Source organism: Electrona antarctica (genome assembly GCF_951216825.1).
Source record: "Electrona antarctica genome assembly, chromosome: 23".
Lineage (NCBI taxonomy): Eukaryota > Metazoa > Chordata > Actinopteri > Myctophiformes > Myctophidae > Electrona > Electrona antarctica.
Genome location: NC_136804.1, coordinates 129667 through 201755, shown reverse-complemented (window position 1 = coordinate 201755; position 72089 = coordinate 129667). Strand labels below are relative to the sequence as shown.

Sequence of the window (72089 nt, the reverse complement as noted above, 5' to 3'; positions counted from 1 at the left end):
TGTTTTGAATTATTATTTCAAGACACAAAGAAAAATCCCCCCCCCCCCCCAAAAAAGAAAACATTTTCATTAATTAAAATCCCCCCCCCCCCCATAATTTCATGAAGAAATAAAAGAAAGAAATTCCATAAATTAGAAAACAAATGCTTTAAGAAGTAGTGAAAATAGCAGATCTACAAGCTCACAACGTGGCCCGAAGCGACACGGTGTGCGCTTGTATAGATCTGCTATTTCCAGTAGCTTGGGTCCCGGGCAAAGGTCTAATCTCTCATTTTTGCGGGTCTCAAAAGTTTGGGAACCACTGCACTATAGGCCTACTGTAAAACAGTGCTGCTCAAAGTGGGCTCCCGGGTCACCCACAGGGATCTTTGAGAGGGGTGGGGTTACCCAGCAAAATGACTGACAGTTTAGCCACTTACCTGCCCTAACGGCATTTCAAAAGTAATACAATCTATCTTTATAGACCAGTGCAAGGTTGAAGGTTCTCAACCTTTTCAGGCCGTTGTTGTGCCATAGTCCCTCGGGTCGGGTGTCTCCCTCTGCCAGCAGCCAGCACAGGTGTGGCTGATTCCAATCAGCCCAGCTGCTCCTCAATCACCATCAACAGAGGCTGCCAATATAAGCTGCTGAGAGCCGGCGGCCCACGCTTGAACGTTGACAAATGTGGTTAGTGTAACCGGCAGTTTAGAACCGTCTAGCCGTGCTTTAGAGAGTTTTTCATATTGTAGATACGGTATGCTATTTTTGTACTACCGTTGTTCCTCTGTTCTGTTCCAGGCTCCCTCCTCAAACCCAGTGTCTCCCAGCTCCACCGCTCCTTCCACCCTTCCCAAACGCAGGGTTCCCCTCTTGCTCCCAACATTTTGCTACTTAACACCGGTTGAGCGTAACAGCTGTGACCCCCCCCCCCCCCCCCCCCCCACTGGGGCCTCCATGCTGATAAGCACTGAGTCAGGGACGTAGTGGGCCCATAATTCAGCCCGGGAAGTGGAGTTGCTGCGGAGGCCCTCTATTTTATTAATACAAAAAAAAACTGCTGGCCCAGACCGGCCTGGACTGGACAGGCCGTTCAGGAGTTGTCCTGAATTTCCCAATGGCCAGCACGTCTCTGCACTGAGTTGAGGCATTCCATTTAGTTTGACTTGTTCCACAGATAAATGTTGGGGGGGGAAATTGAGAACTGCTGCTTTAGAAGGCATTTGTAGCTGGGGGAGGAGTTGTGGAGCGAGGCACTAGAAAGAATAAACTCCTCATGTGCATGTGCCCGTATGTGTTTAATTCAATTTAAAGTAGTCCACAGGATTCACTACACCAGGGCCAAGCTGAGCAGAATGTTCTCTGATACAACAGACTCCTGTACTAGATGTCATCATTCACCTGCAGATCACACACACACACTTTGTTTTCTCTGCCCAAAGCTTTTTTTCTTTTTGGACATCTTTTTTTGATACCCTGTCTACGGTTCTTGGTTCTTCAGTCACTCCCTGCCCATTGATTGCTATTTTCGGTGTGTCTCCTGCGGTAGGCAGACTCAATAAGTACCAGAAAGATTTGATCGCATTCGCTTCTCTCATAGCTAGACGGCGCATATTGCTACAATGGAAGAGCCCTAGCCCCCCTCCCACGACAAAAAATAAAAAAAATAAGTGATTAATTAAAATAAAAATGTTACCGAGAAGCATCGTTGGGTCTTACAGGGTTAAAAGACCTGTCATCATTTCTTCATTTAGAGAAAATAACATTTGCAGTCAGAGGCTCCTTGAATGGTTTCCATATATTAACTCTCTCACTGAGATTGTTTGACCTAAAATAAAATATATATTATTATTACTGTTACACACACTCAATTTTGCTTCTCTCTATAATTCTCCCCTCAGGGTGGGCGGGTAAATCTGTGTTGTCCTTATTTCATGTTTTGTACTTCCTTTTGTGTCTTTGTATGTCTTGTATTTTAATGGGGAAAAAACACAATAAAAAAAGTAAAAAATAAATAAAATAGAAGGCATTTGTAGAATTGTCTTCAGGTTAACTTGTTAATAATTTCCGCTGCTAGAAGGTAATCCAGTGAAATGTCTGTATAAGAAAGAATATAAATCTTCCGCCGTAGTCTGAAAACCCACATTTTCAGACTCCATCATGGCCCATAGCACTTACCCTATACCCCCTTAGATAGCATTTCGGTAGACTTAGATAGCATTTGATACAGACTTATAGCATGTTATGTAGACAGCACTATAATTGCATTGTATGTAGTCATAGCACGTCATAGTACATTATGTATAGCATATGTATAGTTTCATATAGATATTCCACTGTCCCTAACACAAACATTAAATCCCATTGTTTTGACACCGTTTGTTTTACATCATCATTACATCACCTAATAATAGCATGATAAGAGTGCCCCTCACATCACACGGGTGTGATTTGTTTATTTTTACAAAGCCTAAACGGTCATGTTCCAATCAAAGACACAAAGGAGAAATCCACACCAAAACACATGTACCCTGAATCAGTTTATAATCTGTCCCAACATACATGTTGGCCTTGAATTGTTTCTTAGATGCTTTGGGTTTTTCTTCTTCACAAAATCATCTATAAATAGTGTCCTGGTACTCACACACGCACTGTTTTCCACCCTCGAGCTGCCGTTCATACAGAACCCAGAGAGAGAGAGTTCTCAACGGGCCTGAATGAATCTATGAATGAATCTGTATGAGTTAGTATAAAAGGCAGCTCGAGGGTGACAGAAGGTGCATGTGTGAGTACCAGGACGCTATTCATAGATGCATGATTCGTGGAAAAAACAAAAACAAAATGGAGCTACTAAAACACCTGTGTTAGAATGAAGACAACTAGGCTATAGCGTTCTACCATTCTAGCTGCATTTTACTGTGGGAGGGGTGCATGGGGAAAATGCAAAAACAGGTGGCATCTATGAAACAATTCCTGTCCCAATATATATGTTGGGACAAGATTATAGGCTGATTCAGGGTTCCCCTTTAAATCGTTCATTTCAGCCGGAGCCATTGCAGAGACGCCATTTAATTTAACCCATTCAGGCCTGACGTCGAAATAAAAAAAAAAGGTTTTCTAAATCATGACAATTTTCTGAAAGATTTGAGGCACATTTTAACAATTTTTCAAAAATAGCAGACCTACAAGTTCGATCTGCTATTTTTCAATAGCTAAATTATAACATAATGTATGTAACCACCAAAAGGGGTTCCCGCTCAAAATGGGTTAAAGAAAAAGACCAGACCCAGACCAGTCTGAAGTGAGTGGTACTGTACTGTACTGTACTGTACTGTACTGTACTGTACTGTACTGTACTGTACTGTACTGTACTGTACTGTACGTACTGTACTGTACTGTACTGTACTGTACTGTACTGTACTGTACTGTACTGTACTGTGCGTGCGTGCGTGCGTGCGTGCGTGCGTGCGTGCGTGCGTGCGTGCGTGCGTGCGTGTGTGTGTGTGTGCGTGTGCGTGCTCTGCTGGCCACTTTAGGTGTTGCTATGTACACATACACACATAGCTCCGCATAGGAGTGGCCAGCACCACTCAAAAAAAAGATGGCATCGACCAGGCCAACGGTGGCGGAGATTAGCTGTACACAGACGGACGGACGGACAGACACATGGACGGAGTGCAAAACATATTCTCCCCATGCCTTCGGCTGGTGGAAACTATACAAAAAAATCACATTCGGAGGTGGAGGAAATATGAATAAAAGACCAGTATGTTAAGGTTAAATGTGAAAGCTAGGGGGTGACAATGTCCAAACGACACCCCTGCTATACAGCCATGAGCCACAGCTTGGGACCAGCGGGCTGCTGCTGCCTGTTTGGTCTCATCCTTTGAGGATGAGACCTTTGGGGAATCCCCCTCCATGCACTAATATGCTGGCACTGAGTGACCAGGGGGAGGGGTTCTCCTCCTTTCTCTCTCCTCTCTGTGCTATTTTTAGAAACAGCCATTTTCTTAGAGGGGATTTGAGAGTCTATTTTTGTAAAAAAAAAAAAAAAAGGCTCTCTGTCACCCATACCATGCAAGAATCGGAGAGGGGGGGGGGGGGGGGGGGTGATCATCGGTCCGTGTAAAAAGGAGGAAAACGAAAGCAGCCTAATCTGGCAAAAAAAACATGGTGATTTTGTCCAATTAAGGCTATTTAGCTGCATTCCTGAGCTATGAAATTCTGGACTCAAACCATAAAAGACTGCAGAGCCTATCTGTATTTTTTTGGTCTCGCTCCGTCGCAAAGTGGTAGGACCTTCACATTCCATTGGAAGGCAAATGAGCATGTATAACACGTAGCGCTATGGCAACGGTGGCTGTGCTGCATGCTCTGCTCTACCTCCAGTGTGAAATGCACATGAGCTATCTCGGGGCGAACACAATGGATGCTTGAATATTCCGCGTCGCTGCAAGGGGATTCCGAGTTTCTTCTGACACCCACAGATGCCTGTTTAAAAATCAGGCTGGTTTGTTTGAAAACATATACAGATTAAAATGTATCCCCGAAAGCTTTTCTCAAACAGTATACAAATACATAGTGTAACGACAGTGGTTCTCAAAGTAGTGGGGTTTGAGGACCCCCCCCCCCCCCCCATGCAGCTAGCTTAAATGAGCATATCAACAAGCTCACAGTGCAACATATGGTGAAATGTGAATCATCTGGAATATTGTTGAAACATTTTAACAATATAAATGTTTTCAGATGGGGTCTATACAGTTGGAGGCCATCGATATTGTCCTTTTCTTTTTGCTGAGGTTTGCGTGATCTGCGCAAAAGGACAGTTAACCCATTTTGGGCGGGAACCCCTTTTGGTGTTTTAAACATTATGTTATAATTTAGCTATTGAAAAATAGCAGATCTACAAGCTCATAGCGAGCTTGTAGGTCTGCTATTTTTGAAAAATCGTGAAAATATTTATTTCAGAAAACTGGAGGATTGATAAGGATTTTTTTAAATGTTGAGGTCAGGCCTAAATGGGTCAAATGATAAGGGACAATATCGGTGGCACCCAACTGTATCAACAAGCTCACAGTGCAACATATGGAATATTATCTATCTGGAATATTGTTGAAACATTTGAACAATATAAATGTTTTCAGATGGGGTCTAGCTGTGTATAAATGTTTTCAGATGGGGTCTAGCTGTGTATAAATGTTTTCAGATGGGGTCCAGCTGTGGCCAAATACATATTCTTGGGGTCCTTGGCATGATAAAGATTGAGAACCACTGGCTTACAAATTAAACAAAATGAACATTGCAAATGCATTTTTCTTCTTTTTTCAGTATTCGTGGCCGGATCACAAATTCTGCTAGAGTTCTGCTAGATCGATAGCTGCTATTTTCAAAATATGTTATTTAACAGGAATTCTGCATAAAGTACTTTTGGTACTTTAAGTAAAAACGTGAGTACTGTTTCCACCACTGCTTTTTCCTCCACTGGGGGGGAGTTGATATATGGCTTTCCCCACAAGAGCCCTAACAAATGACCCCTCTGAGACCGTGGACCACAAAAGGAATGGACGCAGCTGAAGGGAGATCCCTTTCTGTGCGGAGTGCTGAGAGTGATGAGTGGACTGACAGAGGCCCAGATTAATGGCTGCAGCACCACGGCGCTTCTTCAAGCAGTTTGGGGAATGTCCTTGGACTGCCACCTAATCCTGCCGGAGATGGAAATAGAGTACAGTAGAGAGAGAGAGAGAGAGAGAGAGAGAGAGAGAGAGAGAGAGAGAGAGAGAGGTTTCCAAATGAACCCTTGTGGGTCAATTTGGTGTCATATACCAGTGCCATACAGCAGTGGTTCCCAAACTTTTTCAAATTGACACTAATTAGCCCGCGGACCCCCATTAGAAAATACATGCCAGGGACCCCCCATATGAGAAGATTTGCACGGCTCTAAGCAGTGATTCTCAACCCGTTTAATTTCAAGGACCCCCCAGTTTGACATGCATTAGTCTATACGGCCTCCCGTTTAATGGCATTTCCATCTCTGGGACCCCCAATTTATATTGTAAAATCAATGCTAATTTAACTCTGAGCCTTGTGTCTGACACCTGACTTGTGTCTGAACACAGCTTTGATGGATGTGTTCTGCCCCCCTCCCCCCCATCAAACAAAATGTTTGGTCAAACCATAATGGGCTTCCATTGTAAATGCATTGGAGCGGCCATTAAACGCAGACACAAGACAGACATTCAAGACAGGTGTCTTGAATGTGTGAACGCAGCTCAGTAAGGGCATATGTCGACCCTACCCGCTCACCTCCGCCCCACCCCCTCCTGGTGCTGCGGCCATCTTGGATCCTAAACACAATATAAACAATTGGAGAGGGGTGGGGCCGAGAAAGGCCCGAGAAAGGCTCAAAATAAGAACATTATAATGGTGTGTAGTGCGAAAAATCTAAAAATTGTCACAGACAAGACCAAGTCTTGGACCCTGGAAGTTTCTCCTTTAAATCATCCACCCGCCACACGCGCATGCACGCACGCGCGAGCGCACACACACACACACACACACACACACACACACACACACACACACACACACACACACACACACACACACACACACACACACACACACACACACACACACACTCTGTTCACATGAGAGAGAGAGAGATGTGAGAGGCCAGGCAGGCTGCGTGCATTGATCAATTATTAATATAAAATGGGGTGGAGCTGCAGAGGGAAGGAGCACTCTCACCCTCTCGCTCTGAGCGGTGTTGGACAGAAACCAAGCGCATTTACGCGAGTACTGTACTTATAGAACACTAACGCCAGGTGATTTTCACCCGGACAATTAGGTTTGTGGTTTTCATAATGTTGCTGATGTCTGAGGTGGGCGGGTCCTTGGGTATACCTTCAGGATTCTCAGTGACATCATAGAACAGGGGTGGGCAACTTTGACGATGGAGAGGGCCACTATATTTCCACACTCACTCCCTATAGGGCCATATATTACTGTCATAGCAAAAATAGCCGATCTACAAGCTCAAAACGCGTCGCGCTGCGACGCGTTTTGAGCTTGTAGATCAGCTATTTTTGCTATATTTGAATTGAAACCTTGAATAATTTGTTGCTATTTTTTAATTGGAATCCTGAAAATTAACATTATGTAATTTAAAATTCCTGTAATTATACTTGTGTTGAGCAATGAGCTACTAATTTAGATGGAAGTAATTACAGTGGGCCATGTTTGCATGTTGTGGAATTGTACCAGCTGAAACCAACACTATATCAGTATTCTGACATTAACCTGAGGGCCACATTAAGTGAAGGTGGGGGCCGCATGTGGCCCCCGGGCCGCCAGTTGCCCACCCCTGTCATAGAAGGTATAGGGTGTGTTTTCTTGCCCACATCCCTGTTTTTGAGCGGTGCAACCACTGCTATAGACAGCTATGTGTGTCCCTGGCTGGGTCTGTCCAAGCACGGAAATAGCGTTTGGTTGGTTTTCACCACCAAGTGTCACTGTTGCGCAGCCTCACACACACACACGCAGCCACGCACACACACACACACACACACACACACACACACACACACACACACACACACACACACACACACACACACACACACACACACACACACACACACACACACACACACACACACACACGCATCTGCATGGGTGACGGCAGACTGCTGGGAGAGCGCTGGCGCTTTGGCATGGGGGGTCAGATCAACATATACAATGACTTCTGTACTGGTCATATTTAATTTTCGGTCCTGTTGAGAAGTCTAGTTTTCGCCGGCGGCCGGGCTGCACTACTACCTTTGGGGCAGGCCCGTCTACAGTTTGAATGGACGGGTATCAGTCAAAAGGGACACATCGAAGAGGAAGGACGGGTGGGGAAGGATCAACATATGGAATGTCAGAACAGGTCAGCTCCATATATGGAGATCTAAGGGTTTGAGGTTTGAGGTCAGATGTAGAGTTGCTGGCCGGCTCCATATATGCAGATTTAGGTGATGATCCAATCTTCTCCATGTATGGCTATCCAGGGTTTGATGAGATCAGTGTCAGATCTTCATATATGGATGGAGCGTGTCTCGAGGCGTGACATACTAATGACCATTTATGGTGGTGTGACGTGTCACGAGGCGTGATGGACTGACAACCATATATGGAGGCGTGACGGATCGACGGACGGACGGACGGACCGACAGGTTTTGCAGGTTAATAAATATGTGACCTACGGTCGCAATAACTACCCTTTGTGCTGCTGTTTTCTTTCCACATGATCAAAGGTTTTATGGTCATGAATGATTCACCGCATGCAGGATGCTGGATGGCTTGATTCTATAGGCTTAAAGTAATATTAATATAATTTTTTTTACATAAAGTCTCTATGGGAAATATATGAATGTAGTCCGGATCGATGCTATGCCCTGTGTACCCGTAGTCAAGCGAAATGTACTCTGTTACTGTACGCCGCTGGAAGGCATGCAGTAAAAACCAAAAAAACAAAAAGTTATGCTAATGGCTGCGGCGCGGCGCATCACAGTGTGGTGCAGTTTCCCCGGCAACCGGTCCGTGTGGGACGTGGTGGTGGCGTGTCCTGAGATGACATGCAGAGCAGGGCGTATACGCTTTGATGACAAAGCCCCGCTGATGGTTCTCAAGGTGGGGCCCGGGGACCACCGAGCGGTCTGAATGGGAGCCTCACGGGGCCGTCTGTAGAGAGAGAGAGAGAGAGAGAGAGAGAGAGAGAGGGAGAGACCTTTATACTGTATTCACCAATAGCCGACACTCTCTTTGAGTGGCTTTGCCCGGCGCTCGGGATCAGTACACTGTGAAAGGGAGGTCAATCAATGCAAATGATCATCGATCTGGGAAAAACGATTCTCTGTTAGGATTCATTTTCGGCGTGTCTGGGACAGGGGCGGGGGAGGGGAGGGGTGGCGGAAGGTCAACCCACCCTCGACCTCCAGTCCAGAGACATGTTAAACCGTGGGTCATGCACCATATCGTATATAGCCTGACGGGCGGAAATCTCTGTATTTCGATTACATTTTTTGTTTTTTTGTTTATTTTTATTAATGCAAGACTCGTCGTGCAACAGTCAGACACAAGCACTGAAGAATAGCCGATCGATCGGCTATTTTCACTATGTTTTTAATGTTTGTTTTTAAAAGGACAATAAAAAAGGGATGGTTTTGGACATACGTTGACAGGATATGATATCTATTTACAGCTGAGAATACCCATTTCAGCATTCTAAACACCATCAACTAGTTAAACCTTTGACACTTGTGGGGTCCCCCAGGGGGTCTCTATAGGCTACTTGCCCCACCCTTGTGTTTTCCCCTTTACACAAGAATAGTTGTTCTCAAAAATAGCTCACAGGAACTTGTTGCACAACAAAGCACAACGAAAACAACACCACAGAAGAAATATTTAGCTCTGTGGGCTTTCTAGAGTATTTGAGCGGAAGAGGTGCACTATACCCTCCGTCCAAAGTGTCCGTGAACGCCAGATAGCGTTGGTTCCTAAACGTCCTATATGTAGGATAATCAGGGCGGCGGTGGCTCAGGGCGGTAGAGTTGCCGGATGGCAACCGCAAGGTTGCCAGTTCCAACCTGGGCTCCCCCAGAGTTAGTGTCGAAGTAGCCTGGAACTCACCTATGCTTTTTATGGCATAGGCAGCTCCCGGCAGGATCCGCCGGGAGAAACTATGCGCAGCTGCGCGACATGAGACTAATTTCTTAGAGCGACAGAGAGAGAGAGGAGTGTGTGTGTACATGTGTGCGTGTGTGTGTCAATTTAACAAAGGTGCAGACGATCAGAAATCAGCAGAGAGTGAGCGATGTTTGCGCTACTCTATGCCGAATTGAAGTGGACCCAGACTTATTTTTTTCTCCCTGGAAATAAAAACGTCTGGGTTTCCGAGGCTAGTGTCAAAGTGTCCTCGAGCAAGACACTGAACCCCTGATTGCTCCTGATGTGCAGGTTGGTGCCTTGCATGGTTTCCGCCGACATCAGTGTATATGAATGGGTGAATGTAATGCACAATCTATATGTAAAGCGCCTTGGATAAAAGGTGCTATATAAATGCACCATTTACCAATCAGGCCGCTAATGCTGCCCCCCCCCCACCCCCCCCCCTTCAGCCACAAGAGCATGAGGTCCCTTTTAAGCAGGGCTCTCTCTCTCTCTACGTCACAGAGAGAGCAACACTGGCCATGTCTACAGGCGGATCTCTCTCTCTCTCTCTCTGCGTGGCAGTACTATAGCGTGCCCACAGCAGCCCTCATTACTGCTGTATGGCCTGTTTCAGTGGCCTCGTGGCATAACATAACAATACTTATATATATTTTTTAACATTCTGTCAAGTTGATCCGGTGCCAATACCCCCCCCCCCGATGGCACGGAATGGGTCCTAATCTGTAGCGCTCCCGGTGGTTTCAGTACGAGAAAGGCGCTAAAGACAAACCTGACAAATAAGCCCCTTGTGGGGGGGCGTGTTGCAGCATGCTGTTGGTCGACAGATGGGAAGTGTTTAAAGAAATATTATGCTTGGGCTCAGTGAGAGATATGTGTCTATAGGATCGCCTTGATGGTGTGATTAAAAATCCTTGAGCAAGCAGTGAGTGGAAAATTGTCTCCACGTCTACAGTATATCTGGGGCTACTGTATGACCGCTGAGGGCATCTGTGAGCTTCATTTCAATCACGTCGACAGACACTACAATAAAGCCGCACAGATTGGCTATTATTTGGCTTTTTGATGATGGAAACTATGCAGCCAGTGTGTCTTGATTTTCAACCGCTTTCAACATGCCGTTCGTCTTAGTCATATTATACAGTTGGGTGCCACCGATATTGTCCCTTATCATTTGACCCATTTAGGCCTGACCTCAACATTTTACAAAAAATCCTTCTAAATCCTCCAGTTTTCTGAAATAAATATTTTCACGATTTTTCAAAAATAGCAGACCTACAAGCTCGTAGCGCGCCACTCGGTGGCGCGCTATGAGCTTGTAGATCTGCTATTTTTCAATAGCTAAATTATAACATAATGTTTAAAACACCAAAAGGGGTTCCCGCCCAAAATGGGTTAATTAACTGTCCTTTTGCGCAGATCACGCAAACCTCAGCAAAAAGAAAAGGACAATATCGATGGCCTCCAACTGTAGATGAACGTTTTCTAAATGTTTTCAAAATAGCCGAGCTCACAACTCATCACAATGTGGCGCAAAGTGTTCTGTCAGGGAACTCAGTGCAGTTGCTGGTTGCTGGATGTCCATTGAGCCGCCTCAACTCCACGTCCACACCCACTCATCCAATCACACACTCATTCCATTCTCAGACCGCTCTATTTAATCAATTAAGTTTGCACTGATCATCCCTGCTTGCTTTGCTGCTGCTGCTCTCACCACTGCTGTCTTGCAAACACTGCTGCGCACCCGCCACCACCCCAGCTACCACCCGCCACCACCCCAGCTACCACCCGCCACCACCCCAGCTACCACCTGTAGTTTTGGATCTGCCGTTTATGCAGGACTGGACTGGGTGAAAATTTGGCCCTGACATTTGGCCCAGACTGACCCACCTGCACAACCGGCCCCCCCCCCCCCCCCCCCCTCTGTCGAGGGGGGGGGGGGGGGGGGGGGGGCATTCATTGGGCGGCCCAATGAACACTCAGTTAAATGTCAACACAGTCATCTCTCCGCGAATCGTGTTTCAAGATCCCAATGATCGTCCGCCCGTAAACCTGCACATTTTATGATGCCATTTCAACCCCCCCCTTCTTTCCTTCCGCCCGTCATGTTAACAAACACACAACACAGCCGAATGAATGGCATTTATATGTGAAAGACCCTCCCTTCGCCACCGCCACCAGTATACAACTATACTACGTTCTCTGCTCCACCCCCCCCCCCCTCCCCACCACCACCACCACCACCACCACCCCTCTCCCTATTGGCTCTCTCATGACAAGGGTCTAATAATAGCTCGCCGGAGTCCATCCCCGGCAGCCCCCCAGGGCTGTGTTGCTTGCTTGTCTTGAAGGGCGCTACACGTAGCTGCATGACTTGGCCGTGCTCTCATCTGCATGCTATGGGGGGGGGGGGGGGGGGGGGCTTATAATAAAGAGCAGTGTGTGTGTGTGTGTGTGTGGGGGGGGGGGGGTCGGGTGGGAGGAGGGAGACACTGCATAGACGTTATATAAGGAACGCTTGTGTTTATGAATGAGGGGACGAGGGGGCTGCGTTCATCAGAAGTCTGTCCACCCCCCCCCCCCTCCCCTCTGCAGCTGCTAACCTCAACCTGGTTCTCTCCTCTGAGCACCAATGTCACACATACATGCACACGCGCAACACACGCACAGGCCCCCCACCTCCACTGCTGACGGGGCCCACGTACGTATAGGTCAATATCTATATATTGTGTTATTGATTTCAGCCGTTCCAATTCCAAACATGTATGCACGTTTAAATGGCTTGTTTCAATTACTAGTCTATATTAGTAGTTTAATTAAGGCTAGTATTAAATTGTATTGTATATTTTATGTCCACTCATCATATAATTGGTCCACACTTTTCTACTCAGTCATCCGTGTCTTTTTTTGAGTGGTGCAAACCACTCCAACAACTGGCTTTGTTAGTACCCGTGTGTGTGTGTTTGTGTACCTGACCCTCAAAAGAATGAGCATGGTTACTATGGTCATTGACATTACGTCAGACCACAGCTGATCAGGCTATATACTGTAAGACCTTGCCAGGCCCGTGGGAAGTACTTTACACTAGCAGGGGCTGAACGTGTACCTGGGGGTGCGGGCACGCAGCGCGCGCCGCAAAAATGCGCGTGCACGCGCATCATGCACGCGCATTTTCGCGCATTTTCACGCGCAAACGTGGCCTTTACTTTCCCTCTCCACACGCAAGTTATATATGAACGAACTGACACAGGCAATTAACCAGGATAAGGTGCCAATACTGTGATACAGCATATTTAAATCTCTTTTTTTTTCTTTCTCTCCTGTTCGAGGGGGGGCTGTGCCTGGGGGGAGGGGGTGCTACAGCCCCCCCAGCACCCCTACTTCCCTCAGCCATGGACCTTGCACCACTCAGTTCACACGGGTGTGATTTTTTTTTAACGCAAGAACAATATGGCTTCCATCATAGCCTGGTAACTTTCCAGCTTGTATTCCCCATCGATGATGTCACTATAGTGGGTTTCTGAAGTGTCCACAGCCACAGAGACACAGAGTAGACAGAAATGGTACCATAATTAGCATTAGTGAGGACCAATTACATGCATGGGTTTAAAATGGGTGAAGTCGGACGTAGTCCTTTAAGTTCATAAAGTTAATATGAGTATTATTCAATGGATTTGAAATGAATTAAAGGTTTATTATGACTAATAGTGAATAATATGTGCTATTTGAGTTATGGTTTACAGCAGGGGTTCTCAACGTTTTTGGCCGGGGACCCCCGGAAATGCTTTGGCAATGTCTCGGGACCCCCGCCCTGCCCCCTCCCGACCCCCAATATAAATTGACTGCTACAATAACCTTAAACATTTTGGGCGGGAACCCCTTTTGATGTTTTAAGCATTGTTATAATTTAGCTATTGAAAAATAGCAGATCTACAAGCTCATAGCGCGCCACCGAGTGGCGCGCTACGAGCTTGTAGGTCTGCTATTTTTGAAAAATCGTGAAAAAGAAATTAAAAAAAAATTCTTTTTTTTTTTTTTTTTTTTTTGAAAATAATTTGGGGACCCCCTAAAATCATTTGGCGACCCCCCGAGGGGTCGCGACCCACGGGTTGAGAACCCCTGGTTTACAGTATGCTATGGTGAGAGTGCAGGTACTTATACACAGTGTGGCCCCCTGGAGTAAGTGAGGAAATGTAGTGGCTCTCCATCCTATTCTTTCGAAATTAGTTTTTGGCTTGTATGCCTTTAAGGGCTTTTCAAAAGGGAAGCGAGGAACGCAGGCGTTGTTGCCTGGATCAACGACAGGTCTCCTCAAGGTCTGCTCAAGAGGTGCGCAACAGCGCAAGCGTAAAAAGAAAAAGCTAAACAGAATCGCCGGTGTGTGCAGTGTGCACGTAACAAGCACGCACGCAACAAATTCACGGGGCCGCGCTCACGTAAATACAGAGACAAATTAGCCATTGGGCCAGTGGGGCCGTGGCCCAGGGGCCCTTGGCTCTCAGGGGCCCTTCGGGGAAATTAGACCTTAAGGTACTAGGTTTGACGCCCTGAAAAGGGCTCCTGGGGCCCTTCATTGGCTGTTGATTTTGTTAAATTTAGGTTAAAAAGATGATAAAAACACGTAAAAACACGGAAATGTCTCGTGCACGCATGCTATGGGGGCCCTGCAAATATTACCGGCCCAGGGGCCCTCATCGGGGTTAATCCGTCCCTGCGTAAATACGCTTGCGTTGTCGCACCGCGACTGCGCCCCAGTGCCCCCGCGCAAAAACGCAGGTCTCATTGAAAATGAACTATATAGACGCGTTATATCGATTCACGTTTGAAATGCTCTTTATTGATAGTTTCAAGTGAAGATGGAGACGACGGAGTGGGGGAGAGACTTGCAGCAAATGTTGTCACGAATGGGCCACAAACAATCAAGCACGGCTGTTTCGTCGAAACCACGTGACTCCCATTGAAAATGAATTGCGAGCTGTTCTGCCCCCCTCTCCCCCCAGAACAGAGACAGAACGTCGTGTTTCAAATGTGTGAACGCAGCCTATAGGCCAGGCTGGCCAGCAGCAGGCGCTGTGGTCCTCCATCCTATACAAGTTACCCCTGCTCTGTGTATGACGTTTCAAATTAATTTATATTATATATTGTGATGTCACGTGAAGCATGACAACAGTGACCACAGTGTGAAGCATGACCAACAGCTTCACTTTCCTGGTGTGCAAGAGTTGGTTCACTTTGTTGGTTCACTATTGTTCTCGGGACCGAGAACAATAGTGTGTTGTCTATACCAACCACACTATATATATATATACTTAACCCATTTAGGCCTGACGTCGAAAAAAAAAAAAAAACGTTCGCTCTGAAAGAATATATATTCAAAGATTTGTGCCGCATTTTTACGATTTTTCAAAAATAGCAGACCTACAAGCTCGTAGCGCGCTATGAGCTTGTAGATCTGCTATTTTTCAATAGCTAAAGTATAACATAATGCTTAGTTAAAACACCAAAAGGGGTTCCCGCCCAGAATGGGATAATAACAATAACAATAACAATAACAACAATAACACAATACGATTGTTGGTATTGTTGTTCACCTTATAATAAAAACAACTTCAACCACTCTCCCAGCACAACACACACACACACACACACACACACACACACACACACACACACACACACACACAGACACACACACACACACACACACACACACACACACACACACACACACACACACACACACACACACACACACACACACACACACACACACACAATACACACACACACACACACACACACACACACACACAATACTGTATATGGCACGCTGACAGGCAAAGTCAATTAAACAAATGTCTCAAATGGACATGTGGCACTGAGTGTCCTCCTTGGAAACGTCGGAGGGAATCTGATTCAGAGATGCTCACGGTCACCAGCGTATTTAATGCACAAGGGGCTATACAGTTGGGTGCCACCGATATTGTCCCTTATCATTTTGACCCATTTAGGCCTGACCTCAAAATTTAAAAAAAATCCTTCTAAATCCTCCAGTTTTCTGAAATAAATATTTTCACGATTTTTCAAAAATAGCAGACCTACAAGCTCCAAGCTCGTAGCGCGCCACTCGGTGGCGCGCTACGAGCTTGTAGATCTGCTATTTTTCAATAGCTAAATTATAACATAATGTTTAAAACACCAAAAGGGGCTCCCGCCCAAAATGGGTTAACTGTCCTTTTGCGCAGATCACGCAAACCTCAGCAAAAAGAAAAGGACAATATCGATGGCCTCCAACTGTAGCTGTTCTCTTGTTTCAATGCATTCCATTAAAGACACCAGTGCTGAAGCTTATCCTTTTGAAGCCTAATTATGTAGAGATTATATGTAGAAATCCACTGATGCACTATAGCCATTCATGCACTGGTAAAAAATATATCTTTATAATATTTACTACAGAAAAATAAAAAATAATTATGCTCTGTTCCATGACAGCATTGCACACCGAAATCAGCAGACCTATACAAGTTCACATCCACAACGCATTGTGAGCTTGTAACTTATCCATTTTCAGTCGTGCAATAAATCGGGCTTAAACGGACAATTGTGAGCTTGTAGACATGCTATTCAATTTAAAATTGTATTAATTACTTATAAATCTCTCCATGGGCTGGGCCCAATTTATTTAAGTAAGGTAAATATGAGACACATTAGGTCTTCAGACAAAGGTCTTCTCATTATCCCCGCCACTAAGCTGCGAACGAAAGGAGATCAAGCTTACTCATTTGTTGCTCCTACGCTGTGGAATGACTTACCACTCTACTTGAGAAATGCAGTGTCTGTTGAGATTTTTAAGAAGCTACTTAAAACTAATTTGTACCGCAAACATTTTGGTTTGCTCCAGTGATTGTTTCAATCTTTTGTTGATTTCTATGTACTGTTCTGTTTTCTATTTCTAGGTACTGTCTTTGCTGCTCTGTTTCTTATTTCATTGTTGGTTTATCTTTGATTGTGATGTTCTTGTTTTATTCCTATTATTTTTATTGTACAGCACCTTGTAACAACTGTTTTGAAAGGCGCTTTATAAATAAAATTACCTTACCTTACCTTACCATTTTCAAATGGCATTTTCACATGAAGTGGTTAGTGTGTTTTGTAATAATAATCAAAATCTACAAAGTAACTAGTAACTTAGGTTTTCATGATTGTAATAATGAGTAACATTAAAAGTATCACAAATTGTAAATACTGAAGTAAAAATACCTCAAAATTGTAATTACGTATACTTGAATACTATGAATAGATGTACTTAGTTATACTTTACACCACTGTATTCTGTGCACGTACCAAATTAAAGACCATCATCAATACTGGATTACTCAACATGCCAAAGTAAATCTCTGGGCAGCTTGTTAACTCATTTTTGGCGGGAACCCCTTTTGGTGTTTTAAACATTACGTTATAATGTAGCTATTGGAAAATAGCAGATCTGCTATTTTTGAAAAGTCGTGTAAATGTGGCCCAAATCTTTGAATATATATTTCAGAGCGAATATTTTTAACTAAAATATTGGCTTCTGGGGGGGGTCCCTGGAACAACATATTTTCAGATGGGGGTCGGCGGCCAATTACATATAATTTTTGGGGTCCTTGACATGAAATATTGAGCACCACTGATACACATAGAAACATCGGGTTTTTCAGAAAACCGTCAGGATTTTGAAGACTTTTTTTTTAAAATTTCGATGTCAGGCCTAAATGGGTTAATATTTGTATTAGTCACTGCCGGCCTTCTCGTTCATGGCATAGAAAACCACTCTGGGGAATTACAGAAGGCATTGCTTACTAAAACTGCTCATCCCATTCCACCCATCACATGGAAAAAAACATGCGATGGATGGAGGAGCATCTCCTTCAGCATCTCTGATTATAGCACGGCCACAATAAATAATTTCACATTTGCCGTACATGTGATTCATCCATCCTTTTGATCAGCCTCCTCCCTTCTCTGGAGGGTTTGTGAGAGATACGGGGGGGGGGGGATAAAAGCGAGGTATAGGGAGCAAGAGATGACTGTCAAGAACAGCATCATGTGAGAGTGTGGGTGGGTGGGTGGGCGGTACTATGGTAGGATGTGTGTGTGTGTGTGTGTGTGTGTGTGTGTGTGTGTGTGTGTGTGTGTGTGTGTGTGTGTGTGTGTGTGTGTGTGTGTGTGTGTGTGTGTGTGTGTGTGTGTGTGTGTGTGTGTGTGTGTGTGTGTGTGTGTGAGAGAGAGAGAGAGAGAGAGGAGTGGAGAGCCTTGCATCGGAGAGGCAAGCTCATGATGAGCATGCTTCCTCTTATTCTAGCATGAGCAGCAAGCAGGATTGTGACAGGAGTCATGGTGGGGGAAGAAGAACCTGCCTATAATATGAGGCGAGTTTAGGAGGATAAAAAAAAAATCACACCCGTGTGAACTGAGTGGTGTAATATAGCCTGTCTGACGTAATGAAATCATGTCTGACGTAATGAAATCACACCCGGGTGAACAGGGTGAACATAGCAACCATGCTCATTTTTTCTGCACAGACTAACAGAGCCAGTTGTAGGAGTGGTTTACACCACTCAAAAATCATGTCTGACGTAATGAAATCACACCCGGGTGAACAGGGTGAACATAGCAACCATGCTCATTTTTTCTGCACTAACAAAGCCAGTTGTAGGAGTGGTTTACACCACTCAAAAATAGAAATAAGAACAACCTTTATTACAACAACAAAAGAGAGTAAAATCAATAAGAATAATAAAGTAAAATCAATAGAAAGACAAACAAACAAAGGAACAGTAAAACAGGGGGGGGGGGGGGAGGGTGCAGTTAGCTGGGGGGAAGGCATGTGGAAGAATAAAACATGCAGCAGCTATATGGCCTATAGGGCCCACGTGCCCCATATACAGTATAGCTTCAGACAGAACATCTGAAACGGCCACTGGTCCCTCAAAGGACAAGACAGACGACAAAAGAACAAAGGCCTGCACACGATCACATTCCAGAAACCACTGGACAGTCTAGAATAGCACGTCGTGAGTAGATCGGAAAACAAATAAACAATAGACCAACTTCCCGACCTTGGGAAGCCATGGACAGGTGTAAGGCAGGCCTGTACTTCAGAACACGACACGGTATAAAACACACTAGTTAAAGTAGCAGGTGACAACAAAGAGAAATGACTGGCTTGATTCAGGTGTCTACAGTCAAATGTCGCGGTGATGGATGGATTACGATTGAGTGAATGTCTGAAGCTATGCAGAGACACCACCACCAAGATGGGATGACTGGTAGTCCATGTTGAGAGGAGCTCTCAATCTACAGGCGGAACTGTAAAGTAAGTGTCCTGGATTTAGTGACTGTCAAAGTTAACAAGGTTGGTTGATGTATTCTTTACACCCATATAGTTCGTAGTCTGTCGAATAGCAAAGAAATGCCTATCATAATAATAATAATAATAATAATAATGAATTGCATTTTTATAGCGCTTTTCCAAGTGCTCAAAGCGCTTTACAATGGTTCATTCATTCATACATTGGGAGGTGAAGCGGCGAACAGTCGACACCTGCAGCGTCCTCACTTCCCACATTCACACACCAATGGTGGCAAGCTAGCACCGACTCATTGAGGCAATGCAGGGTTCAGTGTCTTGCCCAAAGACACTTCGACATGTGGACAGGAGGAGCCGGGATTCGAACCGCCGACCCAGGGAGCGCTGGGCGACCTGCTCTAGCCACAGCCTCCCCACGGTAATGTGTGGGTGTGGCAACCCGTGAGTTTGTGCTATTTTTGCCAGATGTTCGCTTATTTTCACCATAACCCATTAATGGGAAAGCATCTGTGTAACCACTTTAACTGTTATTTTGTACTTTGGCTATTCAAAAGTAGCAGATAAGGTCACAGCGTGACACTTCGTGCCGCGATGTGACCATACCATAGAGTATATATATAATAGAGACTGAACTGGCGCGAAGCTCCGCCCCCCCAGCTATTCATGTCAGTGGAAGTTGCTCAGTGGCGTTTTGAAGCACCCGGAAGACTGCCGGAAGTCCCTCCCCGGACCTCAACTTTGAGGTCCTGAGTGACGTAGGGCAACCGAGCGCTCAACGTTAAAGCCCAGCTGCACGGGGTTTCCCGGTCATGAATCCACGGGTCCGCCTGTAGTCCCTCCTCCTACCACTAGGACCCAGAGCTTCAACGTTGAATAGCCTCGCTGGCCCCTTGGACCATACATGTAGATCTGCTATTTTGGAGAAAAAAATAAAACATTGTCACAAATCTTTGAATAGAAAATATATATTTTAAAGCAAAAACATTTTTAACTCAAATCTTTTGCCTCTGTGGGTCCCTGAAACTAAATATTCTGAGATGGGGGTCCGTGGCCAAATACGTATCATTTTGGAATGTATACTTGGCCTGGAAAAGTTTGAGAAATGAGCGTATTGCGCCTGCCACAGACATGCGCAAAGCAAGTTCAGTCAGGAAACTCAGTGCAGTTGCCGGCGACCGTTCATTGGGCCGATTCAGCATCATGTTCTCATTCACATGATTCACTCATCCAATCACACACTCATGCCATCTTCATACCGGCTATTTAAACTGGAAGTTTGCACTGCTCATCCTGCGACTGACCAACTTTGGCGGCTTATTTAAAGCTCACCTCATTCCACTGCTGTCGCATTGTTTCCGCGCTTCTTTGCACTCTGTGTGTCTGTGTCCTTAGTGAGGGCGGAGAGGTCTTGATGAACCCTATAGTGCCCCTATTCTGTAGCCTGGCTAATAAGCCAGACCAAATCAGCCGTTGGCAAAAAAAAATTGCCTGCCGGAGGATTACGGTCTGGAGAGGCTCAATTGTACGCCCATTTCCTACACCAGAGAACTAGTGTGGCCCATCGGGACACGGTATGCAATATGGGCGGGCTTTGGTACAGCTACCTATTCTGGGCATGTCACACTTGGTGAACACTCGGTGAAAGTGTACTTAAGCTCAGACTCCTGGGGGGACCTATACTGTATACCGTAAGTCAACAAAGTATAGATGTTTTAAGTGCTTATATGTTTGGCTTCTAATTGTGCTCAGCAGAGAGTGATATGTATAGCATAGCCTTAAGATAATACATCTATTTACATAGATTGTACATTACATTCACCCATTCACACACACATTCATACACTGATGGTGGCGGAAACCATGCAAGGCACCAACCAGCACATGAGGAGCAATTAGGGGTTCAGTGTCTTGCTCAAGGACACTTCAACACTAACTCTGGGGGAGCCCGGGTTTGAACTAGCAACTAGCAACTGGGCAGACACTGGGGAGGCACTGGGGAGGCACTGGGGAGACACTGGGGAGGCACTGGGCAGACACTGGGGAGGCACTGGGGAGGCACTGGGCAGACACTGGGGAGGCACTGGGGAGGCACTGGGCAGACACTGGGGAGGCACTGGGCAGGCACTGGGGAGGCACTGGGGAGGCACTGGGGAGGCACTGGGGAGGCACTGGGCAGACACTGGGGAGGCACTGGGCAGACACTGGGGAGGCACTGGGGAGGCACTGGGCAGACAATGGGGAGGCACTGGGGAGGCACTGGGCAGACACTGGGGAGGCACTGGTGAGGCACTGAGGAGGCACTGGGCAGACACTGGGGAGGCACTGGGCAGACACTGGGGAGGCACTGAGGAGGCACTGGGCAGACACTGGGGAGGCACTGGGCAGACACTGGGGAGGCACTGAGGAGGCACTGGGCAGACACTGGGGAGGCACTGGGGAGGCACTGGTGAGGCACTGAGGAGGCACTGGGCAGACACTGGGGAGGCACTGGGCAGACACTGGGGAGGCACTGGGGAGGCACTGGGCAGACACTGGGGCACTAGGGAGACACTGGGGAGGCACTGCATGGGAGGCACTGGGGGCACTGGGGATGCACAGGGGAGGCACTGGTCAGACACTGGGGATGCACTGGGGAGGCACTGTGCAGACACTGGGGAGGCACTGGTGAGGCACTGAGGAGGCACTGGGCAGACACTGGGGAGGCACTGGGCAGACACTGGGCAGACACTGGGGAGGCACTGGGGAGGCACTGGGCAGACACTGGGGCACTAGGGAGACACTGGGGAGGCACTGCATGGGAGGCACTGGGGGCACTGGGAAGGCACTGGGGATGCACAGGGGAGGCACTGGGCAGACACTGGGGATGCACTGGGGAGGCACTGGGCAGACACTGGGGAGGCACTGGTGAGGCACTGAGGAGGCACTGGGCAGACACTGGGGAGGCACTGGGCAGACACTGGGGAGGCACTGGGGAGGCACTGGGCAGACACTGGGGAGGCACTGGGCAGACACTGGGGAGGCACTGGGCAGACACTGGGGAGGCACTGGGGAGGCACTGGGGAGGCACTGGGCAGACACTGGGGAGGCACTGGGCAGACACTGGGGAGGCACTGGGGAGGCACTGGGGAGGCACTGGGCAGACACTGGGGAGGCACTGGGCAGACACTGGGGAGGCACTGGGCAGACACTGGGGAGGCACTCTGCAGACACTGGGGAGGCACTGGGGAGGCACTGGGCAGACACTGGGGAGGCACTGGGCAGACACTGGGGAGGCACTGGGCAGACACTGGGGAGGCACTGGGGAGGCACTGGGCAGACACTGGGGAGGCACTGGGGAGGCACTGAGGAGGCACTGGGCAGACACTGGGGAGGCACTGGGGAGGCACTGGGCAGACACTGCATGGGAGGCACTGGGAAGGCACTGGGGATGCACTGGGGATGCACTGGGGAGACACTGGGGAGGCACTGGGGAGACACTGGGGGGGCACTAGGGAGACACTGGGGAGGCACTGGGCAGACACTGCATGGGGATGCACTGGGGACATGGGCAGGCACTGGGGATGCACTGGGCAGACACTGGGGATGCACTGGGGAGACACTGGGGAGGCACTGGGCAGACACTGGGGAGGCACTGGGGAGGCACTGGGGATGTCACGGGGCGTGACCATATATGGATACTGACAGACAGGAGATGCAAGTTTTCATATACTGTAAATGCGACCGTCACCCATACAGTCGCAATGACTGTCGTTCTCATTCAAACATTTGTTATTTGCATGACGCGATGGTGTCGAGCCCCCGCTGAGAAGTGTGTTAGCCGCCACTGCGGTGTGGAAACGCAGCCCGGGCTAGGGAAATACTGTACTTCTCTTCTCTGTGTGACGAAGGACAACTCTCTGGCTTATTCATAAACCCTTCTGTGCTCTAAATGTCCCTGTATATCACCGGTGGGGCTTGTCATTGCATGCAGCACTACAGTTGGGTGCCACCGATATTGTCCCTTATCATTTGACCCATTTAGGCCTGACCTCAACATTTTAAAAAATCCTTCTAAATCCTCCAGTTTTCTGAAATAAATATTTTCACGATTTTTCAAAAATAGCAGACCTACAAGCTCGTAGCGCGCCACTCGGTGGCGCGCTATGAGCTTGTAGATCTGCTATTTTTCAATAGCTAAATTATAACATAATGTTTAAAACACCAAAAGGGGTTCCCGCCCAAAATGGGTTAACTGTCCTTTTGCGCAGATCACGCAAACCTCAGCAAAAAGAAAAGGACAATATCGATGGCCTCCAACTGTATATGCCTCTTTACGCTGATAACAAATAGCCATGTGCTGTGCGGGAAAAAAACAAAACAAAAAAACAATCTAGCCTTACACATTTGACCCTAAGGTCAACGGAGAGGTTCATGCACCTGTAATTAACTTGTTCAGCCATGCATGTGCAGGCAATCTGCCTGCTTGGAAATTCCCTCTTGCAAGCATGTGCATTCGTAAACTCTGGTGTGGTGACCTTTGATGCTTGTAGAGAGCTTAATCCGGTTTGACTCCAGTCAAGTCTATAGGAATGTACATGGATCCAATATAGAAACATGCACCGCTTGCCATGTAGGGCTCTGACGCACACACGCACGCACGCACGCACGCACGCACGCACGCACGCACGCACGCACGCACGCACGCACGCACGCACACAATTTCTCTTCTGAGGACCAAAAATGGCTCTCACAATGTCAAGTCTCCAATGTGGGGGACATTTGGCGCACACACACACACACACACACACACACACACACACACGCACACACGCACGCACACACACACACACACGCACGCACGCACACACACACACACACACACACACACACACACACACACACACACACACACACACACACACACACCTTCTTTCTCTCCCCTGACTGGCAATTCAACAATGAAGCGATGTGACAAGCTGGACTGTTTTTTTTTTCTTTTTTCTTCCTCTGCTTTTTCCTCTCTCAATCCACAGAAGCTCTCCGTTGCCATGGAGAATAGTGCTGAACACACTGTACTGCACAGGAAAACCTCCCCCTCTTCTTTCTCGCTAGTTAGGCTCCCTTCCGTCTCGCTCTTTCAGTCTCTGTAGCTGAAGTGTAACGGACGGCCATTGACATATAACAGGTACACGGCGCCCTATAACACTCGGGCAAGAGTTCAAAGCGAGGCCTGGGCCACATGGCTCAGTGGTCCAGGCACCTTGGCTGGTAATCCAGTCTGGCAGTGTGCCGCGGGTTCGACTCCCGATCCCGACGGCCTTTAATGCATGTCTTCCCCCCCCATCTCTCTCCCCATTTCCTGTCAGCCTACTGTCTGTCCCTCCATAAAATATATAAAATAAAGGCGAAAGCCACAAAAAAAACATTATAAAAAAAAAAGAGTTCAAAGCGTTCACAAGGAATTATCTGTAACTACAGGTGGTTCAACATCGAGTCCGGGGGGCCACCCACGAGGTCCAAATGGACACGTATATAGGTCTGTAACTTTGAGATTGTATATGAATGGAACCGAATGGACCCGTAAGGATCCATTTGGTTCTCTTACTGTACACTCTCAGAGTTAAATACATTTTCCAGTGTAGATATTTCCATTTGTATACACTCAGAGTTACAGACCTGTAAGGGTCCATTCGGACACTTGGTTGGCACTGTCGAGGAACAAGCGGAAATGGACCTGTACTTTCACCGGGGAATGAGCTACGGGCGGGGCGAAGGCCGGGGGAAAACCAGGTGAATGATAATGCAGGACGATATTATGCTATACAGGCATGAGTCTATTTAGGATCTTGAAGGACACCATTAACACGATCCGTGCCGGGATTTCTTTCAAAAATAACAGCTCGGGGTGCCGCACAGAATGGCCGCTTTTACTCTGTAAGCCCCCCCCCCCCCCCTTCCATTCCGGACAAAAACCGTAATGGAGAAATATTTTTCCTTGCTTACCTCGCTATCATTACGATAAAGTCGCTGAATAATCCCTCGCGTTCATATTTTTGAACGAAAGGCATGTTGAAGTCAGAAATGAAGAGCTTAGTATATCCATCTGGTCAAAACCACGGAGAGCTCCCTATATGAGATTGGAGCGAGGCATTCTTTCTGAGCCGTATACAGGGAAGTGAACGCAACGCGAATGCGCGAAGAGCAAGGAGTATGGTACCGAGTGGCGCGCTATGAACTTGTAGGTCTGCTATTTTTGGAAAATCGTGAAAATGCGGCACAAATCTTTGAATATATATTCTTTCAGAGCGAACCATTTTGAGTGGTACAACCACTCCAACGAACAGCAATGTCCGTGTACGTGTGTTCACCTATGCACCTAACTATGTCACTATGAGCACCAATGACTACCAAAAGTGGCGCTGTTGTGCCAGAAACAGAGAGAGAGAGATAGCGCTGCACTGCTGCCTGCTAATGAGAGACAGAGAGAGAGAGAGAGAGAGAGAGAGAGATAGAGAGGGGTGAACTGGGTTCACCCGTGTGAACCCAGTTCACACGGGTGTGATTTTTTTGTTATTTCGAGGTCAGGCCTAAATGGGTTAATCTACACTAGTGTGTCTTGTGTCTGAGTGGTCCAGTAGGAAGAGCACTCATATGCTGAGGAAGAGCACTCAGCATAATTATGAGCAATCTGGCTCCATGGTCTGGCTCCAATCTGTTTTACAAGAGCATTGTAAAAGACAGACGTCCTTTGCTGTTGTTACCCTTTAAATTGCCATTGGCAATGCATTGGGTGCTTGAAGTTAAATATTTCAAAAACTGAAAAGTAATAATCTCAAGCGTGCCCACAGTAAGATGGCCTTTTTAATTGTGAATTGAGTTTCTCTGAGGAATTATGAAGGAATAGGGAAGGTCCAAAGTTAAAAGTTAAATATTTAAAAAACCGACAAAACATTATCTATTAATTTTAATTGTGAATGGAGTTTTCAGGAGAAAGTATGAAGAAGTTGTGATGTACCAAAATCCTAAAACTCAAACAAATAAAAATAATAATAATCATGTACACCCGCACAAATCCACAGTAAGCTGAACATGTCAAAGTATGAACGGAGTTCCTAAGTGAAAGTGTGTACTAGTAGTTAGTTATGTGCCAAAGTTTCGAAGAGACGAAAAGTTCTAAGACATCATACAGGTCTCGCTGATGTTGCAGCGAGCCCACAACTAATCCTAGACAATACAATACTAATACACTGGGATGGCGATGATGTATATGAGGTGTGAGAACACAAATTCTTATCCAGGACAGTAGGTATAAAGCCACGTTGTGTAACGTCTGATGGCACTTGCAAGGAGTTGCAATGGCGTGGAATGGCCTTAAATGGTTTTGTTGCAAGTAGTTGCAATGGCGTGGAATGGCCTTAAAATGGTTTTGTTGCAAGGAGTTGCACTGGCCTTAAAACGGTTTTGTTGCAAGGAGTTGCATTGGTGTGGAATGGCCTTAAAAAGGTTTTGTTGCAAGGAGTTGCATTGATGTGGAATGGCCTTAAAAAGGTTTTGTTGCAAGGAGTTGCATTGATGTGGAATGGCCTTAAAACGGTTTTGTTGCAAGGAGTTGCATTGATGTGGAATGGCCTTAAAACAGTTTTGTTGCAAGGAGTTGCATTGATGTGGAATGGCCTTAAAACAGTTTTGTTGCAAGGAGTTGCATTGATGTGGACTGGCCTTCAAAGTTTTAAAATTAATGCCTGGTTGATTAGGTAGGGCATTGTATGAACTTGCGCCATTGTAAAAGTAAGCTTCACTTTGCAGCTTTACAGAGTATTAGTCTCAGTACTGCATCTCCCTTTTGCAATATATAAACTGTCATAAAACTGCACGACTGGAACTGACCGTGGTGCTGAAACGCATGACTGACATTCTCAGGCATATCAGGCTTTTTTTGCAACCTCAAAGAGAGCCAAGGAGGCATGGATTTTTGCAATGGTTCTGAACCTGTGGGCCATGAGGGTATTGTAGGCGGGCCCCCAAATAATTGACAAAACACTAAGATTGAAAAGATAATAAATAATAAACTAAAAAACATCGCATGGATGCACCTGGGACGTATCCTCAGTGATGTATCCCAAGGTCATCAGGGTTTTGGGTCTCTCGAACATCATACCCCTCACTCAGGTGACCCAGCCGGGGTGATCAAGTCCCGACTAACGTCCCAGTAGCTACCCTCGATCAGGGCCACACAATCCGTTGGAACTACTCCGGAACTACTCTGCTGGGACTGGGAGGTAGGCCTACCATTCTGGCACGTGGACGGACTAGGCTCTGTGGGTTGACTCCTGTCCATGTTTCTATTCAAGCTATAGGAACACAATTGATTGATCACACATGCTCTGAAAATGCCTCTGACCCATTTGACCACTTAAAGATCAAATGAGTTGGCCCCGAAAGCTTTTGAGATTTTCATTTGCCCTGATCCAGAAGCTTCACTGTGTATACCACTTGTGTGGCTTAGCTCAAATGAATGGACTGCCGCTATAGACGTGAAGCCTGATTTATGATATAAATTAAGCACAATGAAACTGTCAGAAGTGACCCCAAAAAAAAGTATCCTATTTGAGAACTTTTTTTAATCTATACTGTGTCAGTAGAGACCAGAGGGTTTCATCAACTCCATGGGATTTATATAACCGCTTAAGACCACAAAAACGCATATCCCGTCTCATTATCAATGAGATAATCCATATGTTCCTCACACGCATATGTAGGCTATATCTCTGCCTGCATTAATCCTGTGATGAATATATGAATATTTATTGTAGGTAAGTCTAACTCTAAAGAAATACCTTGGTTGGCTTGGATATACTCCTCTACCATAGGTAATAATAACTAGGCCTATACAGTAAGGACATTGCCATCCAGCAAATTAATTTAATACCCATTTTGACCTGAGGACGATTCTACTAAATGTCTTCTAAATCATGACAGTTTTCTGAAAAACCTCATGTTTGTATATGTCAGTCGTTCTCAAACTATTTCATGTCAAGGAAATATGTTGTTCCAGGGACTCCTCCAGAAGCAAAGATTTGCGTTAAAAACGTTCGCTCTGAAAGAATATATATTCAAAGATTTACGCCACATTTTCACGTTTTTTTCAAAAAATAGCAGACCTGCAAGCATGTAGCGCGGCACTCGGTGCGCTTGTAGATCTGCTATTTTTCAATAGCTAAAGCATTACATAATGCTTTAAACACCAAAAGGGGTTCCCGCCCAGAATGGATTAAAAGAAAAACAATAAAGGTCTGTGACTTTGTTTTCTTTCTTTCTTACAACACACAAACTCTATTGAGTGTTATTCATGGCTGGCCTCCTGTATGCCTCCTAGTGGTGACATGAATGTGTCACGATCCGTGACCGGTTCTGTCACCCTGCTGTGTTTTCTTATGTTCCTTGGGTTTTAGCTAAGAGTTTTACTTTACACTCGTGTACCTTTATTTTGTAGCATTGTTTTGTGCCTTCCTGTCTGCCCCTGTAGTTTTGTACCTGCCTTGTCTACTTTGTGAATAGTCTAGTTTTCTCCATCTGTGTCTTGTTAGTCTCCCAGCCTATCCCTGTGTTGATTTGTCAGTTGTATTCACCACCACCACCAGTTAGTCCTTGTCTATTTATATGCCTGTGTTTTCAGTTCTTTGTTGGTTCGTTGTACATTGTCACAGTGAGTTTGTTAGTCTTGTTCTTGACTCCTCGTTACCTTGTATTTCTTATCCCCTAGTTTTCCCAGTTTAGTATTCCCCCCTTGTCCTTTGTGTTCTGACTGCCTACCTGTATATTTGACCTTTGCCTGTACCTGGACTAACTGCCTATATACTCCTCCGGTTTGGTGAAATAAATACTTATATTTGAACTGAGCTGCCTCTGCCTCTCATCTTGTGCTTGCGTCCTACACTGTCTTGACTCGAACCGTGACAGGATGTCAGTGTAGGGACTGAGACCAGTGCAGTGTAGCTATGCTGACCTATAGGCCAAGACCTAAACATTAGGCTACACCAAAATCTCTCGCAAGCCAGAATGTATAGCCACCATTGAGGACTCGGTCCATGGACTGAGGCGAGACTGATGTTTATCACAAAGTATAGTATATGGCCACTGATATGACGGCTGCCTATATAGTTGGGTAAAGTTAGCTTAAGTTGTGGCAAATCTGCAAAAAAAATGCTTACCACTAGCTTTCTTCACAGATGTGTTCATAAAGGTGTCTACTGACATAAAGGTGTCTACAGAAAAAATTGTTCCAACCCAACTCCCTTGGGAAACTTTGTGACAGCTGCTGAAAGTTGGGGTACCATTATCAACCAATATAAGGCAAAAAATTCCAAATTTCATTATACTTTAAGTAGCATGTGACATGTCAAACTAGGGGGTTTTCAAGATTCTGAATCCATTGCAAGCATTCGTTTTGCACAAAAAACACTCCTTTGCCTAAAAATGCCCATAGCCGTCATCACAAATGTGATGAGGTCAGCGCATTTGGGCACATTTGGGCAAGTGGCTATGGCTGAATTTAGCCCAAGGAGTATTTCCGTGCAAAACTCATGCTTGGAATGGATTCAGCATCATGAAAACCCCCTAGTTTGACATGCTACTTAAAGTATAATGAAATTTGGAATTCTTTGCCTTTATATTGGTTGGTAATGGTACCCCAACTTTCAGCAGCTGTCACAACGTTTCCCAAGGGAGTTCGGTTGGAACACATTTTTCTGTGATAGTGGACACCTTTATGAACACATCTGTGAAGAAAGCTAGTGGTAAGCTTTTTTTTGCAGATTTGCCACAACTTAAAGGTATATTCAGTGATTTTACTTAATTCAAATATCACTTATTTTTTCTTTTTTTCTGGATAATCCTCCCTACTATAGAGTGTGCTGACAATATAAGGAGTTCCTCCCTGTCCCCAGTGAGCCCCTGGGGTCAAAAAACCCTAGTTTCAGTTTTGATGGCGGGTGGCAAAGCCTTCATCCAATCAGGATGAGAGGGGCCTTCCTCCAATCATGATCGACTGGGGGCGGGCCTTGGTGCACATGCTGTTGGCCTGTTGCACTTCCCCCCACTGTAGAGCGTGCATGTGCACATTTTGTTACCGGGGCGGACTGGGTGGTTTTCCAAATCACCCAAATCACTGAATGCTCCTTTAAAGCTAACTTTACCTAACTAATAACCAGAGTGTAGAGCAGGAGAGTAGCGACACGCTTTGATCTCGCCGCAAAGCGGGTGCCTATATGGGCTATAGTTCCAAACATATTGCTCCTATGGCTGGAACTATCCCATTGAGATAGAATGAGCACTTCCGCATTCCATTGTTACAATGGGAGTCAACGTTAGTGGCGCCACTCGTGCTATTACTCTGCCTATAATGTGCATGCTTCAAAAGTCTAATCTGGGGTCTGGGGACCCCACAGTGGTCCTTGAAGTGGCTCTATAGGTCCCATCTAAATGATTGATATAGCATGGGAACAAAATGGACCCCTCCGAGTATACAGATGGAACCAAATGGACCTGTATGGGTCCATTGCAGGTCCATTTGGTTCCATTTGTAGGTTACACGTACTCTGATGATTTATTCAACAGTGTAGATTTGGGGGTCTCAGAGATACAACACTGTCAAATGGGGGTCCGTACTGGCTCAAACTGGGAGTCCTTGAAAAAAACAGAATTAAGGTTGAGATACATTTAGACAATAGACATTATAATTATCCAATTGTGATAAATGTCCATGCAGCTCAGTCATGGCACTCCACATGCCTTGAACAGCAGCAAAGGTGCATGTGTGTTGCACGCACGCAGACATGCATTTCTTTGGCTGCTCCGCTGTTTAGAGGCGAAGCAGCACTAGGCAGTGTGTTTTTACAGTCTGTCTGCATTGCGTCGAATCCCCCCCCCCCCCCCCTTCCTCCTCCTCCTCCACCTCCTCCTCCTCCTCTCTCTCTCCCACTCCCTTCACTTCACTCCACACACTTCGCCCCTCCCTCCACCTAATCTATATGCAATGCTGCGGTATGTAATGTGCGCTTCCACATTAGAGTAGAAAAGACATACCCCCCCCCCCCCCCCTCGCTCGTATAGTATAGCTATACTTTCGCCGGGCGATTCCTATACGACCCCCGCCCCCACTCCCCCCCAATTGTTGCCAAGGCGGCTCATATTGTTTTTGACGGAGAGAGAGACTGAGAGAGAGAGACAGACAGTGCGTGCAGCGTGTGCGCCACCGGTGGTGCGTGCGCCCTTGCTGGGACGTCCGTTGGCTTGTTGACTGCACCAAAACAGGGGAGGGGGAAGCAGCACTGCCTTCTTCTTTTTTTTTTGCTGATGCGGCAGCAGCTACAGCAGCAGCAGTACCGGGGAACGGCAAGGCTCCCTCGCTACCCCCGTTAATGTATTCAGCCCTCTCTCTGCTCTCTCAGTCGCACCATCACAATTCTCCAACGCTCCGCTGGAGCGCAGCCGGTTCCAGGACAAAAGCTATAGTGTGGAATTATTCTGACTGGCGTTAGGGGTTCGTCTCCGCCGCAAGCTTTTTTTGTTTGTTTGTTTGTTTTGTTTGTTTGTTTGTTTGTTTGTTTGTTTGGTTTGCCCACATGTCATTCGTTTATTTATTTTGTAAACACGTTTTTATTCCAGTATGATTTTGAATTGCCTGTCCAGAGATTTGCTCAGGCGAGGTTCAAAGCTTTTCGATGCCTCCGGGTTGGCCAGATCGACGTCGGGAGCCTACACCAAGAGGATACCTTGGATGTCGGCGAAAACAACATAGTCTATTAATATTTCAGAGAAGCCTGTACTGTACAGCGCGCTGGTAAAGTGATCTTCGCATTAAAACAAAAGCTGAAGGGTCCAAAGTTGTGGTGGTGGTGGTGGTGGTGGTGGTGGCTGCTGCTTTGGAAGGACGGCGGGACATTGCCCGTGTAACCTATCTTCTGTCAAAAATCTGCGCAGGTAAATGTTCAGTTCATATATCTGTCATGTAGGCCTACATTATGTCATGACATGATTCTTTGCTATGACTTGGAAATCGTTGTGTAGACATATGTATTGCTCAGCGGAAGAATACTGTACATATACTGTAGGCTATATGGGGGGGACTGCGGGTATGGGGAAGGCTACTGTGCGCAATGAGGGTGGGCAGTGAGACTGCAAACTTGAATACTGATGTATGCGGTAAATAGTGGGTACCGCGTGGAGAGCTATTGCTATTTTCAATGACATTCCAATTCCATGGTGATTTTTCATTATTGTCCAATGCATCATTGCAAAAATCCCCCCACTGTCTTGCTCTTTAGTCCCGCCAGCATCAAAAACAGATCTATATAGAATGCTGTAGCCTACAGGCAAACATGTCTATCAGGCTATACCAGAAAGAGAGTTTGTTTTTATTCTGTTCTTTCTATTCTGTTTCCAAAATAGGTGACATTGGAAGCAGAGGCATAGCAACACTGAGAGGGAGAAGCGATGGTCCACTTAAAGGGAGGCGCAATGGCTCCGCACTGAGGGAGCGTGAGACAGCCCCTGCAGAAGCATTGGCATCGGGTCGGGGAAGAGAAGCCAGAGGAGCCCAGCAACGACTGGATGCCTATTCAACCGGACTAAACCCCACAACATTATCTCCTCCATTGCACCGTGCACACTCGCCCTTCCGCGATGACGGTGGTAGCGGGAGAGAACATGGTGGACGAGACCTCCACGCTGCCGGGGCACCCGCAGGACACTTACCCCCCGGACCACGATGACCACGAGTGCTGCGAGCGGGTCGTCATCAACATCTCCGGACTCCGCTTCGAGACGCAGCTGAAGACGCTGGCCCAGTTCCCCGAGACGCTCCTCGGCAACCCCAAGAAACGGATGCGCTACTTCGACCCGCTGAGGAACGAGTACTTCTTTGACCGGAACCGCCCGAGTTTCGACGCGATACTGTATTACTACCAGTCGGGCGGAAGGCTAAGGAGGCCGGTCAACGTGCCACTGGATATGTTCTCGGAGGAGATTAAGTTTTACGAGCTCGGGGCGGAGGCGATGGAGAAATTCCGCGAGGACGAGGGGTTCATAAGGGAAGAAGAGCGACCTTTACCGGAGAAAGAGTTCCAGCGTCAAATCTGGCTCCTTTTTGAGCACCCGGAGAGCTCCGGACCTGCTAGAGGAATTGCTATAGTGTCAGTGATGGTTATCCTTATTTCCATAGTCATATTTTGTTTGGAGACATTACCCGAGCTAAAAGAGGATCCTGCGGGCAGAATGCGCGTTGTGGGGAACACCACTATGTATTACAAAGCAAATATTCTCACAGACCCGTTCTTTGTGGTAGAAACGCTCTGTATAATATGGTTTTCTTTTGAGTTGATAGTTCGGTTTTTTGCCTGTCCCAGCAAGGCAGCATTCTTTAAGAATATGATGAACTCAATTGATATTGTGGCCATCATCCCTTATTTCATCACACTTGGCACAGAGCTGGCCGACGACCCAGCCAGCCACGAGGGGAAGCCAGCTGGAGGAGGAGAGCAGGCCACGTCTCTGGCTATCCTCAGGGTTATTCGTCTAGTGAGGGTGTTCAGGATCTTCAAGCTATCAAGGCACTCCAAGGGACTTCAGATATTGGGGCAAACTCTAAAGGCCAGCATGCGCGAGCTCGGCCTGCTGATTTTCTTCCTGTTCATCGGTGTGATTTTGTTCTCCAGTGCTGTCTACTTTGCAGAGGCAGAAGAGAAGGAGTCCTTCTTCACCAGCATCCCAGATGCGTTTTGGTGGGCTGTAGTGTCCATGACCACAGTGGGCTACGGTGACATGTACCCAGTGACCATAGGAGGAAAGATCGTGGGCTCCCTTTGTGCCATCGCCGGCGTGCTGACCATTGCTCTGCCGGTGCCCGTAATTGTGTCCAACTTCAACTATTTCTACCATCGTGAGACGGAGGGTGAGGAGCAGGCCCAGCTCCTTAACGTTAGCAACCAGAACCTGGCCTCGGAGACCAACTCCAGTCGGCGTAGTTCGTCTATTGTTAGCAAATCAGAATACATGGAGATAGATGAGGACATTAATAACAGCATTGATAATTTTAGGGAGGCAAATCTTAGAACTGCCAACTGCACTGCTCCCAGCCAGAACTGTGTCAACAAGGGGAAGCTTCTAACCGACGTGTGAATCCCTGCACATCGAGGGGGATCTCAGGCGATGTCCTCCTGGCAACAGTGTAAATATTGTAGAAATATGCTTGAATAACTTTGTTGATGCGTTTTTGCATTGCATTATGATATCTGAACATGTGTGACTACTGTCAAAGACAAGTGTATCACAGGCTGGTGAAATCAGGCTTACCGAAAAATCTTATTGGAATTATCACGGAAGAGGAATTATTTGGCAATTGACACCGAGGGAATCAACAAAATCCAACTTGCGTGCAAAAGTACTACTCAGAGATGGTTTTGCATGGATTACAATGAACTTGAGGTGGTGCTTTTTTTTCATTAAAAGTGCGCCACACTTGGGGAGGTGAACGAGAAATCTGCCTTTGCACACTCACAGGTCACTGCAGAGGCTTGATCGATGCTGTTCTCTCAAAGGCACCTTACCGAGAAACGAGATAGCAGAGAAGACGCTGTATCTTTTCTTTCCGTGGCTGAGGAGGTTCTCTTGTGGAGGACATCTGCAATGCCGCAAAAGCGGCGTTCCCTGTATGATGCCATGTAACGTCGGCCGTCGGGGGTGGAAACCTTGTATGTCCAAAAACAAAAAAAATGGGAAACGGATTTGGAAATGTTCAGAAATAGTGAAAATGGCCGATCTACAAGCTCACAGTGCGTAACATTGTGAGCTTGTTAGATCGGCTATTTTCACTACTTTTGCTTGACCCCCTTGTATGACGAGGTAGGGCATTAAATGACGAGAAAACGAGAAGAGCTCAAATTTGGAAATATGAGGTTTGTACCCGACAGTGACGATAAGCTCAGAGTAGACTCAGCATGATGTGACTTATTTCTTTATTTTTTTTATATTGGCATGCGCAATGACATTACCTCATTTTTATTTGTTCTTATTTCCCCCATACACTTTCTTTATTTTTGCCCCACCCCCCCCTAGTCTTCTCCTACTGGTACCCAAGCGGTTGAGATTCACTTTATTTATTTATTTCATTGTTTTTCTGTCTCGTTCGGTTTTTCACCAGAAGTGCACTGGGTTATTTATTATTTAAGTTTATATTTTTAAATTATTTAAGAGCATTTTTAAGTGCTGAATGTTAAACCTTAAGGGAACAGCAACTCTTTTTTTCTTTTTTTTTCTTCTTTTCAGATCATGGCATGTCAAAATACCAAGCATTATGGCCTAATTAGCTACAGTACTATGTATCCTAGTATACTCAATGCATGACGTCAGTATTAAATTGCTTGCGGTTACGGAGAGACCTTGGGAACCGTGGACAATTCTCCTCATTATTGTCAAGCTGAGAGGAAAGGATACTATTGTATAAAACATTGGAAGGGGGACTAATCTGCTAAAATAAGAGGAGTCATATGTGATGATTCCTGACAAGATATTTCATATTTACAATGTCCTCCTTTTTAAATTTATTTGGTTTCGGGGGGCATGACGTTCCCTGGAAACAAAACAAAACAAAACACAAAAGGCTTCTGAACATCGTGTTGTGAATCGTGACTCCATTTTAACATTTGATTACACAATCTTAATTATTTAAAGAGAAGATTATCAGAAAACAATTGATATTGAACAGATTGATATTGAACAAAAAATAGTTTTGAGTGCCTTTGGACTCCGACCCTGTCTCACAGAGCAAATGAAAGTGCCTCCCTGTACCATAGACAACTGATTATGTGCAGTTCCTCTTAATCCATTGAGACCTGGAACGCATCCATGTCACGTTAGCGTTTAACCACATTAACCATTAACCCATTTTGGGGCGGAAACCCCTTTTGGTGTTTTAAACATTGTTATAATTTAGCTATTGAAAAATAGCAGATCTACAAGCTCATAGCGCGCCACCGAGTGGCGCGCTATGAACTTGTAGATCTGCTATTTTTGAAAAATCGTTAAAATGTGCCTCAAATCTTTCCGAAAATTGTCATGATTTAGAAAACTTTTTTTTTTAAAAAATATATGGCTTCAATGCACAATATTACTGAGACCAGCAGTGCTATTGAAGCAAAATAAAATCCTGAACAAAAGAATATAAAAGTATAATGACAGGTCATAACCTGATTCTCCTCCTAATGAATCGGGAATTCATAGCCATTCCAGGGTTTGTCGTGCATGTAAGTACTGTACTTACTGTACAGGGCATATTGATTTCAGACCTATAATTTGTCTTTGACAACATACCTGCAACATACCAGTGGTTACGTTTTAAGCTTAACCACTTAAACCCTAGCAGCTGAATTCTGGGGAAATCTCTCGCATACAATACACATGCTGATCTACAAGCTCACAATATAGATTTGTTATTTTTGTTGGTATTTGATGTTGAGCGGAAACAGATGAAGCATAGACCACTGAAGGAGTCCGTCAACCAAGTATAGGGTTTGAGAACTTAACCCATTTTGACCTGAGATCAGATTCTAAAAATGTTCTTCTACATCCTGACAGTTTTCTGAAAAAGCTATGTTTCTATGTCAGTCGTTCAGACCTACAAGCTCGTAGCGCGCCACTCGGTGGCGCGCTATGAGCTTGTAGATCTGCTATTTCTCAATAGCTAAAGCATAACATAATGCTAACACCAAAAGGGGTTCCCGCCCAAAACCAATACTATACAGTAGCTCTATAGGCAGCTGTCAGTAGAAACAACATGGCTCCTCTTTCCCACCTCCTGGCTGCTAACAAACATTCCAAACAGAAGATGTCAAAATGCTTCCAAATAAAGACTAATTTATGGCCTACTCCGTAGTGTTGCTTGCCTAAAACAGTGGTTCTCAAGTGTGGCGGGGCGTCCGGTCCACAGACATTTTTGTATTTGACATACTGTAATAGTATTTTTATTATAATTATTATAATTTTTTTTTTAACAATGTAAATCTATATCTAATAGTGGGGGACATATCAATTTGGAGCTCTTTAACTTCCGGTCTAAAATGACTTCTCTTCAAGGTAACAATGCTACGCTTGTGATAAGCCACAGTCTTTAGCTTCACTGCCCAGAAAGCTCAGTTGATCTCCCCGAACTCTACCAGATCCCTGTGCGATTGTTGACAATCACTCCGCCAGTGCGGTCTGTGCCGTGTCAAAGAAAACTTTCATAATTAGTGAAAGCTTGCGTTATGACACAAGTGTCATGAAAGTATAGTTTGTTTTAATTGTAGTACTTCACAAAATGACTAGGAATCTAAATGGACCCGTATGGGTCTAGTAACTCTGAGGGTTCAAATAGGGTTCTGTGGTGCAATGCATTGTTTCTGAACTAGTAGTGATTCATCGCATAAGTATAGGTGGTCGTCGGAAAAAGTACCTAAAATCACTTAAATGTATTGCGCTATTCTGACATGCCTGTTTGGACTGCTTGTTAGAGGCATGATGCTGAATGATTTCACTGACAGTTGACTGTGGAGCTAATAATAATTACTAGCGCCAATATTCTAAGAACAGTACAACATGTTGGAGGCAGACTATTAGTCTAACATCATCAAATGTGATCTTAAAGTGCTGTGGACGGATGTGTCATACTAGGGGCTCCATTTTCGTCACCGCTAAACCCCTTATCCCTAAACGTCTTTGCCTTTTTTTTTACTATTTTGCTAAACATTTTCGAATAGTTAAAATGGCCAGTCTACAAGCTCACAACGTGTCAATGTAGATTGGCTAGTTGAACTATTCAAAAATGTTTTTCAAAATAGTAAAAAAAAAAGGCAAAGAGGTTTAGGGATAAGGGGTTTAGTGGTGACGAAAATGGAGCCATATGTCTCTTTCACAGCATTGAGCAGATAGATGGTCAATGTGGGGTCAGTTTATCCACTGCTTTGCTTCTGAGTTGTACCATTAGGTCTTTCTGTTGGTCGGTCTACCGCAGTGTGGTAGTGCTCTGAGTGCTTGTGTCTAGCACACGGTCAAGTCCTCCGTGTTGATTTATCCATTTTTTTACACAGTGTGTACAAACGCAAACCAAATGGACCCTTCCCGGTCAATTTGATTGCATTATTTGTACCCGCTCAGAGTTCAAATGAACACAAAGGATTTTACGGAGGATTTCATGGAGGATTTTAGTGTACCAACTTGTCCTCTCGTCGCTCTCTTACAGTCTGTTAGTCTGCACTACAATACGTCACAAAGACGCCACGAGCCGTCTTCGTATTAAATCAATGACATCTGTTGATCATCTAGCTCCCTTCCCAACTTGTGCGCTCAGGAAAGGTCCCCTCAGCTTGTCAGACAATAATGGGGGCAGTCACTCCAAAGTCTATTTGGCTTTGACTTGACCTGAGCAAATTGTCCAGTCATGAGTACAAGCTATTGAGATCATAAATGTAAGGAGTATTTTTTCGGGGGGGGGGGGGGGGGGGGGGAGTGTTTAAAGCTGCATTCCGGAACCATATCTTTTAACGAATGAAACTCTACCATAGAGAATGTTAACTTAATAGAATATACCTAGTACGTGTGGTGCAGTGGTTGGGGGGAGTGTCCCTGAATTCTCTTCCAGTGAGACAAGTAGTAGCCTACTGCCCGAAGCCCATGAGCATGGTATCTCCCAGTGGCAAAATGTGGAAATTCCATTTTTGCCACGGACATACAAAATGAGCGGAAATTAACTATTACCAGAAACAGAGAGAGAGCCCTGAATGACCATAATAGGTCAGGTCTGTAACTCTGAGAGTGTTCAAATTGAACAAAATGGTCCATTTGTACACTCCCAGAGTTAAGGGGGGCAAATATATAAAACATATACATGTGAGAACCACCAGCAGTGGCGTGCACAGACATTTAGAGGGGCAGGTGCTCAAGTTAAAAAAGGGCACCTTGTGCAGCGCGTGGAACCGGCCGGTTGCCTTAATCCATTTTGGGCGGGAACCCCTTTTGGTGTTAGCATTATGTTATGCTTTAGCTATTGAAAAATAGCAGATCTACAAGCTATGAGCTTGTAGGTCTGCTACCCCCTAGTGTCTATCTGTGCACGCCACTGCCATAATAGGTCAGGTCTGTAACTCTGAGAGTGTTCAAATTGAACAAAATGGTCCATTTGTACACTCCCAGAGTTAAAGGGGGCAAATATATAAAACATATACATGATGTGAGAACCACCAGTACTAGTTGGACTACTAATATGCCATAGCATCATAGTAAATAAGTGTAATACTGTACATATTCTGACAAAAACCTGGAGACTGACATTCAGTAAGTGGGTGTTATGATCAAAATAAGAACATTATAATGGTGCGTTAAAAAAGTAAATCTAAAGTTTGCCACGGACAAGACCCAGACACATTTGTCCGTACTCTATAGACATATTGATGACCCCTAATTCAAATCCCGGATAGGTCATGAAACTTACGGATTGCAGAATATATATTCAAAGATTTGTGCCACATTTTCCAAAAAATTCAAAAATAGCAGTTCTACAAGCTTGTAGTGCGGCACTCGGTGCTGCACTATGAGCTTGTAGATCTGCTATTTTTCAATAGCTAAAGTATAAGATAATGCTTGAAACACCAAAAGGGGTTCCCGTCCAGAATGGGTTAACTGATTACGAATTGATGAGAAGCTCTGTTTAATGTTTCCCAAAAGGAGTAAAGACGTATAGCATGGCCCTACTGTACGTACAGTAGAATAATATTTTTGATCATCTGTTGTAGCAATGGTTCTCAATCTCAACCATTTCTGGATCGAGACCCAATTGAAAATCTTGGAAGTGATCACGGCCCACCCAACTGACCACTTAACGCATCAGTGTTAACTGTTAAGTGGTCCGATGGGTGAGTCGCGTGCATTTTCAGAGCGTGTTTATTTTGATGATCAATCAATCGATTGGGTTCCGGCTTTGATCAATGGTAGCCTACTAACCTACTAATAGTTTTAAGTTCCTCTTCATCAGTATCACAATGAAAACAACATTCTCAAGGTTTTTAAAGAAAACATTGTACATGTACCATTTATTATCATGTTATATGATCAATTACATCTGTTTTATATTAATGGTACATCATCGTTACAAATCGCAGTGTTCTGTCAATTATTTGTTGGCCCACTTGCAATATAGCCACACAGGTTGATAACCGCTGTTCTCTATAGCATAACTTGTTTCTGATCTTGAAGAAGCCAAAGTAGAAAGGGTACAGCTAGGATGTGTGAAACAGGTAGTTAGCGTTGCTCATCATGCCAAATATGACAATGATGAGCGATGTGTCTGTTAAAGATACATTAAAAGGAGGACATCAGGCACAAATCTCTTCACCGCAAATAGCCGATCTACAAGCGCACAGTGCGTCATGTTGCCACCCGTTGTTGAGCTTGTAGATGTGCAAGTTTTGCCACAATGTGTTTGCCCCCAGAATAGGGACGCTATAGTGTTCATGTGGTTAAAGGGTTGTCTTTCTACTTGGAATAGTGTTAAATATGACATGGTGTAGAACAGGGGTTCTTAACCCGTGGGTCGCGACCCCTCGGGGGGTCGCCAAATTATTTTAGGGGGTCCCCAAATTATTTTCAAAAAAATTAAAATATTTTCACGATTTTTCAAAAATAGCAGACCTACAAGCTCGTAGCGCGCCACTCGGTGGCGCGCTATGAGCTTGTAGATCTGCTATTTTTCAATAGCTAAATTATAACAATGCTTAAAACACCAAAAGGGGTTCCCGCCCAAAATGGTTTAAGGTTATTGTAGCAGTCAATTTATATTGGGGGTCGGGAGGGGGCGGGGCGGGGGTCCCGAGACATTGCCAAAGCATTTCCGGGGGTCCCCGGCCAAAAATGTTGAGAACCCCTGGTGTAGAAAGGTGACAGACTCCTGGCATGTCCGTCAATGCAGTTGGTTGAAGAAGAGCTCAAACTGCCGTGCACACACACACACATTCCATCCCACAGGCAGCTCACCTGCATTTTGTTTGAAGAATGTAGGCTGGTACGTCTCATAGACATAGATAGCACAAATCTATAATGTGGTACACAAGTTATCGTAATATACCTAATTTTGTATTTTGGACAGCATGAAGCCACAAATGGAAAGGAATCCATACTTTGTATTGTATACCTTCATACGCTTTCTTGTATTTATGTGAAAACGTACAACTTTTAACTACATTTCTGAGACCATACACTGATGTAGCTACAGTCACTAGCCATTGGGAGAGCCTGGGGAGTTGACATGTTTTGACGTCAAAACCAGGAGTCTGCCACCTTGATGGATTCTAGGAATGTGTCATGCTTTAATTCACACTAGGATTGTGCCAATATCGGAGGACAATCGGAATTGGCAAATTTGGGCGATACAGTCGTTTCCGATTATATTGTTATGGGCGCAAAGGTGACTTGGAAGCTCCACTTAAGTTGTTTTTTCAAGCAACAGTTTGCTGACCGAAGTCCCCTGGGGTTTTATATTGTACTCGCTCCTTTTTAACCCGCTTTCCCAGACAATAACAGTGGTTCGCATTGTGACATATTGTGAGCTTGTAGATCTGCTATTTTCACTAGCTTGCGCACATGTCAAATTTCACTTTTGGATCTCGAGGTACTAAAACATTTGGCAACCAGTGCTCTACACCAAACTTGCAGTAAACTATTGATACTCTACTGATACTATTAATCCGTGTTGTGCCTGTATTTACTGTAGGTTACAATATGCTTTAAACAATTGGCTGAAATAACTGAATATTAGAATCTGAAGTCATATCTGTGCATCCCTATATTTATATTGTCAGTGAAGGCAGACAACTGCTGATCAGACTACCGCTTCTAATATGCTAATATTCTCCAAAATATGCTAATTGACACCTTTTCAAATCTCTCACAAGCCATCTTTGTGTGGGCCTGGTCATAAAAGAAAGCCTTACATTTGTGTTCCTACGGTGCATGTAAGAATGTGCACAGGCTTTGTGCCATTCCCTTTTAGTTTAAGGTTTAAAACTTTGAGCCAATTTTAGAAAATGCTACAATGTGTGTGGACAAACAACCCTTTAATCGATGTTCCAGAGTGTCAGGCATTTCGCTGTGAAAGGTGCTAATGTTTGAAACATGCAGCAGGTCATAAGAACAAAATGACTCATCTTCTCAAATTAGACATTATTCTTGACTGGTGACAAAAGCTAAGCAATTATCTTTTAGCATAAAAAATGACATCTAGGTAGTCAGTAGTCTTACAGTTTGAACTTAGTTTCATATTTCAAGAAAACAGTAGGCCAAAGTTTTAGACATATCTATTTACTTTTACAGAGCAACAGACACTTCAAAAGGGACCAAACTATTAAAGGTTTTATTTTTGTTTTTTTAAATATATATAAAAGGATAATATATATACCAGACACTCCATGAAGCATAAACCACAGACTCAGAACTGGAATAATTATAGTTTTCAGTATTTATACTGTGTGGACACATTCCCATACAGTAAAGTGACTGGGTCACTGTATCATTTTTAATCAAATATCTTGAACAAGTTCATTTTATTTTTACTTGCTTCCAACTGCCAAGTCCAGATATATTTCTCAAACACCAGTCTTCAAATGAAATGATTTACTTGGACAACGTGATCTCCAATTATTATCTGAGTTTTTTTGTCAACCATTTCAATAAAGGCATTTATATTGATATGTATTTTCATGACAAACTGTTGAAAATGTGTCTAATAACTTAACTATGAAACCATATTTAAATAACAACTGAGAGAGATATGTTTTTACTACAATCATAAGCCATTTATAGTTGATGTTTCAGAGGATTTTCATATTGTGTGTCTTAAAAGCTTTCTGCATTGCGAATGCATTGAGGAATCTTAGCTGGATATGACATTTTTTATGTCACTGCAATCTCAAATGGTGAGTCACTATGAGAGAAAAAAAGATAATACGGTATACAGCAGCCATTTTTTATAAAGAACTCTTCCTACTTCTGGGTCCCTTCCATAGAGTATATAAAAGGATAGAGACTGAACTGGCGCGAAGCTCCGCCCCCCCAGCTATTCATGTCAGTGGAAGTTGCTCAGTGGCGTTTTGAAGCACCCGGAAGACTGCCGGAAGTACCGTCTCAGAACGTCTACTTCCGCATTTGACCACCAAATTTTGGTGGTCAAATGCGGAAGTGCAACCGAGCGCTCAATGTTAAAGCCCAGCTGCACGGGGTTTCCCGGTCATGAATCCACGGGTCCGCCTGTAGTCCCTCCTCCTACCACTAGGGAGGAGAGCTTCAACGTTGAATAGCATCACTGGCCCCTTGGTCCCTTCCCTATACTTCCTTCACAGGTGTTACCGATTATACTAATTAAGGCTGACGGGTGATATAATCGCCATACAAATGCCACATCGGTATCGGTATCGGTCTCAAAATAATCCAGATTATTTTCACGTAATATATTGATGACGCAATAATAATGTGACCGTCAATGGCTTTGTACTCATAGAGCAGCCAGTCTACCTGTCCCTGTCTCAGCTGTTAGTGGGGAGGGGCCGGCTTTTACCATCTACTTTCACCAGCAAAACAAAAAATGGACCTTTACGGTTCCAATTGGTTCCATTTGTACAGACCCACTGCTGTAGCACAGGGGTTCTCAACCCGTGGGTCGCGACCCCTCGGGGGGTCGCCAAATTATTTTAGGGGGTCCCCAAATTATTAAAAAAAAAAAAAAAAAATAGCAGACCTACAAGCTCGTAGCGCGCCACTCGGTGGCGCGCTATGAGCTTGTAGATCTGCTATTTTTCAATAGCTAAATTATAACATAATGCTTAAAACACCAAAAGGGGTTCCCGCCCAAAATGGGTTAAGGTTATTGTAGCAGTCAATTTATATTGGGGGTCGGGAGGGGGCAGGGCGGGGGTCCCGAGACATTGCCAAAGCATTTCCGGGGGTCCCCGGCCAAAAACGTTGAGAACCCACTGCTGTAGCAGAGTGTTTCCAGTGAGCCAACATGTACAATAGCAACACCCTGCCTCTGTTTGACCAGAACAGAGCCTTCATTTGTATCATGGGTAACACCTGTGAAGAGAGGGAAAGGGCCCGAAAGCAGGAAGAGTTATTCTGTGTGCATTCTCACATACCAGAGGTTCTTGACCTTGACCTTAGGTCAAAGGTCAAACTTTAACATAACTAGTTTGGTCCTTGAGGAGGTTCCAGGGAGTCCCACCAGTGAAATCAGTTGAACCACTTTAACCCTATATACATGGGCTTCAAATATTTCTACAAAAAATATATACATTGAATTAAAAATAAATCTTTAATCTTAAAATCTATCAAAAGTCTTTGATAGATTTGGAATATTTTGGAAACATATTTTAACCACTGAAATCTTGTATGGGGGGGTCCCTGGCACAAACCCTTTTTTGGACGGGGGTCCACGGGCCAAATACATATCACTGTGGGTGTCCTCGACATGAAATCACAGCACAGCTTTAGGTCATGTTGTGGTCATCCTATAGTCTCCATTGCTGAGTGACATTTAGCTTCTGTCGAAACTGCATGGTTGGTGGAAGACTGCATGATCTTAAAACAGCCAAATAAATCTGTGTCTGCAATATAATTTGCTTACAGTAACTTAACAATATAGTAATTATGATGACAGGCATTGTTATTATTATCATTATTATATTTCTTACAGGTAATCCCTCTACTACTAGAGTCTAATGGCACACGCTTTGTCTTCTCAAAATGAATGAGACTGATGGGACCAATTATGTCCATTTGCTGGTTCTGACTGCCTTCTCATATTTATTAACCTCTTGTTGTGACACCATATAAGCCAAAGCCCCGCTCCCACTGAGACTGAAAAAAATATAAAGTAAAATGAAATAAAAGCTATAATAGAAGCTAGAACCAGATGAAAAGAGAAAAACATAAATAATAATAATAAAAAAAAACATAGAAACAAGCCCCCTTCCTTCTATTGGACCGTTTGTCCTACAATCCTCCCCCCCAACACCCCCCAACCCTCACCCACCCCCAAAGTTGTTTCACACTGCAGTACGTCCTTGTTTACTGTTTACTGCCATTCAGGATTCTGCTACAGTATGCAATATGTTTGTCACTTGTGTCCAGTTGAAAGCATAGCGAGCCACGACCTATGCAGCTGTAGACGCGTCGTTTTATTGTCTCATTTATGATTTCATCGTCATAAAAGCGACTCATTTCAAATAAATTTCTCAAGATAATGAAGAGTGTCTGTGTTTCGGTTCTTGTGGTGGCGGGAGGGGATGGCTGGGTGAAGGCAGTGTTGATTTTAGACAGCACATTTTGATTTCGTTTTAGTCATATTTTAGTTTTCTAGAAATGTGTTAGTGTTATAGTTTTAGTCGACTAAATCTACAGTTGATTTTGTCGACAAATGTTTTTTGGCGGGCCTTCATGGCGTGACGTCGCAATGGCTGATTTTACAATTGTACTACAATTATACAGCGAAGTTCTTGTGGTACACAGTAAAATCTCAAATGTAAATTGAACACACGAGTGTGTATAGCAGTGGACACTTTTCAGACATTTACATTCACACTCCCGGTTTCACGGAGTCTGTGTGACCATTTCTAATATATCCAGTGGTGGAAAGTAGTACTAGTATTTACTCAAGTATTGTACTTAAGCAACATTTTGAGGTACTTTTACTTCAGGGGTTCTCAACCCGTGGGTCGCGACCCCTCGGGGGGTCGCCAAATTATTTTGGGGGGTCCCCAAAATATTAAAAAGAAAAAAAAAAAAGATTTTTTTTAAAATGTTATTTTCACGATTTTTCAAAAATAGCAGACCTACAAGTTCATAGCGCGCCACTCGGTGGCGCGCTATGAGCTTGTAGATCTGCTATTTTTCAATAGCTAAATTATAACAATGCTTAAAACATCAAAAGGGGTTCCCGCCCAAAATGGTTTAAGGTTATTGTAGCAGTCAATTTATATTGGGGGTCGGGAGGGGGCGGGGCGGGGGTCCCGAGACATTGCCAAAGCATTTCCGGGGGTCCCCGGCCAAAAACGTTGAGAACCCCTGTTTTACTTTACTGGAATATTTAAAATTTCCAATACTTTTACTTCTACTACAACACATCTCAGATCCAAATATTGCACTTTTACTCCACATTTATTTGAACATTTTATTTACTTTGTAGACTTTGATTACTATTCCAAAACATGCCTTAACCACTTCATTTCGGCCGTTTGAAAATAGCCAATCTACAAGCTCACTGAGCTTTTATATCTGCTATTCTCAAAACATTTGTATACATTTGAAAACATGAAATGGGACATTCTGCATAATGAGTAGGCCTAATTTTACTACAGTACATTTTGATGCCAATACTCTCGTACTTTTACTCAATCTCACTTCGGGAAATTGCAGTATTGATACTTTTACTCAAGTAAAAATCGTGAGTACTTTTTCCACCACTGAAAATAGCCAGGTATGCGAGTGCGTGGCCGGCTTCCATTCCTGTGTCGGTCACTGTGTCGGAACACAGTGTCTGGACACGGTGGCCGTTCCAATACTGTCGACAGGTCTACTGGTGCTTCCCAGACCTGGGGAATGGTTGTTTGTTTTGAGTCACAACACACAGCTGACCTAATGTCCTCATTATGCGTGTGTGTGTGCGTGCGCGCGCGTCAGAGAGAGGGAATGACATGTGCCGGCAGAGAGTGATTGAGTGACTGTCATCATCCCTACAGGCTGAGCCTCCTTTATGGCAGGTGCGCGTGTGTGTGTGTGTGTGTGTGTGTGTGTGTGTGTGTGTGTGTGTGTGTGTGTGTGTGTGTGTGTGTGTGTGTGTGTGTGTGTGTGTGTGTGTGTGTGTGTGTGTGTGTGTGTGTGTGTGTGCGTGCGTGCGTGCGTGCGCGTGTTTGAGCACGGGTGAGCGGACTGGTTTGGGATACATGCTGTTCTGAACCGTAAGCAGTGGGCCCTATATACTGACTTGATGCAGCTCGCCAAATTGCCATGTGGGTTGCATCGCAATGTGTGACTCACAGAGAGAGAGAGAGAGAGAGAGAGAGAGAGAGAGAGAGACTATTATTAACTGGAATTGTATTCACTGCAGCCGTTAATAACGGCGTCAATAGCAGAACTACAACTAAAACATTCACTGGCAGCCATGCTCAACCCGTGGGACTGTGAAGAAACTGCAAGTGGGCTCCCAAATTATTGGCAAAACACAGATTTTTCTCGCTCTCTCGTGTGTGTGTGTGTGTGTGTGTGTGTATCGCTGGGGTATCGCTGTAGATTTGCCATACTGATATTTGGAAGCCTGGGCCATGTGCATAAACTGACCATGAGAAAAAAGCAAAGCCAAACAACTTGCCAAATACTGTTTCGGCTGTTATAGGCAGTTTGTCTGTGTGGAGGAGGAGGTGCCATGTGAATCCTTAAGTGAACATGAACTGTCAACCCCGTTATATTTGTTTCCTTGTAAAATTAATTGTAATTTGTGGATTCAAATAAAGAAATTGAAATGTGTGTGTGTGTGTGTGTGTGTGTGTGTGTGTGTGTGTGTGTGTGTGTGTGTGTGTGTGTGTGTGTGTGCGCATGCGTGCGTGCGTGCGTGCGTGCATTTTTACCCACTATTCTCCCCAATTAAGTCGTTTAATATGTTAATTGTTTCCTCCCCACACATGTGTGCGTTGTCACTGCATGCCGTATCCTAGTGACTCACCTGCCAGTGAGGAGCCCCCACCGAGAGGATGTTCCCTCTTGACAGGTGCCACCCCTTCCAGCTTCCCTCCCCCAAACATGGGCCAATTCATTGCGTTCAATATCTGTTCACTTCTACCCTAGTAGGCTACTGCAGGTGTCATTTAATCAGCAGTGTAAAACAGAATAGCCTTGCAGTTGTCAATGATTCTCAACTATAGTGCACATGATTGGAGTGTCTGCCACTGATCTCTGCGAATGCGGAAAACCACAGACTGTTGAACAGTGAACACATCATCGATGAATGCCCAATCTTTACGTCACCACATGGAGTCAGTGGCCAAATTGAACTGGGGACGATGATATACCACTTCTTGGCTGATGTCCAAATTGCCTGTGTAGCCCTACCCGAACGAACGAACTAGTGACCTGGGGACTCAAAACATAGTTGTGTGTTGGGCGCCCGCTGGCCTAGAGGTCCAGGCGCATGCCACACGCCTGACAGCACATTGCATGTTTGAGTCCCGTTCATGACAACCTTTGCTGCATGTCTCTCCCCGTCTCTCCCTCCCTCTTTCCTGTCCATCTTCACTTGTAACTTTCAATAAAAGGCAGAAAAGAGAATGAAAGAAAAGAGTTGTGTGTGGTTCTGGCACAGCCTCACCTCAAAGAAGGACTGGCCAGTAAGTGGGATTGTGTGTTATTTACCAAAGTATCTATGTTTTATCCAGCTAAACCCATATGCCCATCACCCGAGTCATCCAGGTGGTCTATGGCAGCCTCTGCACCAAATCTCTTTGCCAAAAATAGCCAATCTACAAGCAGAACATTCGCTGAATGCCAATGTTTGCCAATTTCCACAGAATGTTCACCTATTATAATAATGCCCATAATAACATCTTGTACGGGTCCCACTGTGTGGAACCAGTGTGAGAACTATACTGGCCAAAGTGGCCATACCCAGAAAGAGCTACGGTACGTCAGGGGTGGGCAACTGGCGGCCCGGGGGCCACATGCGGCCCCCACCTTCACTTAATGTGGCCCTCAGGTTAATGTCAGAATACTGATATAATATTGGTTTCAGCTGTTTACAATTCCACAACATGCAAACATGATCCACTTTAATTACTTCAGTCTAAATTAGTAGCTCATTGCTCAACACAAGTATAATTAAAGGCATTTGAAATTACATAAAAATGTAAATTTTCAGCAGTCCAATTCAAAAATAGCAAAAAATCTAGATTTTAATTCGAATATAGCAAAAATAGCCGATGTACAAGCTCAAAACGCGTCGCAGCGCGGCGCGTTTTGAGCTTGTAGATCGGCTATTTTTGCGACGACAGTAATATATGGCCCTAGGGAGTGAGTGTGGAAATATAGTGGCCCTCTCCACCGTCAAAGTTGCCCACCCCTGCCTGCGGTACTTGAAAGTGGCATTGCGGGAATGGAACCAGCCAACCAGCCCTGTGGTCCATACGGTAGGTCAGGACTCAGGAGCCGCCATCTCCTGTTTCTGTATAGTAGCTTGATGTACAAGTACACCCCAGGGACATGACGCTGCTATAGTGTGTCGCAGGGACTTGCCCCCAATCCAACCCTTGACCTCCTGACCTTATGCAGTCTCTGGGTTTGTTTCTCCTGCCTTCTGAGTGATGCCTCCTAATCCCTATCTCTCTCCTTCCAGCAATTCAATATATGAGGTTTACGGAGAACTCGCCAGTTTACCAACTCGCCGCGATTTAGTGCATTTTAGTTTTTACTTCACCTTCATTTAAATTGCATTGAATTGAGAGAGAGAGAGAGAGAGAGAGAGAGAGAGAGAGAGAGAGAGAGAGAGAGAGAGAGAGAGAGAGAGAGAGAGAGAGAGAGAGAGAGAGGATAGTTGTTTAGAGTTAACACTAGAGAAAGTAGGAATGCTAAAAGTTTAAACACCAAAGTACCGAAACAATGTAATTCATTAGTAAATAATTCCTGAAATGGTAGGCCTACTTATCATTGGTATTCACATACTCACCTTTTTATCATCATCTAGCTGACCATTTAATTGGACAAAATAATTTGATCACTTTGGAAATGAACTATAAGGGGTTGACATACTGTACTACACTGATGAAGACAGCATGTTAGATGAAGAATTTTCACCGTGGCGACTTGGTAAACTGGCGAGTTCTCCGGTATTCATGTATGGGTGGGCGTGACAGGAGCTGGAATTAGCATAATGACTAAATGGGGGGGGGGGGGGGGGGGGGGGGGAGAGAGGAGAGAGAGAGAGAGAGAGAGAGAGAGAGTGGAAACGGGTGTCGGGTGGAAACCGCACATGCCATATGCCATAGTAGCAGATCTACAAGCTTAAAGCGTGTCGCTTCGCACATAGATTCAAGCTTGTATATCTGCTACTTTTACTGGTTTTGTGTGACACTGTATGATCAAGTAGGGCATTAAGTTACGAAAAAACACAAGTTAGATATAAATTACATAGCTAGTCCAGTGTTATGGTACAGCGATATGCTGGCTGCCTTTACCCTCATACAACAAAACAATTAGAAAGATTACCAGTAGTGGCGTGAGTGGACTAATTTGTCATTAGCAGTGGTGTAGTACATTTACTCAAGTATTGTACTTAAATACATTTTTGAGGTATCTTTACTTTACTGCAGTATTTCCAATTTCCAGTACTTTTACTTCTACTCCACTACTTCTCGGAGGCAAATATACTTTTACTCCACTGCAATTATTTAAAAATGTTAGTTATAGTTCTTTTGTAGATTTTGATTATTATTACAAAACATAGATTAACCACTTCACTCCCTACTGTTTACATTTCGAACATTAGCTGATCTACAACCTCACAATGCGTCACATGTGAGCTTGTAGATCTGCTATTTTCAAAAGACTTTTAATTATACATTTGGAGCAGGACATTCTGCATACATGCATACTTACTACTTTTGTTTCTTTAAGTACATTTTGATACCAAATCTTTTGTAGTCGTCTTTCGACGTTGCAGTACTGATACCTTTACTTAAGTAAAATATTTGAGTACTTTTTCCACCGCTGGTCATTAGTGTTAGAGGGTCAGTGTGTTGTGGCTCGTCGCCTACAGCGCACATGCTTGTGTGACTATTTTGGTCGGAGCAAGTTGGAGGGCTGCCCTCCGGGGCTAGGGTCCTATGATACAATTCTCAATCAGTGGCCTTCACTAATGAGCGCCCCTTCACCCAACGCACGCACCAGACAGACAGACAGGCAGACAGACAGGCAGGCAGGCAGGCAGACAGACAGACAGACAGACAGACAGACAGACAGACAGACAGACAGACAGACAGACAGACAGACAGACAGACAGACAGACAGACAGACAGACAGACAGACAGACAGACAGACAGACAGACGCATTCAAACCACTCCCACCGTGCAGACATCACATTCAGTGTTGCCATCCCACCGTTATTGTAAGCGACTTTGGACTTGTTGAGAAGTTGCTTGTGAATATTGGTCGTTGTTTCAGGTTGCAGTTTCTTCTGCCTTAATTGTTTCTATATGTATAGTTTCTCCTAATTCGGAGAAACTATACATGTTCCCCCGTTCTAATTCGGACGCCCGTCGGGTGAAAAGAAGCAACATGTATAGAAGGAAGCATGATGGCCGCTCCAATATGGCCGCTCGCCATGCACCTGACAACTGTATTTGCTATAACTTCTGAACCACATACGCTACAAATGCAAGCTTGGTCATGTTTATTGACATTTAGAAACATGTTGGAATGCTTATCTCCATGATTGGGTGTGTCTGGACCCCTAATAGAGTTAAGGTGGTGGCTTTGTGAAAACTGCCAACTTGCGCCTTGCACACAAGTAGGCCGTGTGCAAGCAGAGCGCGCCATGAAGTGCGCTCACCACTGCTGGTATGAGTCCGCCTGCTGCTCTGAGTCCTAAAGCTCTCTGCTGCTGTCTGGGTACGACTGCTGCTCTGAGTCCTAGAGCTCTCTGCTGTCTGTCTGGGTACGACTGCTGCTCTGAGTCCTAGAGCTCTCTGCTGTCTGTCTGGGTACGACTGCTGCTCTGAGTCCTAGAGCTCTCTGCTGTCTGTCTGGGTACGACTGCTGCTCTGAGTCCTAGAGCTCTCTGCTGTCTGTCTGGGTACGACTGCTGCTCTGAGTCCTAGAGCTCTCTGCTGTCTGTCTGGGTACGACTGCTGCTCTGAGTCCTAGAGCTCTCTGCTGTCTGTCTGGGTACGACTGCTGCTCTGAGTCCTATAGAGCTCTCTGCTGTCTGTCTGGGTATGACTGCGGCTCTGAGTCCTAGAGCTCTCTGCTGTCTGTCTGGGTACGACGGCTGCTCTGAGTCCTAGAGCTCTCTGCTATTCTAAATCCTTTAGACCCGTTATTGACCTTATAACAACCTTGAAACGTACCTTACGTCACCAAGAATACCACCCTTTTTGGCTGTTGGAGGACACCGACATGTACATTGTACATACCCAGACGCTCTCAGCTTGCACAAGTAATACCGAAACAAACTTGGTCTCTGAAACTGAGATTTGCGATCCTCTTCTATTCTATTCACCTTATTGCGACCACAGGTCGTATTTTGGCGCGATTCATACTCCTATTGTAGAGCCGAATAAAAGTTGGTTCGTCTCTGTAGAGCCTAAAATGTGACGTAATTTGAGGTTCGGGGGGGGGGGGGGGGGGGGGGTTACCGTCCTAAAGTCGGCTCTTCGGTGCTATTGAAAATTTCTGACGAGCCGAAATCATTTCGGCACTACAGTGGAGTATGAATCGGCCCTTACTATATGAAATCGTATATTTCCCGTCAGTCAGTCACTCAAAATCCCCAATACGGGAATGCCCCCATATATGGTGCCCAGGTCTCATGACATCACGTGACATCATCAGGGATGGAGAGCCCTGATGTCATAGTAAATGCTTCTCGCCCTTATGGCGTCTTACTGATATAAGGTGACATCATGCCCTGACGTCACGCTGTCAACCGCTTCCGTGGCAAATAAATAGCCTCATATCTCCCTAAGAGCCTGGACTAAATGTCATGATCGTGACAGCACTAGTAGCCACACACATTACCCAGGGCAGTGGTTCTCAACCAGTGGTCTGGGGACCACCAGTGGTCCTTGAGGAGGTTCCATTTGGTTTCATTGGAACTGCATGGAACTTCGGTGTGGAAGATTTATTTCCAAGGGGGCGGGGTTACAAAGATGTTTCCAACGTCACAGGAAGAAAAAAAAAGTCTCACTTTGAATAGTGGGCTCTGATTGGTCACCCACAACTTTGGGGTGAGTAAAATGTGATTCAAACTGAGCCAGACTGTAACCTGTAATTGTGATCAACATTTATTTGTTTATTTGGATCCCCATTAGCTACTACCTTAGTAGCAGCTACTCTTCCTGGGGTCCACACATAAAATCATATGAAATACATTTTACAAGACTGTAAGAAAAACATAAAAAATAAAAATAAAATACAACTAAATATAAAACAAGTGATTAATAACATCGCAACCATGAATACAATTTCAGTTTGAGTAGCCTACCGTTACAGTATGAACGATTTTAAACAGTGTTCAATGACCATCATCAAAAAGCAAGTGACATGAGATATTTCTTTAACGTATTTTTAAAATCTGATTTACATTTGCCTATATTATCTCTCCTATATGAGTTGTGGACAAAATTAACGACAACAAAATATTCTTAGGCGTGTGCCTGAGAGGCTAAATGTTTTCAAATGGTGGTCCCGTGGCTCTAATCTACATTAGAGTCTAATGTATAATGGACCATGACATGGATGAAAAGCACTGGCCTGGGCGAGAATAGCTGAATAATGATTTAGTCATATCTGTGCGGCTGTGCCATAGTCTGTATGGGCATAATAACGCTGCACTGGTTGCTTTACTGCTGCAGTCAATCCTCCCTACAGTGGATGTTGTTTACAGCTATTTTCGTATGAATCATGCTAATGTTTTTAGTGTACTGTGACGTGCAGTAGATGTGGGCTGTGTGTGTGTGTGTGTGTGTGTGCGCGTGCGCGTGCGCGTGCGCGTGCGCGTGCGTGTGCGTGTGCGTGTGCGTGTGTGTGTGTGTGTCTGGTCACGCTCTTCTCTGAGATATGAGAGAGAGAGAGAGAGAGAGAGAGAGAGAGAGAGCCTGAGGCATGCTGGGTTAGTGTGGGTGGAGAGAGAATATATCAGAGCAGAGGATAGAAAAGAAAAGAGAGAGTGTGTGTGTGTGTGTGTGTGTGCGTGCGTGCGTGCGTGCGTGCGTGCGTGCGTGCGTGCGTGCGTGCGTGCGTGCGTGCGTGCGTGCGCGACACGGGTGCGTGTATCCTTTTCTTTGCCCTATAACTGTAATGCTGTTTGGAGTGGTGATACGATGTTTTAACCACCATGTCCCTCTGGATATAATATGCACATGCATGCATAAAGTGAGTTTAACATTGTCTAACGTTGTTCAATGCAATCCTATTTATCTTTTCTATTCGGATATACATGGGCTGTCAAGGACAGAACGTTGTTTTTTTGCCACCGAGACTCAGTAGGCGTACCCGCATAATTTATGATGATGATGTTATGTAGCATACCCTCCATATAGCAGCCCTTATCAGCCACTGCAGTAGAGTGTGTGTGTGTGTGTGTGTGTGTGTGTTTGTGTGCGTGCGTGCGTGCGTGCGTGCGTGCGTGCGTGCGTGCGTGCGTGCGTGCGTGCGTGCGTGCGTGCGTGCGTGCGTGCGTGTGTACCTGCAGAAACACACTGCCCTGTCACTGGTGTTTTCACTGTTTGTTTTGGTAACGGCTTCATACACACATAAAGAACAACTGCTCTGTGCTCTGCCTGTGTTTCATGGCCACCTCAATGCTTTTCCAATGGAAGTCACATGGTTTGACCAAACATTTTTTGTTTGATGCGGGAGAGGGGGGCAATCAAACACAAGTGTTTGGTCAAACCATGTGACTTCCATTGGAAAAGCATTGGGGCGGCCATGAAACACATGAGGCAGAGCACAGAACATGCGTTCTTTATGTGTGTACGAAGCCGTAGACAGGGATGTTTTTGGGCTCCCAAAGGCCTCACTCACACGTAAGACACACGCAAGACACACTTGTGTCCTGTGTGTTCTGTGTGTCATGGCCGCCTCAATGCATTTCCAATGGGAGTCACATGGTTTGAAGACACAACCTTATTGTTACATGGGGAGGGGGCTACTTTCTCTGCCACATGCATCTCCCATGCATCCCACCTTCTCCCATAGAGGGTGGAGGGAGGTACGGTGCCTCAACCCCCACCCCCCCCACACGCCCCCAACAACGCCCCCCCCCCAACCCCTGGTTCTCGCCGGCCCACACACTGGTTGCATAACATCCAGCGGAGCTGGAGCAGAGAGTGGTGAGGCTGTGCATGTGGCTGTAGCTATATACCGCCGGCCCGAGTGTCTGCTCAATTATTGAGAGCTCTTCCATCCTCTTTCCATTGTTGGGAATGGAAATCAGCCAGAGAGCTGATCTCGGTGAAACCCGAGCCCCTGTGAACTAGACTCTCTTTTCCCAGCACTCCTGATCCGCACGCACGCACGCTGGATTTGACTCCTCGATTAGGTACTATACCATGTTGGATTTGATTCCTCTGTGAGGTATTGCATAAGCTATACCATACCATGCTGGATTACATTCGGAAGTGATAACCCATCAACAAGAAAAAAACAAACAAAAAAAGCATAAACAGCACCCTCTGCTTTTCCCCCCTTTGAATGGAGGTTATGCGCATGCTTAAAGTGAATGGCACATCGAGTGGCAAATCGAGTGGCAAAGCAACCTGCAAAGTGAGTTTAACATTGTTTAACGTTGTTTCATGCAATCAAACAAGTTTGGATATATGGGCTGCCAAGGCCAGAAAGTATTCTTTTGCCACTCAGTAGGCATTCCAGCATAACCTCCGGGTTTGATGATGATGCCACGCGCATACCCTCTATTTGCCTCATGGTGGTGACCCCCAATCGAACGTGGATAACAGGATGTTGGCCCGTTTCGCCCCCGGTTGGTCCCTCCTCTTCATGGTCACACGTGTCTTCGTTTACTTGCCAACACACCAAACTCTATACCCGTTGTAACGGAAGCTGCCGACAGATTGCTGCTGCTGCGGAGCTCCGAGTCTGTCTTGAGATTAGATTTAATTTGACTCCTCTAAAATGTACGGGATTGGATTTGAGTCCTCTGTGAAGCACCGTGTTGGATGTGAGCCCTCTGGTGAGGTATACTGTACCAAGTCAATATGCCTTAGTGTATGCCCAGTTCTGTTAATTATCTCTCTGGTCATAGAGGTTGAGAGGGCGGGAAGGACGGAGCCAATACACTATAGTTTATAGGGTTTTTATTTCCTTTGTTAGCGTGGTCCTGTAAAGATCTTTGAGGCTGTGATTTATTAAAGGGCTATAAGCACAACGTTTATTAAAGAAAGGTTATTGCGTAATGTATTAAAACGAGTTTCATTATAAAATAGGATATTGAAAATGGTGACCCCCCCCTGACACCTCAAAATTAACGTTTTTTAAATAAAGGATGGAAACCTCAAAGATGTCCTACAGTAACCATGGTTATATTTGCTGCTACATCTGCAGCTGTGAACAATTAATGGCCACAATGCAGAAAAAATGTATTTTCAAAATACGAAACGAAAATATTGTTTACTGTGCGAGGGGCAACGGTGAGAGCTCTTGTGTTAGGTATAGCCTACGGCTGATTTAATTGAAAGCGACTGACCTTGGGATTCTAAAGCTTGATGATTGTGGGGGCACAGACAGCGTTTAAAGGAGCATTCAGTGATTTGGGTGATTTGGAAAAAAAAGCGGTCCACCCGGTAACAAGATGTGCACATGCACACGCTCTACAGTGGGGGGAAGTACAACAGACCAACAGCACGTGCACCAATGCCCGCCCCACTCGATCATGATTGGAGGAAGGCCCCTCTCATCCTGATTGGATGAAGGCTTTGCCACCCAAAGCCCAAACCAAAACTAGGGTTTTTTTACCCTAGGGGCTCACTGGGGACAGGGAGGAACTCCTTATATGGTCAGCACACTTTATAGTAGGGAGGATTATCCAAAAAATAAGAAAAAATAAGTGATATTTGAATTAAGTGAAATCACTGAATATGCCTTTAAAAACAAAAGAAGGAAAGAAAAGACACCCACAAACATCCATACACATTACACAAACATCCATACCCATACGTGTTAGCGGTCTCTGTCGCTAGTTCCGCATGGTACACGCTTGGGCATAGCCAACCTCACGGCCTTCCTCAGTGGCGTGCACAGACATTTAGAGGGGCAGGTGCTCAAGTGGAAAAAAAGGGCACCTTGTGCAGCGCGTGAAACCGGCCGGTTGTCTTAATAGTGCGATATTTATAGATTTTGGGGCCTAAATAATATATTAGAAGCTTTTTATCAAGAATTGATCAATGTCACCATGGTCCACATACTGTACAAAAAAATAAAAATAATAATAATTAATAATATTTTTTTCAAAAGGGCACATTGCCATTGCACATTGCCATTGCACACTAGGGGGTGCTCTAGCACCCCCTAGTGTCTATCTGTGCACGCCACTGGCCTTCCCGCATGCCGCCTCGAGTTACATTTTCCACCGCTTGTGTTCCAACTCTTACCTGAGCCTGTATCAGTCTATTCAAGCAGAAAGGATCTGAGCTACAAGCCATATAGCGCCTTCCTTTCACACGAGGTACAGCAACTCCACGCAGCACAGAACAAGCGCTCTGCTGCCCCCCGCCCTCTCTACCTCGCTTCTGCTGACACTAGTGCTCAGACTGCCAAGCCCAGGATACAGGTATGGGGCTCACGGCATGTGATATGACATGCTTGACCGCACAAGGGCCACAGCGTGTTGCAACTTCCAATCATTTTGGCTGTGATATTGTCTGTCCTTATGTCTCCCTGTGGAGCGGTGTTGATTTTGACCGATTTTTTTATTTAGTTTAGCCATTGTCCAGTTTTAGTCATCTGAAATGTTTGCGTTAGTCCAGCTTTAGTCGACTAAATATGAGTTGACTAAATCTACAGTTGATTTTGTCGACGGCGTTGATGGTGTCGTAATGGCTGATTTTACACGTGGTTGCATGCTGAAAATAGCCGATCCACAAACTCACAACGCAACTGCTATTTTCAGAGCACAACACCCGAGCGCAACCAATACAAACTTACTTGCCATTTAGTTCTACTGGATCTCTTCTAGTCCGTCCCTAATTCTCCACTAGCCCCCCCCCCCCCCCCCCCCCCAGGGGTGCTTGAGGGGGTTCCAGGGGGACCTGTGTACCGAAATATAGCATCAATATGTTTAATCTGTCACAAACCAACTATAAGTTTCGTTAGGACCCAAGGATTCCAAGGAATGCAGAGAGAGAGAGAGAGAGAGAGATCGAGACCCCTAGGAGCAGACCAGTGGCACAGGTACTTAACTTATTTACTTCAAAAGTAGTACAACGTAAAACAATGTACACACCTCACAGGGCGGAGAAGGCAGCGTAAAATAATAGCCTGCTACATCCATTCAGCAACCCGGAACGTTACGTAACAAGGACGACACAGCATGCACAAACATTTTGTCAGTTCAATAAATGAGGACGGTGGCAATCAGCGCACCTGCACCCACAGGTGGCACCGTTCAGTAATTAGAGTCTCACACCCTGCCGGAGGGGGAAGGGAAAACATCACCGGGGATCAAGAGAGGAAACATAAGGGAGGCGACCCAGGCAGGGCACACTCAGGGCACAGAGATGAGATCACTTTAACCCTGCATGTTTTTACCAGCTGATTCGAAGAATCGGCAGGTCTATATTAGCATGGGAAACTTGCAACACTGGTAGTCGACCGTAGATCATTCTGCTGAGTGTTGCCAAGTCTGCATATTTCCAGCCAAGTCTGCATATATTTCCATCCAGCCTAACGTGGAGGCTGCTTAGCTTATTTCTGTCACGACAGTTGGCAACACTGGCAACCATACTGCCGAGTACTTCTTGCTGAGTGTTGCCAAGTCTGCATATTTCCTGCCTGCATATTTCCAGCCTAACGTGGAGGCTGCTTAGCTTATTTCTGTCACGACAGTTGGCAACACTGGCAACCATACTGCCGAGTACTTCTTGCTGAGTGTTGCCAAGTCTGCATATTTCAAAAGCCCACAAAAAACACCTTTCAACACACTACTTACACACACTCCAACTCGCTTATAATTCGCGGACCTGGCAACACTGCCTCCCCTCGCGCCATTGGCTGACACACACACACACACACACACACACACACACACACACATGGAAGCCACCACCCACTGTGATCTCTCCTCAGGAGAAGAGAAACAGCGGAGGAGGAGGAATTGTCGCCTCATGATTTCGCTTATTCCTTCTAAATCTCTGTATATAAAATATAGCTAACTCATCGAAACTCTTAGTTACATCAATATTGTTCTTCGCCAATAGTTGGTTTGTGCCAAAGTATTACGATTATAGAATTCGCATTGGCCAATTCCATTGCCACGCACATTCACAGCCATTTCCCATCGCGGTGGTTTGACCCAGAGCCAACTCATAGAAGAGTTACGACATTGAGGGGGCAGAAACCGAGCGCTCGAGCGCTGTTCATGCAGGCTGAACTGAACAGTTTGGTTTGACCCAGAGCCAACTCATAGAAGAGTTACGACATTGAGGGGGCAGAAACCGACCGCTCGAGCGCTGTTCATGCAGGCTGAACTGAACAGTTTCGGGAGACAAACACAGCAGTTACTTTTGCACCATGCTAATGCCTGCTAAAGCTAATGTTGACAGCCTGTGTGTGTGCGTGCTTGCAGCTATGGCTTGCAGGAGAGAGGCAGGCGGAGCGGAGGGGTCTCGTCTCGCGCAGCGTGTGTGGAGTTTATGCTTTGAGAATTTCTGCCCTCTTCCATGGCATTTGCAACAAAAAAAACATTCTCCCATGTTGATAAGAGTATTTTGAAAAGCACTAAAGCAGTGGTTCTGAACCTGTGGTCTGGGGACCACCGGTAACCAAATGAACCCTTAGAGATCTTTAACTCTTGCGAGTACAATTAAACCAAGTGGGTCCTTTTGGTTCAATTTCACACTCAACAGTTGAAAAATTGTTAAACATCTGCATTACTTCTACACAATTTGAGAATGTAGCCAAATTAATTTGATCAACATTGGCCTGTTATCTCTCCTAATGGTACCAACATCAATACAGTTCTTTAGTTTGGGTCTGGAAGGCTAAATGTCATCAAATGGTGGTCCGTGGCTCAAATGCAGAATAAATAATGGGCCTTGATATGACAAATCTTGACAACCACTGATTTAAGGGATATTTAGAACGGATAAAAATATGCGATTAATTTGCGATTAACTATGGACAATCATGTGATTAATCGCGATTACATATTTGAATCGATTGACAGCCCTATTATTATATAAGACAGAGGCAACAATTGTGCAAATAGCCAATCCACAAGTTCACAACGACCTTGGACATCTGCTATTTCACAACATTTATCTGTGGAACCATTCTGTTGCTTGTCTGGGTGGGGGGGTCCCCAGTTCAAATGTGATTACTTTGGCGGGTCACAGCCTGAAAAGGCTCCTAAAATTGCTAGCCTACCACCTTGATATTACCAAAAAAAATGTTGTAACTTGTTGCCTTATCTAACTATTCATTGATTCACTCCCAAACTCCATTTGGCAAAACAAAAAAATCACACCTGTGTGAAGTGTGGGGCGCTCACTTCGCATTCTCTCATGTTGGGCTAGTTGGTATCAAGGTGATGTATGTTTGCTCAGCAGTTGCTGATGTCTGCTCAGGAGGTTTGAGTGTTTACTCAGACCGAAAACAAATTAGAGGGAACATTGCCGCGGACCACCGCACCAACCTCTGCAGGGACCCCCCCTTATATTAAACACACATCTATACGGAAGCTGCTGGTTATTATTCATATTGAATCAATTCTTGAATTGAATTGATTGAATATAAGGGGGGTCCCTGCGGAGGTTGGTGCGGTGGTCCGCGGCAATGTTCCCTCTAATTTGTTTTCGGTCTGTTAAATCAAGCTACAGACAACACATTCCAAATAACCTCCATTTCCTCTAATGACTTGATAGTCACCAATGTTTGGCTCCATTTTGTACTAGGCTACACTCACCTGGACAGATCCTGTTGTTGTTCACACACACACACACACACACACACACACACACACACACACACACACACACACACACACACACACACACACACACACACACACACACACTTCAGATAATAGCACAATTCTGAAGATTGTAATCAGCTGGTAATTAATTGATTTGAATCAATTCTTGTTTTACTACTACTTTTCGATAATCTACAAGCGCACTAGATCACCGTGGCACGTTGTGAGCTTGCAAATGAGCTGTCGAAAAAATGGGCAATCATTTTGAAAATGATATTAACACAAATCCCCTCAGGGTCCTTGGCTGCAGGCACATCATCTTTCCAGATGGAGTTCCACAGCCAAATGCATATCAATACGGGGGTCCTCGACATTAACATTTGAGAAAGACTGCCATATGTCTCTGTATAGATAATACATTTTAAATGTGTGGTGATATTGCCAAGCCTGCTGCTCCATTTCGGTTTCTATCTCGGTTTCTTAGTGATTCAGACTAGATTGAAGGGGTTTTATTCATCACTATGCTCTTCCTGTAGCCTACTGTACATGTTGTATGATGTGCAGTGGAATGTTGGTGCATAATGTGTGCAGGATGAATCATTTTGCCCACTTTGGCACTATTCCCCGTGGGCTTTCCACATGTGGTGGTGGCTGGAAAGACCATGGCCCACGTGCCCTTTTCCCAAACATGTCCGCTGTGTATCATTGCATTTGCTCAAATGAATGCGTTGACTGTGTAATATGTGAAGGGGTCTTCAATGTTTTTCAGCCCAAGGACCCCTTAGCCAAGAGTGAAGTATGAAGGGATCCTCCCCACTATAGTATTGCCTACAATTTTGCAATACATTGCATTTTGCAATACACATTTTAATTGACTTTAGTTTAGGACGGTTGTAAATTAAACATATTTCCCTTGCAACATTTTATAACAATACAATTTAAAAAATTATGAAAATATGCACAAGGGTTGTAGATTTGCTATTTTTCAGTGTTTGTGAAGACATAAAAAAGCACCATGTGATTTTGAAGAATACTGGACAACTCACCCCGGTGAGTTGTCTTATATTATGCCTATATTGTGATTGTGCTATCATGCCTTGACTTAATTATACTTATATATTATTGTAGAAATTGTTGTTGTTGTTGTAAAGTTCTGAAAATAGACTACTTCAATATCCAATAGGAACTATGTCACCATTAGTTCAGTAAAGTATATAAAAGAGCTCAAAGGCTACATATTCAGTCAGACAACTCACCCCGAAAGTGAAGACAACTCACCCTGAAAGTGGCTGAAAGTGAAGACATCTCACCCCCGAAAGTGAAGACATCTCACCCCTGGTGAGTTGTCCGGATGTTCGGGGTGAGTTGTCCTGACAACTCACCAAAAGTGGCAAAAGGGGTGAGTTGTCTTGTTACCATTTTGAACGGTGCAACAGCCTGGCCGTTGCGTCGTGCAGCAGTCTGCGTGGGGCATGGCGCTATACTGTATAGGTATCGGCGGCTGTTCCAAGAGCTCACCTCACACCTCGGTGGGCCATGTGGAGCCCGGGCTCCACCGCTGAGCTCCATCTGCTCACTGCTGGCACCAAATAGGCCCAGCTCTGAGGAGGTGCACTTCAGTTCAACGCCTAGCTCCTCCTAGCGCACTCCTTTTAGGTATATTCTGCGTCTATAGCCCATTTTGGCCTGACGTCAAAAATAAATAAATAAAAGTCTTCTGAAAGAATACATATTCAAAAATGTGTGCCGCATTTTCACGATTTTAAAAAAATAGCAGACCTACAAGCCACCGAGTGGCGCGCTACGAGCTTGTAGATCTGCTATTTTTCAATAGCTAAAGTATAACATAATGCTTAGTTAAAACACCAAAAGGGGTTCCCGCCCAAAAGGCGTCTAGAGGAAGTGCAGGTTCTCGGCCTTTTCTGGATCAGAACACATTTAAATCTTGAAAGTGTCCTTATATGCCCGTTCCTATTTATCTCATTTTTCAAGGTTTTAAAGAAAATCATTATTATATTATGAAACCATATATCAATCAATTCAGTTCAATCAAACGTACCTATACCTATTTAATTTTCACACACTTAATATATATATATATATATATATATATAGTCTTTACTGCAATGCTATTATTATTATTATTATTATTATTATTATTATTATTATTATTATTATTATTATTATTATTATTATTATTATTATTATTATTATTATTACAATTATTATTACAATTATTATTATTATTACTACATTCTCAGTTGTTTCCACCCAGTTTTAGATGGCGGAGATCTCCAGACGCCTGGCAACGTGAGACTATATCACTGTGAAGTCCAACCTGGTGCAGGAAAACACCCCCTCCAATGTGGCCGTGCCAGCATTGGGGAGGGGATGCAGGGATCTCCTCCGTTGTTTGAAAACACCCCCTCCAATGTGGCCGTGCCAGCATTGGGGAGGGGATGCAGGGATCTCCTCCGTTGTGTTTGTCAGCCTGCACGGTCGGTGTCCCATTTCTTCATGGTTATCGCACCGGGGTTATGAAATATTCATGCTTCTGCGATACTTTCTTGAGTGGTCCTCTATTGCAGGGGTTCTCAACCCGTGGGTCGCGACCCCTCGGGGGGTCGCCAAATTATTTTAGGGGGTCCCCAAATTATTTTCCAAATGTTTTATTTTTATTTTCACGATTTTTCAAAAATAGCAGACCTACAAGCTCGTAGCGCGCCACTCGGTGGCGCGCTATGAGCTTGTAGATCTGCTATTTTTCAATAGCTAAATTATAACAATGCTTAAAACACCAAAAGGGGTTCCCGCCCAAAATGGTTTAAGGTTATTGTAGCAGTCAATTTATATTGGGGGTCGGGAGGGGGCGGGGCAGGGGGCCCGAGACATTGCCAAAGCATTTCCGGGGGTCCCCGGCCAAAAACGTTGAGAACCCCTGCTCTATTGTAGCAGCGCTCTGGAGGGGAGGAGAGAGCTATATATATATATATGGAGTCATTCTGGAACAGAGATGCTCGGGGTGGCCGTTGGGACTTTTCAAAGGGTTCCCTCAGGGTATCGCATGATAAAAGCACTCAGACACATGGATTCTACCGGGACATTTATACGATGCGTGGCTATACCATATTGACGAATCCAAGACCATTAGCTACATAACTGTCAATACTGATAATAATGAAACAAAAGGGGGGGAAAAAAGAAAGAAAAGAAAAGAAGCCCAACAATGTCCGTTGTATCAGTTTGACGCACATATTTGATTTATTAGTATAGAGATAGACCTATAGCTCTCCAGCTGTACTAATTACTTTTTTTTAATTAATGTTTTTTATCCCACGATTTGTAACCTATTTTTCACCCCTGTGTCAATTATCTAATGTGATCCTGGGCTCTACACACCCTCCGCCAACCTAGTTCCCATATATGGGGGACATGGGGAGAGCAACGGACTTGAACTCATGCTTCCTTCATGCCTGAGTGTCCAAGTTGCTCCTTTACACCTGACAGGGGGGAGTTTCCCTGGTTGGACGTAGCGCGTGGAAGGAACACGTTATTCCAACCAGTTCCTTTCCCCTCCATCAGGCACCCTGGCTGGCCAGGGGGAGGACAGTTTAGAGACCAGGATTACTGCATGTTTTTTGTGAGGGTACCTACCCTAGGGGACACGGGGAGAACATGCAAACTCCACACAGAAAGGCCCTTTCGCCAACCCCGCCTCGGGTATGGGCACTGATGACACGGAGGAGGAAACACTCCGCCAGCAGCCACAGCGTCCCGAGCGGGAATCGAACCCAGGACCTTCTAGCTGTGAGGCGACAGCACTACCGACTGCGCCACCGTGCCCCCAGCTGTACTAATTACTGATGATCGTTTTACCTCCGCATTGTGGCTACAGGGAACTGCTTCCCAGATGGTTGGATAGTTGAATCCATTTAACAACGAAAGCTGAAATGACCCAGGACTGACTGACTCATTAAAACCCTATTAGTTCATTTTGGCATAATAATGGATGGCGATGATGCTATCAGGAATCCTCCAGTCCTGGCGGTGGAGCAAGCAGGTGCTAACCGCCGTCTGAGCATGAAGAAGAATTAAGCGCTTTGTCTGCTAAGGAAAAGGTCAATGGCGCACAGAATGAGAAATTAGATAATGGCCCGAAAACTGTCTGCAAATTGTGAATGAAATCCCATCTCCTTGTCAAAGAAAGCCAGCAGGATATTGAGTGTACTGTATGTTGATAAGGGAACTATAGGCAGCATAGTATAGCAGAGCAGACCCCTGTTGAATAAATGAAAGGCTGGGCCATGCAGCAACACAATTAACATGTGTCATGCAGGGCTAGTTGTGCGTCTACTGGCCACTGTGCAAATGCATGATTGCACAGTGGCATCTCTCATCAGCATCTCAGCGTCTTTTCCGGACACACACCATGCAGCCGCCATGACTACAGCATGCAGCCAGGCATTCAGACTATAGGCTTCCAGGCAAAAGTCTGCTTATTATATTTCATATTATTTTGGCGATTAGACTCCAATTGCATTTATTGAATAAGATTAGCTTTTAATAGGGAGAACCCCCCCCCCATTGGAGCATTGAAGTCTAGACGCTGGTGGTGGCAGCTGAGCGGATGTTCCTTCTCAACACTAGATGACAAGGTGGAGTTGGGGATGGAGGTGGGTTGCTTGTTGCAGACTGAAAAGAGAATGGCAAAAGTGTCAGAGGCAGAGATATTTAAAGGCGGAGTCCAATCACCTGATTGGCTGCTGCTAGGATTTGAAAACAGATAATGATGAGCCATGATAGTGCTGAAAGGCCGAATGAAAGCGTTGGTTAAGATCTTCCTTATTGAACCTACGCTAAAAGCTACATTAAGCAACTTTTGGGCTTGTTTTCCTCTAAAGAGGCTTGTAAATATTCAAATTTGCGTGTTTTTTTTTAACGTTTTGACATTTTTTGGGGGGGCTTGTTTCTAAAGTGTCGTTGCTTGTTTGGGCTTGCTTCAGTTGAACCACTTTTGGGATTTTCGAAAATAGCCGATATATTGTACAAGCTTTGCTTGTAGATCGGCATTGCGACACACTGGCGCACATATGAAAACGTCCAAGGACCACTGCCCTAAATCAAAATTAGACAATCAGGTTTTACTGACCTGCCCTTTAGTCACTTCAGTCAGACAACTCACGAATAGATTTAACCAATATTTATTATAGAATGAGAATAGTGTGCATATAATATATTATCTTGGCGTTCGGCTCTGCTGCATTTTCTCCCTGCTCGGCACAATCAAACACCATCATTAAACATTTAGAGCAGGGAAATAGATATACAATAAACCCCCCCCCCCCCCATGGGGAACATAAATAACAGAGCCCACTGGTGGTGCTGGGGTGGTGGTGGGAGCAAACATCACATAACAACCAGGAACCATAGAGCACCTGACGTCCTGACGTCACTGCCCTCTACTGTCAGTAGGGGGCGTCAGTCCACAGGTTCATGTACTTTTTATTTGCATTGTAATCTCCATAGGGGGATTTTAGATCGCCTCATATAAGAACTGTGTTTGAAAAATAAACCGATCACCCCGGCCTTTTCACTCATATGGATATGAAGCATCGACTGAAGGTGGAAATGTACAAATATACCCAAAGAGTAACAAAATAAGCGTTAGAAACGAGTCAAACAACCCAGAGACTACATTTCCGGGTAGGGGGTGGCTGCATCTGCCCGTCGCACAACAGAAACTGAATGTCAACCACCAGCTGAGCTTACATCAACGAGGAATCTCAGGAACGCAATGTGTTGACAGCTGGGCGTGACGTATATTAGCAGCGACATTGCCTTCATAATAGTTTCAAGGCTTTTGCGGCCACATTAATTCCATTTTCTCCAGAAACTGGCTGTATCAAATATGAATGGACATCATTAACGACGCACAGCCACTCCCCTGACAGAAAGGCCGGGGTGGTCGGTTTATTTTTCAAACACAGTTCTTATATGAAGCGACCTAAAATCGCCCTATGGAGATTTCAATGCAAATAAAAAAATACATGAACCTGTGTGTTGGTGCCCTCTACTGAACGTGACGTCAGACTTCGGTGCTCTATAGCAGAAGGAAGGCAGGAAGAGCATGCAGACTAGTGAGCTTAAGTAGCCCGCCCAATTGGTCAGCTGACCGCCACATCAGCGAATGCCATGTGGGTCTTGCACACACTAAATACACCCACATAATAATGCAGCATATTAACCCCTTGAGTATATGTATGCACGCACGGCATGAAAACCCTCGAGTATATATCTGACTGAACTAACTCCGCAGGCTACGTATCATTTATTTTGCGCTTCTCTCTCGCAAATGGCACTTATTTTTATTTTTTTTAAAGATATTTTTTTGCGGCTTACGCCTTTTATTGGTTTTTTGAAGGGACAGACAGACAGTAGGCTGACAGGAAACGGGAGAGAGATGGGGGAAGACATGCAGTAAAGGCCGTGTCGGGCTCGGGAGTCGAACCCGCGGCACACTGCGACTGGATTACCAGTCGGGTGCCCAGACGGTTACGCCACCGCCTGGGCCCAAATGGCACTTCTTTCGGGGCTTTTGATTTGTAAGCTTGTAAGCCGATGTGCCTACCTTAGCAGCCCCGTCAGTGTGCTGAGCCTATTTTGTGGCCTTTATGATACCGCAGTGTGTGTGAGTGACAATTTAATCTCCGTCTTGACACCAGATCCCACTGATTGTCGAAAGCATCCCTGAAGAGACGGTGAAGTATTATCTGCCATGAGGGGAACTCCAGGCTATAAGAGCGTGATCAATGGACGCTTAAGACACCTCGGCACTGTGTTAGTGGACCTGCTGTACTGTACAGTTGGGTGCCACCGATATTGTCCCTTATCATTTGACCCATTTAGGCCTGACCTCAAAATTTTAAAAAATCCTTCTAAATCCTCCAGTTTTCTGAAATAAATATTTTCACGATTTTTCAAAATAGCAGACCTACAAGCTCGTAGCGCGCCACTCGGTGGCGCGCTATGAGCTTGTAGATCTGCTATTTTTCAATAGCTAAATTATAACATAATGTTTAAAACACCAAAAGGGGTTCCCGCCCAAAATGGGTTAACTGTCCTTTTGCGCAGATCACGCAAACCTCAGCAAAAAGAAAAGGACAATATCGATGGCCTCCAACTGTATATGGGAAAACCTGAGGTGTCAGTCAGCTTACTGTGGCTGCTCCCTTTAATAACAAAACAATAGTTTGTTTGACAGCATTTTGATTTTAGTTTTAGTCATAGTCTTTTGAGTAAAAATTAGTTTTAGTCAATTTGAGTTATCTGACATTATTTGTGTTTGTCTAGTTTTGGTCGACTAAATCTACAGTTGATTTTGTTGACAAATTATTTTGGCGGGCCTTTATTGATAGTGTTGTAATGGCTTTTTTTAAACTTGGTTGCATGCTGAAAATAGATGGTATGCGCATGCATGAAGTGAGTGGCAAATCGAGTGGCAAAGTGAGTTTAATGTCGTTTAACGTTGTTTAATGCAATCAGATTTTCAAATTTCTGTTTTGCTGTCAAGACCAGAAAGAATTTTTTTGCAACTCAGTAGGCGTTCCCGCATAACTTCCGGATATGATGATGTCACGCGCATACACCCTATAGATCGACAAGCTCACAACGCTGCGACGTTGTGAGCTTGTAGATCTGCTATTTTTCCGATTTCCAGAACAAACCTAAAATGACTTGTCTTTTAGTTCTATGCTGGATCTCTCCTCCACTAGTCCGCATTGTAAGTGGTTAAAGATAGCAAGGCAAAATTCTCCCAGTGAGGGAAGTTTCTTCTTGACTTCTTCCATGAACTTGTGAAAGCTATCCTTCCAAGACCTCTCATGAAAAGTGTCTCCAAACAGAGCAGCCTCAGGCCTTGGGCCTTTTTTTCAGTGACCCCCCCCCCACACACACACACACACACACGCACGCACACACGCACGCACGCACGCACGCACACACACACACTAGATTAGTACAGCTGAAAGGGAATTTAGCATGCTAACGCACCCCATTGACAGTTCATCGTGCATCATACCGCCAGCAGGAATGTAAAAAAAATGGTTCATTTGCCCTGCTATTTATAGGGCAACACCAGCCAAGTGTTTATCCAAGGACAGGAGACAAACATAAGTCAGTGACGCATTTGGCATCACACTAAAAAGAAAACTCAAAAGTCCCCATGCAGGGGTCCTATATAGCTGCTGGTCCAAGCCTCATGGCAATCTGCCCATTTTGTGTGCAAGTAGATATTTTTGGCCTCCTAGACCACTTCACCACTTTTCAACTTCTCTTCCTACAATTGGTCCTCACTAATGTTCATGATAAAATACCACCATTTTTTCCAACTCAGTCTGTGTCTCATAGGAAGGCTGTGGGCAGTTCAGAAACCCGTCCACCAGTGACATCATCGATGGTGAATCCAAGCTAATAGAAACGGCAGGCTTTCTTTTCCTGAAAAGTTGCAATGCAAAAGTTGAAGCCATCGTTCTCACGATAATAAAAATCTAAATGTATTTTAAAACAAATCTTGTTTAAAAAAAAATCTGCCTAATGATGATGTCACTGGTGGACGGGTGTCCGAACTGCCCAAAGCCCTCCTATGAGACACAGACTGAGTAGGAAAAGATGGTGGTGTTTTATCATGAACATTAGTGAGGAGCAATTATATGAAGAGATGTTGAAAAGTGGTGAAGTGGTCCTTTAAAGGCCATGTGGGTCACTGAAATCAGTGGCTTCCATCGTCCGCGAACCATGAAGTCAGTAGTCTTTGTGATAGCTTATTTGCAGTGGTGGAAAGTAACTAAGTACATGTACTCAAGTGCTTATACGTAGTATGTACAATTTTGAGATATTTGTATTTCCAATTTCCAATACTTTTACTCCATTACATCTCTCAGAGGCAAATATTGTACTGTATTTGAAAACTTTAGTTACTAGTTACTTTGTAAATTTTGATTATTATTACAAAACATACAGTAACCACTTCAGCCCTATACATCTCGGCCATTTGAAAATAGCCGATCGGCAATGAACGATATCTTCTAGGATCGTCTTTGACTCCTGCATTGTTGGGGCGGCAGTGGCTCAGGGGTAGAGTGGCTTGATGGTAACCGCAAGGTTGCCAGTTCAAACCTGGGCTCCCCCAGAGACAAGTTAGTGTCAAAGTGTCCTTGAGCAAGACACTGAACCCATAACTGCTGCTGATGTGCTGGTACCTGGTACCTGGTACCTTGGTACCTTGCATGGTTTCCGCCACCATCAGTGTATGAATGTGTGTGTGAATGCGTGAATGTAAATGCACAATCTATGTAAAGCGCCTTGGATAAAGGTGCTATATAAATGCACCATTTACTCTCCTCCTCGCTGTCAGCTGACAGTAACATTGGTGTAGCTCAAACCAAAGCTTATGCAACAGTGGCCAGTAGCCTCTTCAGCAATGATGCATAGATGAAGGGCACATGCAGGCAGCTTCAGTACATGCGTACATGCTGCCCTGCAACCATAGCTGCGGTGTCACATTAACCCATTCAGGCCTGACGTCGAAATTTAAAAAAAAAAGTTTTCGAAATCATGACAATTTTCGGAAAGATTTGAGGCACATTTTAACGATTTTTCAAAAATAGCAGACCTACAAGTTCATAGCGCGCCACTCGGTGGCGCGCTATGAGCTTGTAGATCTGCTATTTTTCAATAGCTAAATTATAACATAATGTTTAAAACACCAAAAGGGGTTCCCACCCAAAATGGGTTAATGGTTAATGTGGTTAAACGCTAACGTGACATGGATGCGTTCCAGGTCTCAATGGATTAAGCACATGACGCTTGACACCGCAGCATTGATTGCATTATTCAATTCACCCTTTGTCAGTCTTCTGATTGGTCCCTGACTGACTAACCAGCAGGCTCTTTCTGCTTTGTTTTTCCGCCCTGGTTCCGCCTTGTTTATGTTGAATTTGCTAAAACATATTTTTTGGAAAAGAACTAAAAACAAACATGATATGCCCAGTCACCATGCTGCACCTGTGATGTTCCTTTTTACTGACACCAAGTTTAAAATAAGAATTGAACGCACAGAATATCAATGGTATGGTACAGTATAGTGGATGGAGAGAGAGGATTTTTGTCCAGCCATGAAACGGCAACCAATGGGAGCGAAGAGGGGCACAACCACGGGCGGGACTAGCCCCTTTTGGGACCCTCGGTTACCTTTTCTGAATTTTGGACGGCGGTACCCTAGGGTCCCTCGTAGGTTTTTCCACTCTCCATATAGGACGCAGCTTTACCTACTGTCTGTTCACGGAGACCTGTGCGGTCGCTCGAGTGTTGGTGAGATGTTTCAAAGTTGCATAAAACAGCTTTAGGAGACCACGGAAACATGTGCGAAACGGCGCTAATCGGCGTTGTCTAGTGACGGGGCTGATGGCCAATCAGCTGCTGCGATCCGATTTCCGATGGAGACTGACGCCGCCGTAGGCAGAGTCACCAGACCTGAACCACCAGGAAAAACAGGAAAGTTTTAATGGTAGTAAATTCAGGGCTGGAGCCAGGCTAGCCCATATACACTACAACACCGACAAGAGTATTCCGAGTAACAGCGCTTATTGATTATTCGATTAAAAAGCAATCGCATAGAATAATGGCTAAGAAGAGAAATGATGGTGGCAGGCAGCCCTATAACCTGTGAGTCAGAGCCTTTCATCTCAGTCTTCCCTGTCCTACCCTGGCCTGCAGCCTATATACAGTTGGAGGCCATCGATATTGTCCTTTTCTTTTTGCTGAGGTTTGCGTGATCTGCGCAAAAGGACAGTTAACCCATTTTGGGCGGGAACCCCTTTTGGTGTTTTAAACATTATGTTATAATTTAGCTATTGAAAAATAGCAGATCTACAAGCTCATAGCGCGCCACCGAGTGGCGCGCTACGAGCTTGTAGGTCTGCTATTTTTGAAAAATCGTGAAAATATTTATTTCAGAAAACTGGAGGATTTAGAAGGATTTTTTTTAAAATTTTGAGGTCAGGCCTAAATGGGTCAAATGATAAGGGACACTATCG

The 72089-nt window shown here is 44.9% G+C and overlaps 1 protein-coding gene across 1 annotated transcript; it reads left to right on the top strand.

The window, feature by feature from the left end:
- Window positions 1-32698: 32698 nt before the first annotated feature.
- On the top strand, window positions 32699-34192 carry kcna1b (potassium voltage-gated channel, shaker-related subfamily, member 1b; the record flags this gene model as incomplete). Its single annotated transcript, XM_079494673.1, has 1 exon — window positions 32699-34192. The coding sequence occupies one exon, from the start codon at window positions 32699-32701 to the stop codon at window positions 34190-34192; it is 1494 nt and encodes a 497-aa protein (XP_079350799.1).
- Window positions 34193-72089: the final 37897 nt, after the last annotated feature.